The following is a 57,837-nucleotide window of genomic DNA, read 5'->3' as shown; positions in this document are numbered from 1 at the left end:
GCAAACTCCAACAGACCTGCAGCTGAGGGTCCTGACTGTTAGAAGGAAAACTAACAAACAGAAAGGACATCCACACCAAAACCCCATCTGTATGTCACCATCATCAAAGACCAAAGGTAGATAAAACCACAAAGATGGGGAAAAAAACAGCAGAAAAACTGGAAACTCTAAAAATCAGAGTGCCTCTCCTCCTCCAAAGGAACGCAGCTCCTCACCAGCAACGGAACAAAGCTGGATGGAGAATGACTTTGATGAGTTGAGAGAAGAAGGCTTCAGACGATCAAACTACTCCGAGGTAAAGGAGGAAGTTCGAACCCATGGCAAAGAAGTTAAAAACCTTGAAAAAAAATTAGACGAATGGCTAACTAGAATAACCAATGCAGAGAAGTCCTTAAAGGACCTGATGGAGCTGAAAACCAAGGCACAAGAACTACGTGACGAATGCACAAGCCTCAGTAACCGATTTGATCAACTGGAAGAAAGGGTATCAGTGATGGAAGATCAAATGAATGAAATGAAGCGAGAAGAGAAGTCTAGAGAAAAAAGAATAAAAAGAAACGAACAAAGCCTCCAAGAAATATGGGACTATGTGAAAAGACCAAATCTACGTCTGATTGGTGTACCTGAAAGTGACGGGGACAATGGAACCAAGTTGGAAAACACTCTGCAGGAATTATATAGGCGAACATCCCCAATCAAGCAAGGCAGGCCAACATTCAAATTCAGGAAATACAGAGAATGCCACAAAGATATTCCTCGAGAAGAACAACTCCAAGACACGTAATTGTCAGATTCACCAAAGTTGAAATGAAGGAAAAAATGTCAAAGGCAGCCAGAGAGAAAGGTTGGGTTACACACAAAGGGAAGCCCATCAGACTAACAGCTGATCTCTTGGCAGAAACTCTGCAAGCCAGAAGAGAGTGGGGGCCAATATTCAACATTCTTAAAGAAAAGAATTTTCAATTCAGAATTTCATATCCAGCCAAACTAAGCTTCTGAAGTGAAGGAGAAATAAAATCCTTTACAGACAAGCAAATGCTGAGAGATTTTGTCACCACCAGGCCTGCCCTACAAGAGCTCCTGAAGGAAGCACTAAACATGGAAAGGAACAACCGGTACCAGCCACTGCAAAAACATGCCAAATTGTAAAGACCATCAATGCTAGGAAGAAACTGCATCAACTAATGAGCAAAATAACCAGCTAACATCATAATGACAGGATCAAATTCACATATAGCAATATTAACATTAAATGTAAATGGGCTAAATGCTCCAATTAAAAGACACAGACTGGCAAATTGGATAAAGAGTCAAGACCCATCAGTGTGCTGTATTCAGGAAACCCATCTCACGTGCAGAGACACACATAGGCTCAAAATAAAGGGACGGAGGAAGATCTACCAAGCAAACGGAAAACAAAAAAAGGCAGGGGTTGCAATCCTAGTCTTTGATAAAACAGACTTTAAACCAACAAAGATCAAAAGAGACAAAGAAGGCCATTACATAATGGTAGAGGGATCAATTCAACAAGAAGAGCTAACCATCCTAAATATACATGCACCCAATACAGGAGCACCCAGATTCATAAAGCAAGCAAGTCCTTAGAGACTTAGAAAGAGACTTAGACTCCCACACAATAATAATGGGAGACTTTAACACCCCACTGTCAACAATGGACATATCAATGAGACAGAAAGTTAAAAAGGATATCCAGGAATTGAACTCAGCTCTGCACCAAGTGGACCTAATAGACATCTACAGAACTCTCCACCCCAAATCAACAGAATATACATTCTTCTCAGCACCACACCGCACTTATTCCAAAATTGACCACATAGTTGGAAGTAAAGCACTCCTCAGCAAATGTAAAAGAACAGAAATTATAACAAACTGTCTCTCAGACCACAGTGCAATCAAACTAGAACTCAGGATTAAGAAACTCATTCAAAACCGCTCAACTACACGGAAACTGAACAACCAGCTCCTGAATGACTACTGGGTACATAACGAAATGAAGGCAGAAATAAAGATGTTCTTGGAAACCAACAAGAACAAAGACACAACATACCAGAATCTCTGGGACACATTCAAAGCAGTGTGTAGAGGGAAATTTATAGCACTAAATGCCCACAAGAGAAAGCAGAAAAGATCTAAAATTGACACCCTAACATCACAATTAAAAGAACTAGAGAAGCAAGAGCAAACACATTCAAAAGCTAGCAGAAGACAAGAAATAACTAAAATCAGAGCAGAACTAAAGTAAATAGAGACACAAAAAACCCTTCAAAAAATCAATGAATCCAGGAGCTGGTTTCTTGAGAAGATCAATAAAATTGATAGACCACTAGCAAGACTAATACAGAAGAAAAGAGAGAAGAATCAAATAGATGCAATAAAAAACAATAAAGGGGATATCACCACCGATCCCACAGAAATACAAACTGCCATCACAGAATACTATAAACACTTCTACGCAAATAAACTAGAAAATCTAGAAGAAATGGATAAATTCCTCGACACATACACCCTCCCAAGACTAAACCAGGAAAAAGTTGAATCTCTGAAAAGACCAATAACAGGCTCTGAAATTGAGGCAATAATTAATAGCTTACCAACCAAAAAAAGTCCAGCACCAGATGGATTCACAGCCGAATCCTACCAGAGGTACAAGGAGGAGCTGGTACCATTCCTTCTGAAAGTATTCCAATCAACAGAAAAAGAGGGAATCCTCCCTAACTCATTTGATGAGGCCAGCATCATCCTGACACCAAAGCCTGGAGGAGACACAGCAAAAAAAGAGAATTTTAGACCAATATCCCTGATGAACATTGATGCAGAAATCCTCAATAAAATACCGGCAAACTGAATCCAGCAGCACATCAAAAAGCTTATCCACCATGATCAAGTGGGCTTCATCCCTGAGATGCAAGGCTGGTTCAACATATGCAAATCAATAAATGTAATCCAGCATATAAACAGAACCAAAGACAAAAACCATATGATTATCTCAATAGATGCAGAAAAGGCCTTTGACAAAATTCAACAACCCTTCATGCTAAAAACTCTCAATAGATTAGGTACTCATGGGACGTATCTCAAAATAGTAAGAGCTATCTATGACAAACCCACAGCCAATATCATACTGAATGGGCAAAAACTGGAAGCATTCCCTTTGAAAACTGGCACAAGACAGGGATGCCCTCTCTCACCACTCCTATTCAACATAGTGTTGGAAGTTCTGGCCAGGGCAATTAGGCAGGAGAAGGAAATAAAGGGTATTCAATTAGGAAAAGAGGAAGTCAAATTGTCCCTGTTTGCAGATGACATGATTGTATATCTAGAAAACCCCATTGTCTCAGCCCAAAATCTCCTTAGGCTGATAGGCAACTTCTGCAAAGTCTCAGGATACAAAATCAATGTGCAAAAATCACAAGCATTCTTATACAACAATAACAGACAAACAGAGAGCCAAATCATGAGTGAACTCCCATTCACAATTGCTTCAAAAAGAATAAAATACCTAGGAATCCAACTTATAAGGGACGTGAAGGACCTCTTCAAGGAGAACTACAAACCACTGCTCAATGAAATAAAAGAGGATACAAACAAATGGAAGAACACTCCATGCTCATGGGTAAGAAGAATCAATATCATGAAAATGGCCATACTGCCCAACGTAATTTATAGATTCAATGCCATCCCCATCAAGCTACCAATGACTTTCTTCACAGAATTGGAAAAAACTACTTTAAAGTTCATATGGAACCAAAAAAGAGCCCGCATCGCCAAGTCAATCCTAAGCCAAAAGAACAAAGCTGGAGGCATCATGCTACCTGACTTCAAACTATACTACAAGGCTACAGTAACCAAAACAGCATGGTACTGGTACCAAAACAGAGATATAGACCAATGGAATAGAACAGAGCCCTCAGAAATAATGCCGCATATCTACAACCATCTGATCTTTGACAAACCTGATAAAAATAAGAAATGGAGAAAGGATTCCCTGTTTAATAAATGGTGCTGGGAAAACTGGCTAGCCATATGTAAAAAGCTGAAACTGGATCCCTTCCTTACACCTTATACAAAAATTAATTCAAGATGGATTAAAGACTTAAATGTTAGACCTAAAACCATAAAAACCCTAGAAGAAAACCTAGGCAATACCATTCAGGACATAGACATGGGCAAGGACTTCATGTCTAAAACACCAAAAGCAATGGCAACAAAAGCCAAAATTGACAAATGGGATCTAATTAAACTAAAGAGCTTCTGCACAGCAAAAGAAACTACCATCAGAGTGAACAGGCAACCTACAGAATGGGAGAAAAGTTTTGCAACCTACTCATCTGACAAAGGGCTAATATCAAGAATCTACAATGAACTCAAACAAATTTACAAGAAAAAAACAAACAACCCCATCAAAAAGTGGGCGAAGGATATGAACAGACACTTCTTAAAAGAAGACATTTATGCAGCCAAAAGACACATGAAAAAATGCTCATCATCACTGGCCATCAGAGAAATGCAAATCAAAACCACAATGAGATACCATCTCACACCAGTTAGAATGGCCATCATTAAAAGGTCAGGAAACAACAGGTGATGGAGAGGATGTGGAGAAATAGGAACACTTTTACACTGTTGGTGAGACTGTAAACTAGTTCAACCATTGTGTAAGTCAGTGTGGCGATTCCTCAGGGATCTAGAACTAGAGATACCATTTGACCCAGCCATCCCATTACTGGGTATATACCCAAAGGATTATAAATCATGCTGCTATAAAGACACATGCACACGTATGTTTATTGTGGCACTATTCACAATAGCAAAGACTTGGAACCAACCCAAATGTCCAACAATGATAGACTAGATTAAGAAAATGTGGCACATATACACCATGGAATGCTATGCAGTCATAAAAAATGATGAGTTCTTGTCCTTTGTAGGGACATGGATGAAGCTGGAAACCATCATTCTCAGCAAACTATTGCAAGGACAAAAAACCAAACACCGCATGTTCTCACTCATAAGTGGGAATTGAATAATGAGAACACATGGACACAGGAAGGGGAACATCACACACCGGGGCCTGTTGTGGCATGGGGGGAGGGGGGAGGGATAGCATTTGGAGATATACCTAATGTTAAATGACAAGTTACTGGGTGTAGCACATCAACATGGCACATGTATACATATGTAACTAACCTGCACGTTGTGCACATGTACCCTAAAACTTAAAAGTATAATAAAAAAATAAATAATTAAAATAAAATAGGTCATTTGTGTTTTCTTCATAGCATTTACCATATTCATAATGGCTACTCTTTCCTCCTGTTTGACCCACTAGGAATGGAAGCTACATGAGGGCAGGCAGCATGACTGATTTTTTTTTTTTTTTTTTTTTTTTTTTTTTTGCGGCAGAGGGGACAGAGTTGCACTCTTGTTGCCCAGGCTGGAGTGCAATGGTACAATCCCAGCTCACTGCAACCTCCACCTCCTGGGTGCAAGCAATTCTCCTGCCTCAGCCTCCCAAGTAGCTGGGATTACAGGAGCACACCACCACGCCCAGCTAATTTTTTTATTTTTAGTAGAGATGGGGTTTCTCCATGTTGGTCAGGCTGCTCTCAAACTCTTGACCTCACATGATCTGCCCTCCTGGGCCTCCCAAAGTGCTGGGATTTTACAGGCATGAGCCACCTCACCCAGCCCTGATTTAACTACTGTTTCCCTAGAACTCAGCACAACATAGAGACTTGTTGAGTAAGTGACTTTTCATTTAATCCTCATCTCTGGATAATACTCACCTTTACAGATAAAAAACTAAGGCTTGGAGAAGTTAGAAACTTACTCCAGATGACAGAATCACAGATTCAGATCCAGGTCTGACTATTTCAAAGCCGTGTCCCTTGCACCTTGATCGCTTTTTATCTGTTAAACTGGTACTAAAACACCAGACTAAGTACAAAGAGCAGCATGACTGTTGACTCTCTGGCTAACTCTGGAGAAGTTTCAGGATTAGTAATTCAAGATTACATTGATCTTTTCCTTGCTGATTCTCCCTAGGGTATATCAAAGAGAAAACTGAACCTGAAGGCCGGTTGAACAGACCTTTGGTCATCTACCAAAATTTGGGTGACTATTAAATAGACCATGGAAGGTAGATTTCTCGTGAAATCACTCCGGAATGAGCTAGTATTACTGATGGTTGTTTCCATTTGTTTCCATTTTGTCAAAATTGTTAGCTCTAGCCCTCAAAATTGCTTTATTTCATAAAGTAAAATTTAAAGTTGAATAAAACCACTGGCTAATGCTAGGCTCTTTGGACAATATGGTAGTTACCATACACTACCAATATTTGCTGGGGCTGCAAAAGATCATTCCACTTCATTGATTCAACCAAACACTGTACTGGGGGATATAACAGCTTATACATTTGTGGATGGATTCTACCTAACAATATTGAATACTTGGGCTGTTTTAAATGCATATGTAAATTTCAAATGTATACATAAAAGATGAGTATATCTACTTATGAATCTGGAAGCTATAACACCATCTTCACTTAATAGATGAGCAAACTGGGACACAGGCTCAATAATTTTTCCTGGTCACACTCTTAATGGCTATACTAAACTGGTCTGAAAACTGAACTCAAATACAAATATTTTAAATTTCAGTAGCATCAGGTGGCAGTGAGATGATAGGTTAATAAACATACAATGGAAAAAGCATGAGACTCAATTTACGGAATTGGTTAGAAGGGGCCTTAGAGAGTGCATGTTCTTATGGCATTCACTATATAGGGAGGTGACTGAACCTGTACTCTTAGTAAGGGGCTGAGCCATGACCAGAATGTAGGTCATGACTTCAGTGTTCTTTAGATTTACAGCATGCAATATACTTATTCATGGAAGCATATTATAAACACCTTTGGGAAACAGCCAATATAAACTCTGATTGCAATACAGGGGTAAAGAGCTATCATTGAATCAGATTCCCAACTGTTTTTTCTACGTGTTAAAGTCCTGCAGGTAATTCTGATACTCCCATGCCATGCTATCTGCTTTAATGCAAGAAGTTATTCTCAGTTTGATTTCAGAAACACTTAGGCAGGGTCTAGTCTGCCTTCTGCCATTGCATTTTGTTTCACTGTTTATTTATTTATTGAGACAAGGTCTTGCTCTGTCACCCAGGCTGGAGTACAGGGGCATGATCTCAGCTCACTGCAAGCATTGGCCCCCCGGGGTCTAGCAATCCTCCTACCTTAGCCTCCTGAGTAGCTGGAACCATAGGTGCGAACCACCATGCCTGGCTAATTTTTTGTATTTTTAGTAGAGACTGAGTCCTGCCATGTTGCCCAGGCTGGTCTTGAACTCCTGAGCTCAAGTGATCTGCCCACGTTGGCCTCCCAAAATGCTGGGATTACAGATGTGAGCCACTGCTCCTGGCCTCATTATTTCTATGCTTTTTTGAGATAGGTTCTTGCTCTGCTGACCAGCCTGGAGTGCAGTGGCGCAATCATAGCTCACTGCAGCCTCAACCTCCCCAGGCTCAGGTGATCCTCCCACCTCAGCCTCCTGTGTAGCTGGGACTACAGGTGCATCACCATGCCTGGCTAATTTTTTGTAGAGAGTGGGGTCTCCCTATGTTGCCCAGGCTGGTCTCAAACTCCTAGGCTCAAGCTATCCACTCGTCTTGGCCTCCCAAAGTGCTGGGAATACAGGTGTGAGCCTCCGTGCCTGGACTGCTTCATTGTTTATGATGATGAAAAGGAGGAGTGGTGGTGGAGGATAAGGATGGGCATTCCCAGGACAGAAAGGTTTTCTAACATGTGACCTTGCCTTCCAGCCATACCTGACTGAACTAGAGACTGCCGCTCACACTGGATGGCCAGAATGAATCAGATCATACTTTGTGTGTATCATAGCTTAGGTGCTATAAGCAAACCAATCAGGTGTCCATAGGATCTGGAATTAAGAGTAAGAATCAGGGTCAAATTTATCACAATGGCAGGTCTAAATCCTGAAGACAAATGATGAGGCAGAGCCAGAGATGTGGAGTGGGTACCTGGACTGTACAGAGAGATGCTGGCTCCTAATGTCGCAGTGCTGCTCAGATTCAGTCACCACGAGACCCAGCTCCACTGCTTCCTGTCTCGGGTTCTGAAACTTGCAGACTTGTACCTTTTGCTGATGTTTTAAATGGGAGAAAATAATTTTCAGAGGTCTCAGTATTTTCTGAAGGGCAGACAAAATTTTCCCTGAAATATCTTGTCTTTAGACTTAAGTAATTTTTGAAAATATTCAATCTAAATAGCCACCATGACAAGGACTTTAGAATTTATATATCACAAAAGACAGGCAGACAGAGAGAAAGAAACAAGAAGAAAACAAAAAACCATGGTAGGTGCTCAGTAAATATTTGTTGACTCAATAAAGATAGTTTTGACCATAGAATTAAAAAGGCTTTGCATTTCATATTTATTATCAGTGCTTCAATATAGAATGTTTTGTAATGATTAGCGACGTTGTAAACACCACCAGGTTTTTCCAACACTAAGTGCTAGTCTTTTCCGGTAAATATTTTTTCCCCAGACAAAATAACCAAACCTAACACAATTTCAAGAGATGGTGATACCATCAGCATAATAGCCCAAATTACAAAAATGGCAATACTTAAAATCATGCATATTGTTTCACCATTTCATAAAACTTATTTTAAAATTTCTACAAACTTTCCCAGTGTAAAAGACTCCTCAAAAACTGCATGATAACATTAAACTACAAAATTCACTTTGGAAAAGTAGGGAGTTCTTTTTCTAATTTTGGCTTTAAGATTTTTTTTTTAAATGGGTTAAAAGATACGGTGAGGAGTGTGTTGAGAGAGGTGGAGAAAAGGAGCTTCCAGTCGATGCATTCACCATGTCTGAAAATAACTTCAGTTATACAAAGGGAACACTTCAAGAGTAAGGATATATTATAAATAAGTCTCTCAGCAAGATGAACAGATGAACAGTTCAATTGCACCCACAGGAGAGAGGTCTTCTTGGAGAATGCTTGTTTATAGAATCTTCTGTAAAATAGAGTTAGCTACTTCTAATGATTCATCTTGTACTAAAACAATATCATAAGAGTCCATGTACTTTTCTAAAAGCTCATCCACCTAATCAAGAGAAGAACAAAAGAAAATTAACATGCAGGGCAAAGAAACAAATAATTTCAGTATGAATCTCGTTGTTAGATCTCTTGGGCAAAATGCAATAAATTAAATTCACTTTCAAAAAATCTTTGAAATGAAAAATATTTTCAAATTCTTAAGACCCACTGACAGACATTTTTCCACATGGTAGCTTTTCTCCCCAAAATGCTCTCTCTCCAGTCCAGTGGTTTTCAAATGGGGTGATTTTGTCCAGGGAACATTTAGTAATGTCTAGGGACATTTTTGAGTCTCATGGCAGGCGGCTGCTATCCAGCATCTAGTGGGTAGAAGACACAGAGGCCTCCTGCAGAATACACATCCTTCCTTTTCCCAGTACCTATAGCATGCATCTCAACTCCTTTAAACATCAACTCCTTTAAACATTACCAGTATAAAGAACAATCAAAATGCATGATCACAATATGTTTTGGCTGGGCATAGTGGCTCATGCCTGTTCTCCCAAGCACTTTGAGAGGCCTAGAGAATCACTTGGGCCCAGGAGTTTGAGACCAGCTTGGGCAACACAGGGAGAACTCAACTCTAAAAAAAATTTAAAAATCAGCCAGGTGTAGTGGTGTGCGCCTGCAGTTTCAGCTACCTGAGGGGCTGAGGTGGGAGCATTGCTTGAGCCGGGAAGGTCGAGGCTGCAGTGAGATGTGATTGCATCACTACACTCTAGCCTCGGTAACAGAGGCTCATCTCAAAAAAAAAGTCTCTAAAATAACTACTTTCTCAGGTGACTATGGCAACAATTGCCTACCAAGTTTCATCCTAATATTTTCTTCGAAGAAAATTACAGACTTGTATACTTACTCTATCATTTAGGTATCCAATTTTCAGAATGTGCTCAACATTGGCCACTCCATCTGCCATTCTTAAGTCTCCTTGGGAGTCTCCCAGAAGAATTATGTTACTATTGTCTTTTAGTTGATTGAAATATTCTGTATTCCTCAAGGCACCATCATGTTTGTTAAATACATGAATTAGTTCTCCTTTAAATCCTTTGAGCACGCCCTATGAAAAATATAAATCTTTTGAAATAACAGGTTTTAACAATTCTATTTGTTGGATTTTCATATTTTGGAGCTCTTAATTGATGTCACTATTATTTCATCATATTTGTAAATGCATCTTTGATACTAGAGATCTCAAAGCACTTAAGTCCATCACATTCACCATAGCTAGGAAGGGCTCGGAGAAGTAAATGATTTTTTAGAGGCTATTTTAAATGGTAAAACAAAGGCCGGGCACAGTGGCTCATGCCTGTAATCCCAGCACTTTGGGAGGCCAAGGAGGACAGATCACTTGAGGTCAGGAGTTCGAGACGAGACTGGCCAACATGGTGCAACCCCGCCTCACTAAAATATAAAAATTAGCCAGGTTTGGTGGCACACACCTGTAGTCCCAGAGGCTCGGGAGGCTGAGGAAGGAGAATCGCCTGAACCCAAGAGGTGGAGGTTGCAGTGAGCCAAGATGGCACCACTGCACTCCAGCCTGGGTGACAGAGTGAGACTCCCTCTCAAAAAAAAAAAAAAAAAAGGCCGGGCACAGTGGTTCACGCCTGTAATTCCAGCACTTTGGGAGGCTGAGGTGGGCAGATCATGAGGTCAAGAGATCAGACCATCCTGACCAACATGGTGAAACCCCGTCTCTATTAAGAAAACAAAAATTAGCTGGGCGTGGTGGCACACACCTGTAATCCCAGCTACTCAGGAGGCTGAGGTAGGGAGAATTGCTTGAACCTGGGAGGTGGAGGTTGCAGTGAGCTAAGATCACCCCACTGAACTCTAGCCTGGGCTACAGAGCAAGACTCCCTCTCAAAAAAAAGGTAAAACAAAATGAGTTCAAAATTCAATTTTCAGTTTTTACTTTGTTTCTAACCAAAATATCCCATTTTATGTTATTTTATGTATTTCATAATATATTGCCTTGATTAGAAAACCTTATTCAAATAATGTCAGTTCTAACTCACTTCTTTTTCCAATCATGAATGTTAAGGCTTCAAAGTTGCTGTATTAAAATATTTTAAAAGAAGTTTTAGGCTATGTGTGGTGGCTCATGCCTGTAATCCCAGCACTTTGGGAAGCCAAGGTGGGAGGATCACTTGTGGTCAGGAGTTCGAGACCAACCTGGCCAACATGGTGAAACCCTATCTCTACCAAAAACACAAAAATTAGCCGGGTGTGGTGGCACACGCTTGTAATCCCAGCTACTCGAGAGGCTGAGGCAGAAGAATTGCTTGAACCCAGGAGACAGAGGTTACAATGAGCTGAGATCGTGCTACTGCACTCCAGCCTGGGCAACAGAGTGAGACTCCATCTCAAAAAAAAAAAGAAGTTTTACTACTTTTATTATTAGTCTATAGCTTGCAGAACGAAACTTTAAGAAAGGCACATTGTTTTTAAAATATGGATATATTAACACTGAGAAGGATGGAGTCCCACAGTGGGCCTATCAGCTTGGCCTAATTTACTGGATATAGGATATATATTAAGTAACAACAAATAAATTTACATGATTAAAATATTTTCACATTTTAAAATTATGAAGAACGATTTGATATTCTTACAGTTTCATCAAAATCCATAAAATTGGACACAACTTTGACATTTGGATGATAAACACCAGCTTGACGAATAACCTCCTCTAGTACATCGCCGATTCCAGCCGAAAATATGAACACAGGGATACTATGTTGTTGGAGCTTATCAAAGAAATTCTCATATCCTTCTCTGTAAGATGGAGATAACAAACTGATTATTAAAGAGCAAGATATAGTTCCTTTTCACTTAGAAGCTGAAAAAGTGAAACATTCCTAGTAATTCTATGGCTCACTCATATTCTCATTTTAATATACTGCCCAAGAGGGCTGTTATTGATATCTACAATAGTGTGAGTTTTTCAAACAACAGTTAACTCTTTACTTTCCCTTTAATCAATTCTAATACTATAAACTAGATGTATTTAAGCTTTCACTGAATACGAATATAAACCTACAGTTCACAATTTATACCATTTAAAAAGAAATAGGCAGGCATAGCAGTGCATGCCTATAGTCCCAGCTGTTTGGGAGGTTGAGGCTTGAGGATTGCTTGAGCCCAGGAGTTCTAGTCTGGTCTGGGCAACATAGCAAGACCCTGTCTCTAAAATGAAATTTAAAAAGAGAAAACAATAGTTAAGCTACACCTTGAAAACCCCACTTAGGGGTTAAAATATGGATATATTAACACAGAGAAGGATGGAGTCCCATAGTGGGCCTATCAACTTGGCCTAACTTAATGGATATATATTGACCAACAACAAATACATTTACATAATTAAAATATTTTCAGATTTTAAAATTATGAAGAATGACTTGATATTCTTACAGTTTCATGAAAATCCATAAAATTGAAAAGAAAAGCAGAGTGGCAGGAACTTAGCTGTATTCTCGACATCTGGCATGTCTCTTTACTAAGATCTTAAGCCCTCTTTCCCTTTTTTACCCTTCCTGGGCTATAGGTTAAAGAATGCTAATGTTGCCTACTAAGGAATGAAACACTTACTAGCTGTCCTCACACTTTTTCTGACAATTTATTGCTTTCCTTTTTAGAAGTAATCACCTTAAAATATAACATCATCATAAAAAAAGTAACATCATATTTGCCTAATGAGTTGAAAATTTTAGGAGGTAATAAACAGTATTAAAAAGGCTCTTGGGCCGGGCACAGTGGCTCACGCCTGTAATCCCAGCACTTTGGGAGGCCGAGACGGGTGGATCACAAGGTCAGGAGATCGAGACCATCCTGGCTAACACGGTGAAACCCCATCTCTACTAAAAATACAAAAAATTAGCCAGGCGTGGTGGCGGGTGCCTGAAGTCCTGGCTACTCGGGAGGCTGAGGCAGGAGAATGGCGTGAACCTGGGAGGCGGAGCTTGCAGTGAGCCGAGATTGCACCACTGTACTCCAGCCTGGGTGACAGAGTGAGACTCCGTCTCAAAAAAAAAAAAAGCCTCTTGTATCTTATAACTCATGCATACATATATAATTATGTACTAAAACATACTAATCTTTCCTAGGAATAGTTTTCAAAGAAGTTTGAGAATTTAAAAAGTAGGCTTATGTAAATTTAGACATAGTATACTGCCAGGCATGGTGGTTCCCAGCACTTTGGGATTGCTTGAGCTCAAGCGTTCAAGACCAGTCTGGGCAACATGGTGAAATCCCATCTTTACAAAAATATACAAAAATTAGCCAGGCATGGTAGTGCATGACTGTAGTCCCAGCTACTTGAGAGGCTGAGGCAAGGGGATTGCTTGAGCCCAGGAGGCAGAGGTTGGACTGAGGAAGAGATTATGTCACTACACTCTAACCTGGGCAACAGACAGAGACCCTGTCTTTAAAAAAAAAAAAAAAAAAGTATACTTAAATCCCTTTTAACTTGATTTATACATTGCTTTCATATGTCTTTCCTAAGTATTTTGCTAAAAAATTTTTAAATGGCCTTGGTTCAAAAATTTGTAAGTCTTGACATTTTTAATCTGGAGAAACAAAATACAAATTAGAATGTAAATCTCATAAGGCGCTTACTACCTACACCAAGATCTAATACGTCATTCTAAATTCCTTATCTTACCACTATGTATTTTGTGATGGGTGGCATATTTTGGATATGGTTATATAAGGAATATTCAATCTTATTTTTAAAAAGTATAACTGACTACATAAATAGCAATAATTCCAGTCTGTGAACAATAACAGCAAAAAACACCCAAGAAACTTACTTGAGCATAACGTCAGATTCTGCCACAATTTCTTTAAGTTTAGCTTTTGGTAAAGCTTGTTGAACAAGCAAACCATGTGATTTAGTATACCTGGAGTTTATGACCAAAGGAAAAAAGACTATCAATTAAGACAAACTAAAATGATTATCTTTATTACAAAACATTCTTCCATGTGAGAAAATCTGTTCCTCATATCTGGATTTAAATTTTAGAGATTGAAGTTCATCACTAATGAATGTATACCTCATGTCTCAAAATGTGATATGCATGTTCTTACTGAGTTTCCCAGTCCTCCCAAACCCAGACTTAGCTTAAATATGTTAGTAAGGTAATGAAAGGAAACCAGCTATAAACCTTTCCTAATTCTACATATAAAAACTCGACCCAACCTATGGAAGCATAATCCTTTCTCTGTTTGCAGTAAAATGAATTAGAGCAAACCTATTTTTTAAATTTGTTTATAGTTTGAATTTTCTACATACTGAAGATGCTATTTAGTAAGCAAGAGAGAAAATCTTTGTTATGCCAAGTGTCATATATAGATTAGCCTGCTTTATGTAAAAAACACCTATAATCATAGCATCTCAGTATAAAGGGCCCTTAGACTCTCTAGCCCATTACAATTATGCAAACAGCCACTAAAAACAGAAAGAAAGAAACGAAAAGAAAAAAAGCATAACTCTTCATCTGATACCCAAAAATACTCCTATAATATTCCTAAGTCACCTTCTTCCCTGCCTGGGTCAGCTTCTATCATGTCTATAAGCTCATTCTCCCAGGGAAGCTTATTCCATTGCCAGAAAACTCTTAATTGCTAGACAGGCTTTTCATTTCTCATGCTGAAATCAATCTTCTTATATCTTCCAAGTCTAGTTCCAGTTCTGCTGCTACCAGTTTGTAGAGTTAAGTCTAATACCTTTTCAACATTTAATACCATAAATACAGATGAAGTATGTAACTGTTAGGTAATGGGACAATAAAGACAAATCATTCCTGGTCTCCTAAGATTTTAAAACAAGTTGTTCCTTCTCAAAGCATTTTCTATTCCTTGAAATGTTCCTCAAGTGGGAAGGCTCAAATTCCTCTGATCATTCTGGTGGACTACTTTGATTCCTTTTAAGTTTGTCATGATCTATTTTTTTTTTTTTTTTTTTTTTTTTGGTCACTATTGTCATGGTTTCTCTTAACAGCATTCTTCCAGAACCCAACACAGTGCTTTCAGTGTGATCTGTCTGGAACACTGCATTTTGATTAATGCAACCAAAAGTCGATTTTTGGGTAACCATATCACCTGCTGGCTCTGAGTTCAGAGTCAGTTTAAATCCTCATACCTTTTTACACATTAAGCCACATCTTGTTCATATACTTAAAAAGCAATTCTTGTTTTTAATTTGAGACTTAAATGCAGGACTTTTAATTTATTCCTACTGGACTTCACCTTAAATAAACAAAACAAAAGGATTCCTAAACTGTTAGAGAGATTAGATAATTAGAGCTAATTTTGTTATTCAATGCTCTAACTTGCATAATTTATTAATCTGTTTGTTTGCTATACAGGTAAAAAATAAGCCATCAGTTGTAACTGCAGTGTTGTTTTATTTTTTATTTTTAAAGCCTCCTACTGCCTAATATACACTTACCATTCCACCATATAAGGGTATTTCTCTTCTACAGTAAGAACAGGATCAACTTCAATAGCGTAATACTTTTCCTTTAGTTGCAATAACTAGGAAGACATGAATAACTTAATCATGAAGATTACATGAAGATAAATCTGCTTGGTTTTATAGAAAGCAAAACAATGTAAACAAGTATTTTCAACAAACTGCTTTAAAAGTTGAGCTAATGCATCAATTGAAAAAATATTTGCTGATCTTAGTTGACATGTAATCAAATATACCTGCGAAAAGCTACCTTTCTTTTGTAAAGTACTTTCAGGTGAGTAAAAACCAATAATAAAATTATCAGTACAAAAAACACTTCAGTTTTCATATAAAGGTATTAAATTTGATTCACATTTCAAATTGCATTTTGTTAAGATATACACAGACACATACTCAAGCAAAGTACTGAAGCAACTTCCTCATCAACTTAAAGGAGCAAAACCTACAGAAAACCAAAGTACTTTTGTTTTAAATCTCCAGTTAACGTTACAACACCAGAATACTTTGGTAATCATTTAAGAGTTTTAAATATAAGTTTTGTTTGTTTTATCTTTAAAATATGTTTTGAATGTGTAATTCATACAGCAAACCTACTATTTACTGAGTGCTTACTATGTACCAGGTATGGCTGTAAGCACCTTACATCCATTCTTACTTGTGTGAATGCACCTGAAGAAATTCTCAGGCAAAAAGGGTAATGAAGTCTTTGAGTGACTATGGATTATTGTTAGTGTTTACCTTTTTTCTACATTCATCTGTAACCAGCTTACAGTTGTCAATGATATCTAAAGATAGAAAGCAAAATAAGCATTAAAAGAAATACTCTGATTTATGCTACCACTACTGTGAATAATTTGCTATAAAGTAATGGCAAAAAACTCAATTACTTTTGCACCAACTCAATACTTTTAAGTAATGCCAAGTCAACTAGCATGGTTATTATAACTTTTGGTCTCAGTGGTATAATTCACATGACATTGTTAGAGAAGCTAATGGCTTAAAATCTGAGATTCAGTGACTGCTCGCTTACATCACTGAGACAATTCAGTATCTTCAAATACTATGAACTGTGTATTGATCACTTCCATTTTCTCCTTTGTAATTAAATATAAGAAACACATATGGGAAATAATTTTTTCATAATAAAAAGAAATAAATGCTTAACATAAACATCTGGAAAATCCAGATCACTGTAAAGAAGAAAACAAAAATTGAATGGTAAAAAGTTTTAGCATTCAATAATAAGTAATGAACAATATTTTAATATATTTCCTTTGTCTTAAGATTTCATGTATATCAATTAGATAAGAGATCATACCAAATCTGTAATTTTGAATTTTCTTTTTCATTTCACATTGTAGTCTGCATTTTTCCATGTAATTAAAATTTCTGGTATGTGAACAGAAAATAATTTGTATCATTTCTGCAGCATTAAACTTTTTAGGTTGCTTCCAAGCATCTGCTATTAGTAATAATTTTATGTTGAGCTTAGTCACCATTATTTTTGTGAATAAAGCTTTTTTAAAAACTGCATTTGGGATTATTAGAAATTCTCCAAAGAGGACTTAATAGGGCAAAGGATATGAAGATTTTTAGTGTTTTTTTTTTTTTTTTCTTTTTGAGACAGGGTCTTGTTTTGTCATCCAGGCTCGAGTGCAGTGGTGCAATTACGGCTCACTATAGATTCACCCTCCCAGGCTCAAGGATCGTCTCAGCCTCCCAAGTGAGTAGCTGGGACCACAGGCATGCCACAATGCCCAGCTAATTTTCTATTTTTTGTAAGAAAAGGTCTTATTATGTTGCTCAGGCTGGTCTCAAACTCCTGGGCTCAAGTGATTATTCCACCTCCACCTCCCAAAGTGCTGGGATTACAGGCGTGAGCCACTGTGCCTGGCGATTTTTAGCATTTTTTTAATACAAGTTATCAAAATAATTTTTCTTTTCCTATTTTTTTTTTGAGATGAAGTTTCACTCTGTTGCCCAGGCTAGAGCGCAGTGGTGCAATCTTGGCTCACTGCAAACTCCGCCTCCTGGGTTCAAGTGATTCTCGTGCCTCAGCCTCCTGAGTAGCTGGGATTACAGGTGCCTGCCACCAAGCCCAGCTAATTTTTGTATTTCTAGTAGAGACAGGGTTTCATCATTTTGGCCAGGCTGGTCTTGAACTCCTGACTGCAAATGATCTGCCCGCCTCAGCTTCCCAAAATGCTGAGATTACAGGCATGAGCGACTGCACCTGGCCCCAAAATAATTATCAATTTACACATGTACTAAAAGCAAATGAGAGAGTTCATTTCACCGTTTCCCTGTCAGGTTGAAGAGTGTTATTTTAAAAACTCACAGCCAAGTTGGAAAACAAAAAGACATTAAAATTTGGTAAAATTCCTAGAAAACAGAGTATTTGATAAATGCTGTTCTTCAGGTTAACCCAAAGTTTACAACCTATTTAAATATTTCTTGAATAATGAATAGACCATATTTGGCAAGAAATATTTCAGGAGTCTCTGATTCCCTTTGCTACCAAAACCATACATGAAAATAGCCATTTATATAATATGGGGAAAAAACAAAACCTCAAAAATATAGTAAGAAAAAGCAGGTCTCCTCACTGTCAATGTCCAAAAAGAATTTTAAAAACCCAGTTATCTCACAGGTAATATAAAGAGGATCTTAAAATAATGATGACATGTTTTTGTGAATTTGTTTACAAATATCACACTTACTATGACATGTTGGGCATCTTTTCCCTTTGTATGAAAATCTACTGAGTGTCATATCAAAGTCCGTTATTATCTGTAAGAAAAGAGTGAAATGCATTATTGTAAACATAGCCCACGTGGTGAGAATCTCTCTGTGCTACCCAAACACATACTTCATGCTTTCCTAGATGCATAGGACTGTGCTCAGTCTCTGGTCCACACTGTTAAGTTATTCTCTTTGCATTGAATTTTCTCATGCGGTTCCTTTATAAAGTCCTGGGAATAATCTTAACTACAAGGTGCTACCTTGAGTGCCCTAGCATTGTCACCAAATAAATCTGATTCGTAATTCAGCCATAAAAAACAAAGAGATGCTGTCATCTGCAGCAACATGAGTAGGCCTGGAGGTCATTATCTTAAGTAAAATAAGACAGGCACAGAAAGACAAATATTATATGTTCTTACTCATATGTGAAAACTTAAAAAGTTCATCTCATGGAAACAGAAAGTAGAAAGATGGTTACCAGAGGCTGGGAAGGGTGGGAGGGTTGGATAAAGAACAGCTGGTTAATGGTTACGAAAATACTGTTAGAAGGAATAAGTTCTAGTGTTTACACAGTGGAATGACTATAGTAAACAGTATTTTATTGTATATTTCAACACAGCTAGAAGATTTAGAATGTTCCCAAAACAAAGAATAAATATTAGAAGTGGCAGATATCCTAATTACCCTGATTTGATTATTGCACATTTTATATACATTTGAAAATATCACACATACCCCATATATATGTACAGTTATTATGTATCAACTTTAAAAATTGAAAAAATCCAGCCAGGCACGGTGGCTCATGCCTGTAATCCCAGCACTTTGGGAGGCTGAGGTGGGGAGATCACTCGAGGTCAGGAGTTCAAGACCAGCCTGGCCAACATGGTAAAACCTTGTCTCTACTAAAAATACAAAAATAGCCAGGTGTGCTGGCGTGTGCCTGTAATCCCAGCTACTCAGGAAGCTGAGGGAGGAGAATCACTTGAACCTGGGAGGCGCAGGTTGCAGTGAGCTAAGATCATGCCGCTGCACTCCAACCTGGGCGACAGAATAAGCCTCCGTCTCGAAAAAATAAAATAAAATTAAATAAATAAATAAAAATCAATATTTGAAAAAATCTGATTAATTGGTATGGGAATTTGCAACTGCAGGTGATATGGTTACTCTTCTCACTAGAGATTTTCGACCAACTTGGTCAATGCACAAAAATGCAGTGGAAGCAATTCAACTATATGAAGCTCTTAGTTACTGATACCATTACATGCTGGATTTAACTTGCTTATTTAGACTATACCAATGAATGAATGCACATTGAAATAGCTGGCCAGCTCTTGAAACTTAGGAGACTGGGTTAAATATTATTTTTCAGAAATGTTTTAAAAAAGGAGTAATTTTTTTTTTACAGAATATTCAGATTGTTGGTTTAATTTACATGTAACACATTCCTTTAAAACAGAGACTGTTTAAAAACTCAATTATCCCCTTAATAAGGTTATATCTTAATTTGAACTACTATGATTAAAACATGAAAGAGCAGCATAAAACTATACACTTTTAAATATTATCCTTAAAATGGTTTAATGCTTGTACACAGCATGAGTTAGCTTAGTACTTAAGACTAATAAAAACTTAAGAGTATTTCAGGGTTATTAACTTTTGTTTTTCCAATAGGGTATTCTGCCTATTTTAGAACAACTCAAGATATATATTTTCTGGATTTTATATTCCTAAAGGATAGGCAAAAACTGTCTACCTAAACTTGCTGTACTCAGATTTTATCAAACAGGAGATGAATGAGTCGGTTTTAACATTAAAAATAAAATAAGGCTGGGCCATGATGGCTCACGCCTATAATCCCAGCACTTTGGGAGGCCGAGGCGGATGGATCACTTGAGGCCAGGCGTTTGAGACCAGCCTGGCCAACATGGCGAAATCCTGTCTCTACTAAAAATATAAAAATTAGCTGGGTGTGGTGGCGGGCACCTGTAATCCCAGCTGCTCTGGAAGCTGAGGCGAGAAAACTGCTTGAACCGGGAGGCAGAAGTTGCAGTGAGCTGAGATCGTGCCACTGCACTCCAGCCTGAGCAACAGAGCAATACTCAGTCTCAAAAAACAAAAAAATTAGCTGGTTGTGGTGGCTGGCACCTGTAATCCCAGCTGCTCGGGGAAGCGGAGGTACGAGCACCGCCTGAACCCAGGAGAAGCAGGTTGCAGTGAGCCAGGATCGTGCCACTGCACTCCAGCCTGTGCAACAGAGCGAGACTCCATTTCAAAAGAAAAGAAAAAAAGAAGCTTTTATTATTAAGCTTTTATTTTATTTTTGGAGTGCAGCGGCATGATCTCAGCTCACTGCAACCTCCGCCTCCCGGGGTTAAGTGATTCGCCTGCCTCAGCCTCCCAAGTAGCTGGGATTACAGGCATGCGCCACCAGGCCCAGCTAATTTTTGTATTTTAAGTAGAGACAGAGTTTCACCATGTTGGCCAGGCTGGTCTTGAACTCCTGACCTCAGCCTCGTCCACCCGCCTAGGCCTCCCAAAGTGCTAGGATTACAGGCATGAGCCACTGTGTCCGGCCATTTTTTTTTTTTTAAATAGAGATGGGGTCTCACTATGTTGCCCAAGCTGGTCTCGAACTCCTGGGCTCAAGTGATCCTCCTGCTTCAGTCTCCCAAAGTGCTGGGATTACAGGCATGAGCCACCACACACAGCCAAGGCTTCTTGATAATTATTCACCTGAAGTTTGGCAGCTCCTCCTTTGATAAGACCACAGATAATTTCTTCTACTCTTGTAGGGTTCTTGATTCGAACTGAACTTTTCTGGAATTCTGGCATCTAAAAGTAAAAGAAAATTAATTAATTAGTTTTCATTCTTCTTTCCCCAGGTTCCTTTGATACCAAGCAGAAACCTGTCTTATTTAAAGACATAAAAATGTTAAGGCATTATTTTTAAAAAGCAAGCCACCACATTAAATTACCATTTATTTATTTTATTATTACTTTTTTAGAGATGTGGTCTTGTTTTGTGACCCAGGCTGGAGTGCAGTGGCACAATCCTAGCTCACCATAGCCTCAAACTCCTGGGCTCAAATGATCCTCCCATCTCAGCCTCCTGAGTAGGCAGAAGGCATGCGTCATCATACCCAGCTAATTTTCAAAATTTTCTGTAGAGGTGACTGAGGTCTTGCTATGTTGCTCAGGCTGATCTTGAACTCCTGGCCTCAAGCAATCCTCCCATCTTGGCCTTCCAAAGTCCTGGGATTAAAAGTGTGGGACACCAAGCCCAGCTCCCACATTACCATTTATACACACAAAAATACTTAAAACTTATCAGTATTTTCCAGCTACAGAGTAAGGTAAAACTACTTTTGTAGTTTGTGACTCAATTACTTTATTAGAAAGTATATATCTTTTTTAAGTATAAAAGCAATGTACACTTACCACAGAAATAACAGTAAAAATATAAAAAAGACAATAAAAACTGCCTGGAGTTCAAATACATGAAGATAAACAAGTAACATTTAAATTTATTTTCTATTAGTTTCATTTCTGTGATTTTCTATTAGTTTCATTTCTGGGTTGTGATGCAATCCAGAGAGAGCCCAGAAATCGTATTTTAACCATGAATACCCCAGCAGCTACCCCTCGATTGATGTAATTTTTCTAAAAATCTTAAGATGACTCCCATTAAGCCTCCATTTTATATAATACAGTAACTAAACTTCCACCCTAATACTAATATAATACCTTGAGCATATCCCTCTGAAACATGCATATATATGCACATAGTTTTAGCTCATCCTCATTATATACTTTTGCATCTGGCTTTTATGACTTTATACATACATTTAGCTTGCCTACATATTTATATTTTAAAATGTTCCTGAGCAGAAAGGAAGCAATTATCACCATTATTCCCCCAAAACTTTGTCTTTGTATAATTAAAATACATTTAAAATATTTTAAATTTGAAAAGCTGCTTCAAGATCTTTGCTCTTTTTATTGTACTATTTCCCAAATAATATACTGTTTTTGGCACACATTTTACAATAGATTTATTTCAAATTGAGATAACTGCCAAAAAGTATTGTGCCAGGCACAGTGGCACATGCCTGTAATCCCAGCTACTTGGAAGCTGAGGATCACTGGAGCCCAGGAGTTTGAGACCAGCTGGGCAACATAGCAAGACCCATCTAAAAAAATGGGTGTAGGCTACTACTACAGAGTTATGAAGACTTTAGGGTTGCTCAACAATTTAATCTTAAGTATTATTTCTTGTTACTAGCTACTTTATCACAAATAGAATGAAACTGATTAGAGGAAAAATCAGTACAAGCTCTCATAGTACATGTACAATACAACTAGGAGGAGAAAATTATGCCTCATTTTATAGTCAGTTATACAGTATAGGCAATAATAGTACCTCAAATCCAAGTTCTATACTGGTTTGTATTGGATAATCTTTATTTATATGTTTTTATTCTGGGTATGTTATTAGTAGTATTAACATAGTTCATATGTGTCGTGGACATGGTTACAAAAATTCCCTGGACCTTCTATCTTTACTACGAGAGAATCTCACCATGTAAGTCTATCAGATGCCGTGTTGTTCCTACATAATGGGCAAGAGTAGAAAAATCAGAAAAAGGATAGACTGTCTTCCAAAGACTGGAAGATGATAACGAAAGTGTAGAGGAAAGAGGCCGGGCACGGTGGCTCACGCCTGTAATCCCAGCACTTTGGGAGGTCAAGGCGGGCGGATCATGAGGTCAGGAGATTGAGACCATCCTGGCTAACATGGTGAAACTCTGTCTCTACTAAAAACACAAAAAATTAGCTGGGCGTGGTGGCAGGTGCCTGTAGTCCCAGCTACTTGGGAGGTTGAGGCAGGAGAATGGCATAAACCCGGGAGGTGGAGCTTGAAAAAAAAAAAGAAAGTGTAGAGAAAAGAAAAGTGCTAACATTAAAATTTTCTGCATGGATGAAAGATCTACCACCTACAATACACTTAATTTTAAAAAGCCATATTTAAGTAGGATGACCTGCAATGCAACTAACCTTGATGTAGGATAACCTGCAATGCAACTAACCCTTTTAACTCAACTGGATGAGTTTCAATGGATTAAAGGTTATCTATGTATTTTATGGTGATTTTTCAATAGATGGAAAGGCAGATAGGCACTGGTTCCTACTTTTTTTTCATACATTAACCCATTCACTCGCCTAACCAATATTTACCATGTGTCTACTTTGTGCCACACACTCTTGCTAAATGCTAGGGATATGATGATGAGTAGTATTTACTCTGCTTTTCTGCTGAGTTTTAGGGACCACTGCTGTTTTGGAATATCACTTCTGTTAACTCCCTTACAAATACCTCAGCTAGTAAGTTTATCTCTTGACAACTAATTTCTGTTCTTACCTCAGCCTTAACTGGCAGATGCACAGCAATCAGCATATGTTTGATTCAATAACCAATCCATTATGGTGAAAGCAACACAGGATATATATCATAGACTATTTTTTCACCAAAAAAATTAAATATTCGATTTCAGTGTACCCATACTAAGATGTCTTGCCTCAGACAAATCAGTTTCAAGTTTTTGATAACAGATAGGAGAATCACACCAAGACCACTTCGAAGAAGGCTGGTTTCTGCTACACTAACAAATGTAAGATTGGTTTATTTTATTTTTATAGAGATAAGATCTTGCTGTGTTGCCCAGGCTGGTCTCAAACTCCTGGGCTCAAGCAATCTCCCCGCTTCAGCCTCCCAAAGTGCTGGGATTACAGGTGTGAGCCACCATGCCCAGCCAATACTGGTTTACCTTAAATCACAATGGATGAAAGAGAACCAGTAGCTAAAGGCACTGGTGGCTCCTGTACAACATACAACCATTCATTTTCAGATAAATAAGTAGTGAATATACAAATGGCACGGGAGTAAAATAATGATGAAATAGGTATAAGAAATATAAAAATGACCATTCTATCTGTCTTGGGTTATACAGTATACTATACTCCTCTCCTGCAATACACAATCAATGTCACTGATCTATATGAGAAATACTTCACAAGAACTTGAGATATTAGGTATTTTACTCAAATACTTTATAATATAGCCTAAGAAAGAGAATCAAAGACTCTTGTATGGAATATGTCAAAGAGTATCATAATATAAGCACACTGTAGAAGTATGATGAAATACATCACATACTTTTTGTTGTGGTTGTTGTTGAACATGCCCCAACTGTTGCATGAGATCACATACTTTTGTTACCTCCACAAAGTCCTTCTGTCTATATCCCTCTTAGAAAAACACAGACACGGTTTGGTGGCACATAAATAATGATACTTCAAATTTGAAGGGCAAGGTATTTTGAATTGTCTGAAAAATTTTCAATTTGATTATGATACAATTTTATGAAAAATAAATAAGAAGCTAAAAATTTCCATCATTTGTGATAAAAAGAGAACAAACTCATTTTATAGTAAAGCCACAGTGTAAAATGTTGGGGAGGGAGCAATGCCTTCCTGAAAAGAATCAGGGTATGTTGGTTGATTGATGCCAAATCTGAATGAACACCAAAAATGATTAAGAAAGATCTAAAATTCATTTATTTTGACCAATACTTAATATATTTATAGAGATGAAATGGATTTCAAAGTTATGCCATTTTATCCACAACTCAATTGTAATATTGGATTATTTGATATGATCTTGTGGATACACTGGGATAAGATAAAAATAAGAAGCTCCATAGTACAGTTACCAAATTTCTGGGTGTGGCTTGGTATCATCAATCCAATGATAATATTCCAGACTAGGGATAATCCTAATTTCCAGGATGAGATTATGACAACTTCAAAGTTTAATTCTGTTTGAACTAGATTTCAAATTATATTAAATTTTGATTAAAAAAGAAAACATGGTCAGGCATGGTGGCTCATGCCTGTAATCCCAGCACTTTAGGAGGCCGAGGCGGGAGGATCACTTGGGCTCAGCAGTTCGAGACCAGGCTGGGCAACATGGCGAAACCCCATCTCTACAAACAATACAAAAATTAGCCGGGCATGGTGGTGCACATCTGTAGTCCCAGATACTCGGAGGCAAAGGTGGGAGGATTGCCTGAGCCCGGGAGGCAGAGGTTGCAGTGAGCCGACATCATGCCACTGCACTCCAGCATGGGTGACACAGTGAGACCCTGTCTCAAAAAAATAAATAAATAAAAAGATTTTGTATTAAAAAACACACACAAATACATTCTATTTATAACAATGACTATTCTTAAACTAAAAATAAAAAACAAAATAAACTAAGGGTTAGTACAATCCACAATGTACAGAGAAAACAATTCATATTTTAACCAAGACTAAAAAAATTACTTGTTCTTTTAATTTATAAGTATGTATGTTCATCTATATGAGTTTCATTTATTTATTATTTTTAAAATTTATTTTTGGCCAGGCACGGTGGCTGATGCCTGCAATCCCAGCACTTTGGGAGGCCAAGGCCAGCGGATCACCTAAGGTCAGGAGTTTGAGACCAGCCTGGCCAACACAGTGAAACTCTGTCTCTACTAAAAATACAAAAAATAGCTGGGCATGGTAGCACACGCCTGTAATCCCAGCTACTCTGGAGGGTGAGACAGGAGAATCACTTGAACCCGGGAGGTGGAGGTTGCAGTGAGCCAAGATGGCACCACTGCACTCTAGCCCAGGTGACAGAGCAAGACTCTGTCTCAAAAACAAACAAAAAAAGGCCAGGCATGGTGGCTCATGCCTGTAATACCAGCACTTTGGGAGGCCAAGGCAGGCGGATCACCAGAGGTCGGAAGTTGGAGATCAGTCTGGGTAACATGGTGAAACCCCGTCTCTACTAAATATACAAAATTAGCTGGGCGTGGTGGCACACACCTGTAATCCCTGTTACTTGGGAGGCTGAGGCAAGAGAATTGCTTGAACCTGGGAGGCGGAGGTTGCAGTGAGCCAGGATTTCGCCACTGCACTCCAAGCCTGGGTGACAGAGTGAGACTCGGTCTCCAAAAAAAAAAAAAAAAAATTTACTTTTATGTTTTTTTATTTTTTTGAGGCAGGGTCTTGCTCTGTCACCCAGGCTGGAGGGCAGTGGCGTGATCTTGGCTCACTGCAACTTTCACCTCCTGGGCTCAGGTGATCCCCTCACCTCAGCCTCTCAAGTAACTGGGACTACAGGGGCTCACCACCACCCTTGGCTGATTTTTGCATTTTTTTGTAGAAACAGGGTTTTGTAGTGTTGCCCAGGCTGGTCTTGAACTCCTGGGCTCAAGCAATCTGCCTGCCTCAGCATCCCAAAGTGTTGGGATTATAGGCATCAGCCACTGCACCCGACCTATTTTAAAATTTTTGAGACAAGGTCTCACTCTGTCACCCAGGCTGGAGTGCAGTGGCGTGATCACAGCTCACTGCAGACTTGACCTCCTGGGCTCAATAGATCCTCCCACCTTAGCCTCTAGAGTAGCTGGGACTACAGGCATCTGACACTATGTCCAGCTAATTTTTTAATTTTTGTAGAGACGGATCTCACTATGTTGTCCAGGCTGGTCTCAAACTCCTGAGCTCAAGTGATCCTCTTGCCTCAGCCTCCCAAAATGCTGGGATAACAGGCACGAGCCACAGCACCCAGCCTCAGTGTATTTTAAATCACGTTAGTATTATGCTACATTTTTCTGGAAATAGCCCACATAAAAATTAGTTTGAATCACTTAAGAAATTTCAGTCAGATGTTCTCAGAGAAATATTCTTTCTTGGTTTTCCATTGTTTATATTTGGTAGCAACAAAAGACTTAATTACTGCAGTGGTACAAAGAAGTAGGCACTAGAGTTTTTATCCAACTACACAGAAAGTATAGATTTAAAGCCACCTATTCAAACTGGTACATTTACCCCCACACATAGATGATTCTCAGATTTATTTGGAAGATTATGCACTATTAAATTTTAGTAATAGCGATTTCCCTTGCCTATTACATACATATTTGGTCTGTTTCCACATTAAGATAATGTAGGCCAAATTCTTTCATTCCTTCACCACATATTAAGTATAAGACAGTGTGTGAAGCCCCCCTGTAAGAGATACACAAAATATAAATCTTATACTCAAGGTGCATATTCTCTAATGTGGATTAAAAAATAGAAACCCAAATAATTAATACATTGCCAAGATGTCCAGATAAAATGTAAGAGGAGTAGAAGAGACAAAGATTTCTTCTTCTGGGGTCAAAGGAGGAAGAGCCAACAGAGGTAGGCTCTGGAAGAGAAACAGGATTTAGATATGCTGAGATTAGGGAGGAATCAAAGTGCAGGGTCTAATATGGGAAAAAGAGAAATAGCTCTGTTCGTATAGAACTTAAGTGTACACAGAGAAGTGTGCATGTAAAAAGTCTGGACAGAGAGATCTCAATCCTGCTGAGAAGTGAAGAATAACATGCTATAAAGTTGTCAATATAAAAGATCTATCTATCTATCTATCTATCTATCTATCTATCTATCTATCTATCTATTTTTTTTTTTTTGAGAGGGAGTCTCACACTGTCGCCCAGACTGGAGTGCAGTGGCGTGATCTCGGCTCACTGCAAGCTCCGCCTCCCGGGTTCACACCATTCTCCTGCCTCAGCCTCTCGAGTAGCTGGGACTACAGGTGCCCGCCACCACGCCTGGCTAATTTTTTTGTATTTTTAGTAGAGACAGAGTTTCACCGTGTTAGCCAGGATGGTCTCAACCTCCTGACCTCGTGATCTGCCCACCTCGGCCTCCCAAAGTGCTGGGATTACAGGCGTAAGCCACCACGCCCAGCCAGACCTATCAGTATTTTTAGGAAAGCAAACCCAAGGTAAAAATTGTGTAAATTAATGCAATAATAGTTAAAAAAAATCTTTTGGCTTGTTTTTCTTCAACAGTCTGAACAACTGTGGGGTGAATACACTGCTACTTGCCTCCACAGACACCTTCTAGAGGGCTCTAGGACCCAAGTAACAACATCATACAAAGAGAATTAACACTGTCTATATGTCAGGGAATTCCTATACTGCTTGTGTTCACCTAAGTTAAAAAAAAGTCAACCCAAACAAGAAAATAAGTTTTAGACTGGTTTAATTCTGTGTATCAAAGAGATATGCTCAATTCCAATGAATCAAGTGCCAATCATTCAACGGATGCAAAGAGCTGTTATTAGGTTGAACCACATAAAACTGGCAATATTGGACTATATTTGACATATAAAAACAATTTCATACGCATCAGCCTAAGAGCAATAACTAAACTGACGATGACTTAATCACCATTTTGAGTGAACTTTCACCTCTGATCCTACACTGGTTGAGGTAAAGATGAACAAGAGATTTATTAAGCGTGACAAAATGCTGCTTGCTTGGTGTGTCACGCTCTAGTTTATAGGCCAGAAAAAAGCTAGAGAGAAAGAGAAAGCTGAAAAAATAAACGGAACAGAAGAGGAGGCACAACAATAAAAAGAACACAAAGAGAAAACAAGAGATCATGGGGCAGTTGTTCCCTTTAAAAGAAAGGATTTTTTTAAATTGTTGTTTTTAAGATTTTATCACTGTGAATATGGAGAACAGATGTAATTTCTTTCCACATATGCAAATAAATGTCAGTTACACAGTTAAAACCCTCACTAACATAATAGAGTAGATTAATATTTAATGAATGCTTAATCTGTGGTTATTAGGAACTTCACATTTTCCTTTTTTTTTTTTTTGAGACGGAGTCTTGCTCTGTCGCCCAGGCTGGAGTGCAGTGGCGCAATCTTGGCTCACTGCAAGCTCCGCCTCCCGGGTTCACGCCATTCTCCTGTCTCAGCCTCTCTGAGTAGCTGGCACTACAGGCGCCCGCCACCACGCCCGGCTAATTTTTTGTATTTTTAGTAGAGACGGGGTTTCACCGTGGTCTGGATCTCCTGACCTCGTGATCCGCCCGCCTCGGCCTCCCAAAGTGCTGGGATTACAGGCGCCCGGCCAGAATGAGTTAAGATATGAAGCCAGTTCTGACTCCAAAGCCTGTACATTTCCTATCTCATCCTAGTATATATAATGCAACTCTATTGTCATGCAAGTAAGTATTTTAAAAATTTCTGAATGCTTGTCATTTAAATTTGAAAGCCTACAATAATGTATTTCACACTGTATGATTTAAGTGTATTATTCCTGAGCAAAGAAAATTTAGCGTAAAAAGGAATAGGGGAAACATTTTATATTCTGAGAAGCACAATAATGTGCATTAGATTTCAAGCAAAAACATTTTAAAGATAATTTGAAATTCAACTCAGTAAGTATTTGAGGTTTATTTTGTGATGCACTGTGAAGAAAGAGTTGTATAAAATTTCAGTCCCATAATTATCTGGTTAGAGACAGAGGTAAAAGTGGTGAAGATTTACCATTAATAAATGGAACTGGAAATAGGCAAATACCCACCATTTTCACATGTACGGCAGACTCTTGATTAGTCATTTCTTGGTTATCCAATCTTCTGGATTTTCCCAGGTGATGTCACAGCAAAAGAGAAAAAAAAAAAGTACACGTGACACACATAAATTTCAGGTTCTTCCTGTTATGCCAATAATATATTAAGGTGGTATTTTTGGCATGACTTATTTTGTTTTTTAAAAATGTTTATTTTATGTACAAAGAACTAACATGGTTTCTTTTATTGGGTGGATGCCTTGGATAATCCATTCAAGGAAGATCACTTAGTCCAACTCAATGAAACCTGTGTCCTTCACGTATTGACGGAAACACTGGCGGCACATATTGAGGCCGTGTTTCCAGATCAGACTATGTTGGTTTGGGCAGATGTGACAAGAGCGAGAACCCTGGCCCAACTTCCGTGGGTGGCTCCAGTAGGGCTGCTGGTGACCCACCTTGCTTTCGGGAGAGCAATGAGGCAAAAAGGCTTTGTTATGATTTAACATAGCCTATATTTGACACATAAAGCATCTTTTTTTTTTTTTCTAAGAAGCTCAGCAAGGGTTTTACTCTATCCAGCATAGTTTTGGATTAAACATTTTGTATGGAAAATCTGAGGCTTTCCTATAAGAACTTATATGATATTAAAATTGAATAAACAGTGAAAATGAAGTACATATTTGCAAAGAGCACTTTATTGCCAGAATATTTTATCAACACTTTCTCTACATGTAAGGATGAAGTTTGTGGGAAAATTATGCATTGCTACTACCGAATCAATACAGGAATATACAGACAGAACAAAGGGAAGACATAACACAAAAGTCCAATTTTTCCTTCAATTTTCTCATATTAAAATCTGTAATTTTTTTTTTTTTTTTTTTTTTTTTTTTTTTTTTTTTTTTTTTTTGAGATGGAGTCTTGCTCTCTGTTGCCAGGCTGGAGTGCAGTGGCATGATCTCGGCTTACTGCAACCTCTGACTCCCGGGTTCAAGTGATTCTCCTGCCTCAGCCTCCCAAGTAGCTGGGATTACAGGCGCATGCCGCCACGCCTGGCTAATTTTTGTATTTTTAGTAGAGATGGGGTTTCACCATGTTGGCCAGGATGGCCTCGATCTCCTGACCTCGTGATCTGCCCACCTCTGCCTCCCAAAGTGCTGGGATTACAGGCATGAGCCACTGCACCTGGCCTAAAATCTTTAATTTTTAAATATGATATGACTAAGACATGAGCTGTATTTGAATCGAGCATTGTGTCTAGCACAAAATAGGTATGTGACAGTGTTTATCAACTGAATGAACCTTTTAGGGTCTGGGTGAAGTTTAAACATATCTGTTCATCAAACAAAAGGAAGCAGTTTTTAAAATATCTCTCATCATTATTCTAAGGTTTTTTGTTGTTGCTGTGTTGGTAGTATAAATCTTAGGGAAAATTACTAATCTATGTTTGTTCCATAATGGCTTTACTTTTACTTTATTTCAGATAAGTAAAATTTTATAATTAAAGCGCTATTTAAAAATGGCAACTTAGTTGAAAGGGAGAAAATATCTGACTTTTTCTTAAACTCTAGTAATATAAGTTGGACATTAGATCTGTGTTCTTTGTAACTAAAAGGTGTTATAGCAGATACATCAAATTTTCTCAAATTCTAAAATTCAGTCCCTACGCCCTTCCATTTTAAGTCCATGAAATTACAAAATGTCTTTTTCTCCCTCTCTCAGAAAGCCTGCTAGTAAGTTGATAGTCTCATAATTGATGGCATCTTAGAATTGAGTAAATACGATTTCCAAATAGTAAGATGATAACTTGCAATTTTTCACATCTGAAAAAGAATGTATCTGCAGTATGAGTGTGTGTATATATATCGATATAAAGATGTGTATGTGTATATATCTTTGTACAGATATATATATACACACATACACTATATAACTCATAAAACATTTGATCACCACCCTCAAAATATAATGGTAGTTTGGGGATTAGTAGTCTTTAGCTTAGATGATTATAGTCAAGTTTAAGTAGAATTTCCTTGGTCTAACTTTTTTTGTCATAGTCATCCAGATTTTTAACAAACAAGATATTATAGAAGCTGCATGCAAGTCTATTTCTTCATAGCAATCAAAGCCTAATTATTAAATGCTTACAGCTTTTCTTTGATGTTTAACATGTGAAAAGTGGTCTAGATTTCTCAAAGAGCACTATTTAAATAAAACCATCTCATTAGCTTGAAAAAAAGGAAGAGTGTGGAGACTGTGGAAAAGTACTGTAGAGTTTATAAAAATACCGCATAATCTGTGAAACATTTGAAAAGCCCAAGGGCAAACAATTCACGCAGTGAAGAATTAAACACATTTTAATATCTAGGAATCTAAGATCTTTTTGTTACACATTCAGGTAGTAGAAATCCTCTTTAGTCTCTACCTCTGAAGTATGGCTCTTTTTGGAACATACATTTTGAGTTTAAAGGGGAAAAAAGTCAGTATAAGTTGGTAAAAGAATGATCATCTTTCTCACGGTCTCATCAAATAAAAACAAAGAGTGATAAGAAATTTGATGGCCAACTTTAGGATCTTTTTTTTTTTGGTAAGTATACCAACAATTCATGAATACTATGCAAATTTCAACTGAAGATCTTTCATTCTTGCCAGTCCTCACTGGCAATCTGACCAGAATTTATCTTTGTTCAAAGATAATCTCACATAAAGTGATACTGCAGTCCTTATACAAAAATTACTCTAAGGTCTTATCATTTAAAAAGTGTAAAGACTCAGGTGTAAAATGTCAGCATTCTGGCACTATTCTAAGGAAGACACTGAAAATTAGGGCAGAGTATTTTTAAACCAATAGGCTTGTAAACCTATACCTGGTATATAAAGTTCTGGCTTACTTTGCCAATGGTCATCTGTTGCAGATGCTTCAAGAGAAGAGTTGCTGGAAAAAACACATCAAGTGTAGAAGACGTGTTCAAAAATAGAAAATACTGCCCTTGAACTATGAACTGTCTTCAAAGGAAGTTTTAACATTTTAAGTCTTCAGAGTCTTTAAATGTGAACTGGAAAATGTGGAAACTGGAAAATAATTACTTTGTGTGCTTTTTGTATGAGATTAAGGTCTCTACTATAGCAGAGTTCTTTACAAGGAATATGTAGGACAAGGCTAAAGACTGAAGCAAGAGGTAAGAACTTAACACAAACTTGATAACTGAAAACTTTAGTTATCACGGTATTTCATTCTGATGATAGTTTACAAGTCAATTAATGAAAATTGATTGGTATGTCTACATGAAAAAAAATTACCTGATTTAAAGCAAGTCTTGAAGTACCTGAATGCAAACTGATTACTTTTAAAGGTCTACTTGACTCTGTCTTACAGGAAAATGAAAAAGAAATATAGCTTTAAAAATTGTGACTGCTTTAATTGTGATACTCGCAGAAACATGTAAACTACATTGATAAGGTAATAAAATTGTGAATGCTAAACTGTGTATTACTCACATAAGAAAAGGCATATATTACTATAATATGGACACAGTATCAGCAACAGTACCAAACATCCATGATGAATCAATTTTTCCTACACTGTTTCAGTAACCTGTACTATTTGACTTTCTTAAGCTTGGATTTTTTGTTTTGTTTTGTTTTGTTTTAATGTTACTTTCTTAGGGTGATTAGCACATGCAAAATCAAACTAAGTTCATCTTTTCTGGATGGTTGTAATAATTTGCGGGGGGCATTTAAATAATTCTCCCTAATTAGATTTCCAACTCAGCGGTGGGGAAAAAGAAACACACACGCTGCAAAGTGAAACTTTCTCGATACAGGCATAAAACAAAAATGAAACTAAATAGCAAAGAGTGGGAGGGGTAGAACAGGATATAGGAGGAAAGAGGAAAAAACAGATTTCAAAAGCTAGTTATTTAAAAATGGGCAATTTTAACCAATTTTTCCAAATGGTAAAGCAGCTACTGAGTCAGAATTTTGTGGATATTTATGCATATAAACAATTTCAATGTTTAGAATTTATTCCTCTATCCTTCCCACGCTCACTGCCTCTAATATCTAATAGCATTTTTTCAAGATAAGTAAACCACACACACAGCACATGGAAACTAAGTAATTTATACTGACAACTCTTAAGACACTCTGAGTTCTTCTGTCCTAGAACAACAGCATAGGTGACAAGCAATACCCAGAGATGCCGGGCTTGGATGCAGGCTGCCAATAAAAACCAAGCAAACTGCTTTAAGAAATGGTCTGCAGCATGATCTAACTTCTCTGATTAAAAGGAAAAAAAACTGTAAAGTGTAGAGAATTCAATTATTTAAATATAACTCAGCCATAATATTCTAGGCTTTTACTGTAATATAAATTTTTGAATCTTAATTTTCAATATATAATTTGTTATAAATCAGTAATCTAGCTTTTATGAATTCATAAAACATACCAGTGATAATCCCATTCTATAAATTCCTGGGTAAAGCTCACATGCACAAAATAAAAATTGATAATCTTTATTACTACCCATAATAAACTGTTCCTAATCCTAGTAACACAAAGCTTGTGGCTGTCAGTAAAACTGAGTCACATATCAACTGAATGAACAACAAAATTGAATCTTAGAGTGTTTCCCCTGAACCTGGAAAGACACTTCTGAAGGTACTTTGTTTTTTCTCAACATCTACATGTAAAACAAGAAGCTCTTAAAATTAGAACATATAAAATGTAATTTCTGAGACCTAAGACTGTTCAAAGTTTTGCACATTCATTTCTTCACAAATTATAAAGAAGTTTTGCATTATACTGGAACATTCTTTTATTTCTTAAGTTTGTATTTCAAAATGCCCAAAATTTCAGTAAGTTATAGAATCAAATAAGAATCACAAAGTTAGACAAGAGAAACTCATTTACATGAACTGTACACACTTACCCTGAAGGTAACCACACGAGCTACACCAGCAAAAGAAAATTCTTCCTGTCTGAGAAGTACTAATATAGCACAAGGTGCAACTGAGGGCGGTTCCAAAAGCCTTGACTAAGCCCTATGCAAAAACCTTGTGACGCACTGCTGCACAGTACTTTATATATGCTCTTGGTTACAGCCTCGCTAGCTCTGAGCTAGTCACCAGTCAATCTACATAACATTATCAATTGAAGTTATGTGAGGATTAAAGAGAAGGTAAATCTGTACTATTAGAACTGGCAACTGGCTCTGGAAAGAAAAGAGGAACCTCTACACTAACACTTAAAAACATTCCCTTCCTCGTGGTTTGTCAGTGGTTTGTCAGTGTACTTCTGATATGTGAACTTTTCTGTATATTCTATTTTAATACAAGTTAAAAAGATTAGGTTGCTGTTGCCAGGGCTGGAGGAGGAGGATGGGGAATTATTGCTCAACGGATAGAGTTTCAGTTTTAGAAGATGAAAAGAGTTCTGGAGTGGACAGTGGTTATGGTTGCACGGCAGTGTAGATGTACTTAATGCCACCAAATGAAATGCTTAAAAACGGTTTAAATGGTACGATTTATATTATGTATATTTTACCACAATTAAAAAAAAGATTAGCTCACTTAAAGTCCATAAACAAAAAGACATGATATATGCAAATGTAGTCAAAAGACTGTTAATAGTCTTTATCAAAGGGCTGTGGGATTTAAAGTAATTTTTATATTTTCCTATACTTTTAATAAGACCAGCCATAAAATCTGAAAATAAAAATTAATTTCTATTTTTAAAAACTTGGGGAAAAATTTCCTTCCTGTTAAAAATAAGAGCAGTCCAACTGTCATGCAGAAAATATTTTTATTTTTATTTTTAAAAGAGAACTAGTCTTGCTTTTAACCTGAGTAGTAGGGTGGCAATATGCTGATACCATGTGTCAGGACCTGATAGATAAGTTATGCCATGGGCTCTGGGAAACTTTATCATTAGGAACATGGCTACACTGTACTTATGTAAATACATTTTTATTATCGGCTTTCTCTCTACTGTCCTCAGAGAAATCCAGTGTAGGTAATATTTGTAATCAAATTTTGTGAAGTGTTGTTGTCTATTAAAAACAACATGAAAAAAATTTTAAATTGCTGTTAAAATTGGTGTTAAAAAACTATCCAGGCTAGGTGCGGTGGCTCATGCCTGTAATCCCTGCACTTTGGGAGGCCTAGGTGGGTGGATCACCTGAGGTCAGGAGTTTGAGACCAACCTGGCCAACATGATGAAACCCCATCTCTACTAAAAATACAAAAAATTAGCCGGGCCTGGTGGCAGGCACCTGTAATCCCAGCTACTCAGGGCAGGAAAATAACTTGAACCTGGGAGGCGGAGGTAGCAGTGATCTGAGATCACGCCACTGCACTCCAGCCCAGGCAACAAGAGCAAAACTGTCTCAAAAACAAAAACAAAAAAAAACAAAAACCAAAATACAAAACTATCCAAATTTGTATCTACCAAACGTGAAACCTTTGACACTGCTATCTTACTTTAATAAAATAATAAAATTCATAATGAAACACTTCTCTAAGAGGACAGCCTATTATCTCTAATCAGTAATGAAGACTCAAGGGCCACAAAGGGCTCCATTTCTAAAATATTTCTGTATTATGTATGAAAATGATGACTTAAATGTCCTTTAATATTACTATAGTTGACAATGGTTAAGAATTTAAAATACATCACTTTGAACGATGATTCACAGATCACTTTCAACAATCAAGAATATTGAAATGATAGTTCTACAATCTTTTTGGAGTGCAATTTAGAAATACTATTAAAAGCATTAGAAATATACATTCCCTTTGACATATCAATTTTGTATCTAGAAATTTTTCCTAAAGAAATTAGGCAGTACACAAAACTTTAGCTGCCAGGATGTATACTGCAAATTTGTTTTATAATTCTGGGAAACTGGAAGCAACCTAAATGGCCAATATTTAAATGTTCACTAATACAGAAGAGATGAATAAGCTGTAATACATACATAAAATATAAAATTATACTGCTCTTAAAAACGATTATTATGAATAGCTAAAATGTATTGTGTTTACTATGTGCCAGATGCCTCTAAGCACTTGACATTCCTTGTCTCATATAATACTTATAAACAACCCTAGAAGGTATGTGCTAGTATTATTCTCATTTTACTGGTGAGCAAATTAAGCCTTATACTTGATAAGTCGCAGAAATGGATTCAAACTCAGTTCTAACTTCAGAATCCATGTTTCAGATCACTGCACAGTACTGCTCCATGAGCTGAGTATTTACAGACATATGGTCTACTATTGATTGAAAAAAGTTATAATATCTACAGCAAGAGTCTAATTTGAGGAGGAAAAATCTTTATACAAGTATAGGAAAGTTTAAAATAGAATACATAAGACAGTATTTGTAATGACATTAAGGGGCCATTTTTACAACCTGAGTTTTAGAAAATAAATGTGCTCCTTGGGAAATTTAAATAGCGTGTTAAAAACGTCATAGGAGTAGCACCCATCATGTCCATAATCAGAAAGGAAAGTTAAAAACCCAGTCAACATCATATGGTTGGATTGTTTGAAACAATGTTTCTAATGGAGACACAGAAGCAAGGAATCCAGCCAGCTTTGTCGGCTCCAAAACAAAACACTTTATGGCATGAAAAGAAAGCTGGCTGGTATCCTATCAAGGGCAGTGTTGGTCTCTAAGGGTAGGTGGTTTGGGCTCTGCTGGTGTGTGCGCCTGTCCTGCTAGTCTGATTCTAAGGAGAACAGAGAAGAGAGGGAATATGGATGTCGCTTCCTGTCCATAAGGAACTTCATCTTTTTAATTCCATCCAGTGTGTATGTGGTAGGAGTGGGGTGGAAGTGAGATAGTGGGACTGGTGGGATGTCCCTGGAAGAGGGACTAACATGTATCAAGCACTTTCTTGCTTTTTCAAAGTCCCAGAAGCATGCGATGGCCCTTTATGTACATTGTAATTTAATTGGTATAATTTTAAGAGAAAAATAATACTTCCTCCCTTTTTATAGATAAATAATCTGAAGTCAGGAGAAGTTAAGTCACTTACTACTTATGTGACTTAATGTACAAGAGTTGGGACACATTTTTTTTTTTTTTTTGAGACAGAGGTTCACTCCCGTTGCCCAGTCTGGAGTACAATGGCGCTATCTGGGCTCACCACAACCTCTGCTTTCCCAGGTTCAAGCGATTCTCCTGCCTCAGCCTTCCTGAATAGCTGGGATTACAGGCATGCACCACCATGCCCGGCTAATTTTGTATGGGACACATTTTGAACCAAACTAAATCAGGCTGTCTCTGGGCAACACATAACACGAGAGGGCTTGAGAAGTCTATGAATGAGTAAGAATGTTTAAAAAATATGCCACAAGAAAGGAATAAGGACACAAGCAAAGCACTGAATCAAAGACACTGAATTTTGTTTCTAATAGCTCTAGGGCACTTAAAAAAAATTTTTTTTGAGAAGGGATAGAAAGGATATGGAAGTACGAAGTTGAAAAGACAGTTTCTTTAACTGCACAATGGACTTTCACCTCTGTACACAATAACTAGGCCCTGTTGCCTTGGAGTTTTATTTACTTATCGACATAGAAACAGAAATCACTCCTATCACTCCTAGCAGCAAACTCTGGATCTGAAATTCATATGCCAAAGAGCACAGCACTTGTACAGAATTCACATCTTTGGAAGATTTTTTTTCCTCCCCTTTTAACGCTGAAACTGGATGTCTTTATCAATGGAAAAAGGGATATCCATTTGTATTTCTGAGTAACTAGTTAAGAGCTTTTTAGATAGTCAATTATTCAATCAACTTGAAAAACTAAAAATTATCACTTCGTATTTTGCCATCAAAAGATTTCTCAGAAATTCCAAATAATGAAAAAACAAAAAGCCCACAGAAAACCAAATATATGAATTTAAGCTTTAATAACTTATTATTTGTCTTTAACATTGAGACAGGGAAGTAAACAAAGGCATTGCATTAATTAAAAGTTGCATGTAAAAGAAATCACATCATAATCCCGCATAAAACTTGTAGCAAGTATTGTTATTTCCCAACAATACAATCTAGACTTACCTACTAACTTATAGTTGGGCTACTATAATCCAATTACCTTTCCAAAAAGGAATGTATTTTTAAACTTAAATCGGATGACACCCTAGGAAGTTACTCCAAACAAAACAATAAGCCACCATATAAGGAAGACAATTTAGTAGATGAGATGCAATAGTATCTATACTGACTCTTGTGAAACTTGTTCTTGCTAATTGCTTCATGATGTAAATAGAAAGATGATTTTTTTAAACATGCAAAACATCAGTCTAGGTATGTGACTTCTCTTCAAACTTCCCTGAAGACAATAGTGAATTGACTTCAATATTATGACTGTTCAATATAGAACTGAAACAAGGTACTATAAATGTTTATATGAATATGGTTTAAAATGTATAAGGAGCAGAAAACAGGGATGAAACAATCACTTATTATATTTTTTGAAAATGAATGGCAAATGAAAATTTTCCTTTTTTTTTTTTTTTTTGAGACGGAGTCTCACTCTGTCACCCAGGCTGGAGTGCAGTGGCACAATCTCGGCTCACTGCAACCTCCGCCTCCCGAGTTCAAGCGATTCTTCTGCCTCAGCCTCCCGAGTAGCTGGGACTACAGGCATGCACCACCACACCTGGCTAATTTTTGTATTTTTAGTAGAGATGGGGTTTCGCCATGTTTTCAGGCTGGTCTCGATCTCCTAACCTCATGATCCGCCCGCCTTGGCCTCCCAAAGTGATGGGATTACAGGCGTGAGCCACCACACCCGGCCCTCATTTTTTTTTTTTAATTAAAATTTTTTTAAAAAAAACATAGGGACAGGGACTCATTATGTTGCCCAGGCTGTAGTACAGTGGCTATTCACAGGTGTGACCCCACCATTGATCAGCTTAGGAGTTTGGACCTGCTCTGTTTCCAACGAGGGCTAGTTCACCCCTCCTCAGGCAACCTGGTGGTCCCCTGCTCCCAGGAGGTTCCTATATTGATGCCGAACTTAGTGCAGACACTTGATTGACACAGCACACTAAAGCTTGGAACTCCTGGGCTCAAGTGATCCTTTCACCTCAATCTCCCAAGGACCATAGGCGCTAGGCCAGTACACCCAGCCTCATGCTTTTAATCATTTAAGATCACTGCAAAAACTTATCCTAGTAGATGACTGTGAGTGAGACTGATTGCAGCCTTATGAACTTACAGACATATGTATATGCAAACTGAGGAGAACCTATGGTTCCCATCTCGATGTATTTCTTAAACTTTGCAAAAATCTAGGCCTGGGGCTGAGGCTCACATCTGTAATCCCAGCACCTTGGGAAGTCGAAGCAGGAGGATTGCTTGAGCCCAGGAGTTTGAGACCAGCCTGGGCAACATAGAGAGACCCTGTATCCACAAAAAAAATGTTAAAAAATTAGCCAAGTGTGGTGGCATGTGCCTGTAGCCCCAACTTCACAGGAGGCTGAGGTGGGAGGATCACTTCAGCCCAGGAGGTAGAGGCTGCAGTGCAATCATGCCACTGCACTCCAGCCTGTGTGACAGGGGGAGGCAGTCTCAAAAAAAAAATTGCAAAAATCTAGATCAAGTAACTTAATTTTCAAAAACTTAAGTAAAATTGTTGAACATTAACTATGTCTTTTTTACTTTCTTAAAAAACATTAAATTCTGTTTTAAACTTTTAGCAGAAATGACATTTATGTTACAATAGGTAGGTCAGGTTCAAGAAAATAGGATGTAAGACAATAACACAAATGAGGGGAGTCTTTCCTGGCTCTCCTTTCAAATGCCATATGTTTGAATATTTCAAGATGCTTAGCACTGACTTTTTTTTTTTGGAGATGGAGTCGCGTTCTGTCACCCAGGCTGGAGTGCAGTGGTGCAATCTCGGCTCACTGCAACCTCCACTTCCCGGGTTCAAACAATTCTACTGCCTCAGCCTCTGGAGTAGCTGGGACCACAGGTGCACCATGCCACACCTGGCTTCTTTTTTTTTTTTTTTTAAGAGTCGGGGTCTTGCTATGGGGCATAGTAGGCTGGTCTTGAACTCCTGTGCTCAAGCAATCCTCTCACCTCAGCCTCCCGAATGTTTTTATTTTACTATAGCTGAATCTCTATGATTGAAATGAAACAAGATAAAAAGCTTTCTGTTTTAATTTTGGACTCCTTCTACATCTCACAATTGGTATTCCTGCCCTTAAAAAGAAACAAACAATATTGTTTAAGATCATTATTTTGTTATAAGTTATATTAAAAATGGCAAAAAGGTAATGCAATTTAAGCTTTTATTATTGGTGCACTATATCGAGTACATCTAAATGAGGAGTAAAAAGTAAGATTTAACTTACTACCCTCCCTTCTTATTGTGCCACATAAACACATTAAGTAAATACTAAGGCAAGAGAACAATAAACAAAATTATTTTGAGATTTAAATTCATGAATTAATAGTAACTAGTAGCAAAATTATCTGAAATCATATGAAGGATTGGCGGGTGAAACTTGAGTTGAATACTATGCATCAATTCAATAAATTTTTAAATAGTTATGATATCCATGTGATATAATAGCATAAATACAATATAGTCATGAAAATATAAGTATAAATTTATAAACAAATTAAGTAAATAATCTTGATTTAAAACATTACAGAATGACTTCATTTGGGTAAAAAAACTATACTTAATTATATACATAGAAAAATAAAGGAAGTACACTTACTAAAATAGGGGTCTTTTAAGGTGGTGAAAATTATAGATTTCTTTTGCTCATCTAGATTCACTTTTATATCAATGTGTATTATATGATATAAAAAGAATCAATACAAAATAAAATAGATAAATTATTTATTTATTTGAGACAGGGTCTCACTCTATCACCCAGACTGGAGTGCAGTGGCATGATCTTAGCTTACCAGCCTCAACCTTCTGGGGTCAAGTGATCCTCCTGCCTCAGCCTCTCGAGTAGCTGGAACTACAGGCATGCGCCACCACACCTGGCTTTTATATGTGTATGTGTGTGTGTGTGTCTTTTACTTTCTTACTTAAATAGGATTAAATTCTGTATTTAAATAAACTTTTAGAGGAAATGACATTTATTATGCAATAGGTAGGTCAGGTTCAAGAAAACAGGATGTAAGACAATAACATAAATGGAGTCTTCATTTATGGTATTGATATATTTGATTTGTGTGTGTGTGTGTGTTTTCTTTCTTTTTTTTTGATGTATTTGATTTTTAGTAGAGATGAGGTCCCCTTATTTTGCCCGGGCTGTTCTCTAACTCTTAGGCTCAAGTGATCCTCCTGCCTCCACCTCCCAAAGTGCTGGGATTACAGGTATGAGCCACCTTGCCCGCCCTGGTAAATAGTTTAAAATGAACAAATTCCTTATAAAAAGCTGGGTCATAATTCAGGTACTCACGAGTCCAATTATTAAGACTTCTTTAAAGTTAGGTCACATGATTGGAAACCCATGAATGTGGACCTCATAAGTTAGTCTTCTGAAATCTATAGTGAATCACATGATCTATGCTTGCTGTAAGTGTACTAGAAGGGATTCAAAAGTGAGTAAAATATATATTAAAGCTTTATTATCTATAATAACTTATGTTTCTCATATAGTTTTAGCCAAATTAAATTTCAGTAGCTCAAAATTAAATAATTATATATGCAACGCCTCCAAGACCCCCTGGGTCACTTTAATCATCTCCAACGATTATGGCAGGCATTCAGGGATCAATCAGGCCCTGTTTTCTACAGTGCTAAGTGCTCAGGTTACAAATTGTTGCTCAGAATTTGGCATAATGCTGGATATGTCCCTATATCCTATCTTTTTAAACTTTAAGAAAGACGTATGACATCACTAAACATTCTGCTATCTCCAAATCTGAGGGCTCAAATGGAATATTGTTTAGAGATAATTTTTTTAATGCATTACATAATTAAACCTACTTTGAGAGAGTATCATGTCTAAAAGTAAGTTGGACAAAATTAGCTTTATTAACAGAGGGGAGAAGAAAGGGCAATATTTATTGAATAACTACTGTGTGGTAAGCACTGTTTACAACTTTATGTATATCATCTCTTTTTCAATCTTAATCCAGGAAGGCACTTAAAATAGTATACTGTTAGAATTCTCCAAAATATAATTATTTTAAAACATCAAGTGAAATAAAATACAAACACTAAGAACATATTCTTTATTAATTATTATTATTAGGCCTTACAGCAACATTGCATGACAAAGACAAAATACATTCTTAATATAATACCCTGAAGTAAACAAGGCATAAGAGTATTTAGGTGAATCATCCCCATTCTAGATAACTGGAAATTGAAGCTTAGAAAAGTTTAGTATCTTGTCCAAGGACAAACCATTAAAATGTGGCAGCGCTGAGATTTGAACCAAGGACTTACCAACTACTAAACTTTCAAAGACCACCCCATTCCCTTACAAGATTGTCTTCTGTTCAAGCCATAGAGTCTATAACTTGTTAAAGGAAAAAGATACTGTATATCATTACTAAATAAGCCATACATAAATAATTACAGAACAAAAATTATGGAACACTAGAGTTTCCTATCTTACCAAAATTAGGAACATGTGACAAAATCTCTTTTATGTACATATTATACACAAAATAGAATTTTTATTCTATTTATCTAGCTTAGAAAGACATCAAAATTTTAAAAATTGATGACAGGCCGGGCACAGTGGTTCACGGCTGTAATCCCCGCACTTTGGGAGGCCGAGACAGGTGGATCACAAGGTCAGGAGATCAAGACCATCCTGGCTAACATGGTGAAACCCCGTCTCTACTAAAAATACAAAAAAATTAGCCAGGCATGGTGGCGGGAGCCTGTAGTCCCAGCTATTCGGGAGGCTGAGGCGGGAGAATGGCGTGAACCCAGGAGACGGAGCTTGCAGTGAGCCAAGATCGCACCACTGCACTCCAGCCTGGGTGAAAGAGGGAGACTCTGTCTCAAAAAAAAAAAAACAAAAAACAAAAAAAAACCATAAAAATTGGCAACAAATCTACACCTGCTTAAATTACCCAAACAGGGAAACTTTATCCAAAAGCTTCAGAGTACAAGAATCAAACTGAATGCTGACTGTGCTACTTAACTAACTAGTTCCTAAGTGAGTTAACAGAAAATTAGGAAAGTAACTACAACTAGACTGTGTTTTAAGGATTAAATAAATGCGTAGAGTATACTTGGTCAAGGTAGACACCTCTAAATTTTAGTTTTTCCCTAGTTACAGAACGATAGCACAGTGCCAAATTAACCCAAATGGGAGTCAGTTTCTAACTGCTTTCTAGTTCTAGTCCCAGTGAAGCCTCCTTTTTTCTTAAGCAGACTATAGTGAGTTTCTATTTTGCAACATTTTGCTATGCTGTATATAATGCTTGGGTTCTCAACTTTTTCCTGTCTCATCGAATTTTATCTAGCAACTTGTTCCCTTAGAACCCTAACCATTTGACAGAGAAATCCAGATAGACTGAAAAACTGATCTTTTCCACTGGGGAAAGTCTGCGTAACTAATGATATCGGAGATAAGGTAAAGGAGCAGGCTGTGCCTTCTGACAAGGCAGTAGAGAAGACAGAATGGGGACAGGAAGGATCTTGCAGGCACTGGCTATCTACTTCCACCTAATTACAAGAAGGAACTTGGCAAACAAATGAAGCAACTCTTTAATGAACTGCTAAACTACTTTGTAATCTATTAGCACCTTGAAAATGAGGAAGATAGCATATATGAAAAAAATGACAAAATGGCATTTAAGTCTATAATGGCAGAAGGTTGTCATACTTGGTTTAAGTTGTATAGATTAATAGTTTAAGCAACTCTGAGAGTTAACATAAAAGTGCGTAACACGAGAAAGACAATTTGATATAGAATAGCAGTGTGTCACAATGGCCAGAGAAGTCTGCCACCTGCTGATGGAAAAACTGAATTGTATAGATTTCCCTACTGCTGTTTTTAAGGAGAGAAAAAAAACCTATCAGGTATGGTTTAATGACATTACATGTCAAGTTGTTAAGCTGAAGATATAAACTACAACCTCTAATTTAAAAGAGAATAAAGATTAAAATAGGACTTAAGATTCTTTATATATCTCTCTCTTTAATAACTCTCTCTAAATATGTGATGCCTGAACTATTTTTATTTTTATTTTTTATTTATTTATTTATTTTTGAGACAGAATCTCACTCTGTTGCCCAGGCTGGAGTGCAGTGGTGCAATCTTGGCTCACTGCAACCTCTGCTTCCCAGGTTCAAGCGATTCTCCTGCCTCAGCCTCCTGAGTAGCAGGGATTACAGGCGTCTGCCACCACACCCAGACAATTTTTGTATGTTTAGTAGAGATGGGGTTTCACCATGTTGGTCAGGGTGGTATCAAACTCCTGACTTTGTGATCCACCCGCCTCGGCCTCCCAAAGTGCTGAGATTATAGGCGTGAGCCACCACGCCTGGCCAACTGAACTATTTTTGAAGCAAACAAAACAGGTAAATACGGAAACTATTTAACATAAAATACACAGGGAACATTCAAACTACTATGAACATTAAGGATAATCCAAAGCACTGTGCAAACAATATAAAGTCCTATAGATTTCACCTCTGCAATCCATCTCTTTTCTGTCTTCCTCTTTCTACTGCTCCCATAACAGTTTAATACTTCATTATCTTTAATACTGGCTTATTTTAATTCCTGCTCCCCACCTCCAGATTCTAATAATACTAATTTAGTGTGTGCTCAGTTATCAGTTTAATTGTATCAAAACACATTCCAGATGGTATCACTTATTTTAAAAACCATACCCAAAGCCTCTCTAGCAAATAAATTGCAAATATCTTATACTAATAGAGATGTTCTACAATGTGGTCCCAACACACTTTAAAAAATCTTGTTGCTTTTAAAAAACCGATTTAAAAAATATATAAAAGCAATACATGCTCATGATATGTCAAACAATATAAAAAGTTAAAGGATGAAAAAGTTGAAGTCTCCCTTCCCGGTCTCATCCTCCCAAGTCCACTGTCATTAGTAAAACTAGAAACAGCTTCTAAAGTTTTTGTTTTGTTTTGTTTTTTTAATTTCCAATGGCATAAGGATATACATGTGTATTTCTTTTGGGAGCACAACTGTTCTGCAACTTGCCTTTTCCCCTTGTCACCATTTCTTGAGCTTTTTAAAATGTTAACACAGCCTGGCACAGTAGCTCACACCTGTAATCCAAGCACTTTGGGAGGCTGAGGCAGGCGGATCACCTGAGGTCAGGAGTTCGAGACCAGCTTGGCCAACACGGTGAAACCTCATCTCTAATAAAAATACAAAATTAGCCAGGCGTGGTAGCAGGTTCCTGTAATCCCAACTACTCAGGTGGCTGAGGCACGAGTATCACTTGAAGCTGGGAGACAGAGGTTGCAGTGAGCTGAGATCGCATCACTACACTCCAGCCTGGGCAACAGAGAGAGACTCGGTCTCAAAAAAAAAAAAAAAAAGTTATACAGATTTTTTTTTTCACAGCTGCCCAATATTTTATTACACAAATGCACCATCATTCATTTAACCAATGTATACTGCCTTTAATAAAGTAAATGAAAGTACCTATTTTTCTATATCCTCATCACTCTCTCTTTATACAGTAATTGTCTGGCAGCACCAATTCTATTATTTGCGAGCAAGTAACCAGGACGTTTTGTTACACATAAAATTTGCATTTTGTTGTGGTAAGAATTTGAATTGTTTACTTAAATGATTCTCAAGCTTTAGCACACATCACAATCACCTGCAGGGCTTTTTAAAACAGACTGCTGGGTCCAACCTCAAAGTTTCTGATTGTTTGTCTGGAGTAGGGCTAGATAACTCGCATATATAACAAGTTCCTGCTCAATGTTGATGCCATGGTCTGGGACCACTCTTTGAATACCATTGGTGTAAAACACTAGTATATGGGATCCTGTATTTCAAAATAAGGTTTCATCCTTCTCTAGTTGTCATAGTTTATATAACCAGCTCTTATGAGCCTTAGCCAGGTTGTAAAAAATTGCTGTATTGTAGGAAAAAATGCCCACCTCTTGCCTGCCAGTCAGTGGCTAGTATTGGTAACTGAAGTGAAGAAAGTAAAAGGATCTAAAGATGTAATGAGCCTGGGCAACATAACAAGACACTGTCTGTTTTTGTTTTTGTTTTTTTCGAGACAGAGTCTTGCTCTGTTGCCCAGAGCTGGAGTGCAATGGCGTAATCTTGGCTCACAGCAACCTCTGCCTCCCGGGTTCAAGTAATTCTCCTGCCTCAGCCTCCCGAGTAGCTGGGATTACAGGCTTGTGCCACCATGCCTGGCTAATTTTTGTATTTTTAGTAGAGACAGGGTTTCACCATGTTGGCCAGGCTGCTCCAGAACTCCTGACCTCAAGATCTGCCCACCTTGGCCTCCCAAAGTGCTGGGATTACAGGCGTGAGCCACTGTGCCCAGCCACAAGACCCTGTCTCTAAAAATAAAATTAGCCAGGCATGGTGGCACATGTCTGTAATCCCAGCTACTTGGGAGGCTGAGGTGGGAAGACGGTTTGAGCCCAGGAGGTCGCGGTCGCAGTGAGCTATGATTGCACCACTGCATTCCAGCCTGGCTCACAGAGTGTGATCCCATTTCTTAAAATAAATGAATGAATGAAAGAAAGTAATGGCTTTTAGTCAGAAAAAAAATTGTGAATAAATTTAAAATTAAGTATCCAGTTCAAAGGGGACTCCATCTGTTAGGTAAATGAATTCACCAAAGGAAAGAGAAAAAAAATTGTAAAGCTAAAACTGTTTCAGGAAGGAGCTGTTTCTAGCTAATATACAAGTAGCTCAGTAGATAAGAGAACAACTTTTCATTAAAGTTGAAAATGTGGTTAACTTGTGGCATACAGATAATCTACAGGAAACGTGACAAACATGATTTGAAAGGACAAAGTCATATATGCCTGGTACAAACATTTCCATGTTTACAAATTTGGGAATTCAAGATCATCTTGAATATAGACTTTGATAATGTTAAGAATTTAGTGGGCTGGGCACAGTGGCTCATACCTATAATCCCAGCACTTTGGGAGGCAGAGGTAGGAGGATCGCTTAAGCCCAGGAGTTTGAGATCAGCTGGGCAACATGGCAAAAACCCATCTCTACAAAAAATACAAAAATAAGCCAGGCATGGTGGCATGCACCTGTAGTCCCAGCTACCTGGGAGGTTGAAGTAGGAGTATCACTTGAGTTAAGCAGGTCAAGGCTGCAGTGAGCCATGATGGTGCCACTGCACTCCAGCCTGGGTGACAGAGCGAGACACTGCCTCAAAAAAAAAGAAGAATTTAATGTATTTTTCTGTTTTTCAAACTGGAGCAATCATGATTTTTATCCTTCAAACATCACCACAGCCATGAATCATTACCCAATGTCATTTCCTGTTTCTTTATCACATAGCCTTTTGTTGCTATGTCTCATAACCTTACACAGGTTGAGTATCCTTTACCGAAACTGCTTGGGACCAGATTTCGGGTATTTTGGGATTTTGGAATATTTGCACATACATTATATCTTGGGGATGGTGCCCAAGTCTAAATATGAAATTCATTTATGTTTCACATCGACCTTATATACATGGCCTAAAAGTAATTTTATAAAATATTTTACACAATTTTGTGACTAAAACAAATTTGTGTACTCTGAACCATCAGAAAGCAAAGGTGTCAATATTTCAGCCACTTGTGTGGCATCATGTCAGCATTCAAAAAGTTTCAGATTTTGAAGCGTTTTGGATTTCAGATTTTCAGATTAGGGATGCTCAATCTGGATTCATTTTGGAGTACTGTTAGGTCTACAGTTTTGAAGCTAGTTGTGACACATAATTGGGAGATTAGCTTCCACATCTCACTAGGACATATGAAGGAGGTGGCTATGTGTTGAGAGCTACTTAAAATCTAGATATTTCATGTATGAATGAATATATCTTTACTCGGGGTAAACAAAAGATACAAGCTGTCGGGCATGGTGGCTTATACCTGTAATCCCAGCATTTTGGGAGGCCGAGGCGGGCAGATCACCTGAGGTCAGGAGTTCAAGACCAGCCTGGCAAACATGGAGAAACCCCGTCTCTCCTAAAAATACAAAACTTAGCTGGCCGTGGTGGTGCATGTCTATAGTCCCAGCTACTCGGGAGACTGAGGCATGAGAATTGCTTGAACCTGGGAGGCAGAGGTTGCAGTGAGCTGAGATCATGCTACTGCACTCCAGCACAGAGCGAGACTTGGTGTCGAAAAAAAAAAAAAAAAAGATAGAAGCTATTCTGAGTTTGTGTTCTCTGCTGCTGTATTATGAGTACCCAATTAATAGACTCTCTCCCTTTCTTTCTTACTAATAATATCTCATTTTTGTTGGAAGGTGGCAAATGTGCTCAATCATAAAACAATTCTTCAACTTCACTTACATAAGGGTGGCCATATAACCTTGTTCTCTCCAATTATCTGTAAGCAGAAAATTCAGCTTGACTGAAACAGGTATTTTCTTCCCTGATTCCGTCTTTCTGTTGCCTGAAACACGGACGCATTGGCCATGACTGCAACGACCATCTTATGACCATGAAGAAAAGACAACGGAAATGTCAAAGACCTATGCCTTGGTATCCTTATGGCCCTAATTAACATAAGCAACTGCCTGTTTTTTTGAATTCTCATTCCATTAGAAAAACAAAATTTACTGTGTATTGAAGTCACTGTTTTGGGGTCTCTCTTTCTCTTAGTCAAGTACAACTAATTTTTAAAGAGACCAGCTAGTCAGGTGGCTCATGCCTGCAATCCCAGGACTTTGGAAGGCTGAGGTGGGAAGATTGCTTGAGCCCAGGATTTTGAGACCAGCCTGGGCAACACAGCAAAGTCCTGTCTCTACAGAAAATAAAAAATTAGCCAAGCATAATGGCTCATGCCTATATTCCTAGCTACCTGGGAGGCTGAAGCAGGAGGAATACTTGAGCTCAGGAGTTTGAGGCTACAGTGAGCTATCATCATGTCACTGCACTCCAGCCCAGGCAACAGAATGAGACCTTGTCTCAAAAATAAATAAGACCAAAAGAAAAGCACCCATCCCAACCCTCAAGGAACATAAATAATAATAAACAATACACGACACTGTATAAATTGCTAAATTACGAGAAATCATCAGGAAATGCCAAAAGAATTCAGAGAAAATGTTTTACAAAACAAACCAAGAATTCAAAACAGGTCCTAAAAAGTCATAAATCTAAGCACTGATATAAATTAGATAAAAATTGAGATATGGAGATATTTTAAAAGTCTGGGCCGGGCGCGGTGGCTCACGCTTGTAATCCCAGCACTTTGGGAGGCCGAGGCGGGCGGATCACGAGGTCAGGAGATCGAGACCACGGTGAAACCCCGTCTCTACTAAAAATACAAAAAATTAGCCGGGCGTGGTGGCGGGCGCCTGTAGTCCCAGCTACTCGGAGAGGCTGAGGCAGGAGAATGAAGTGAACCCGGGAGGCGGAGCTTGCAGTGAGCCGAGATTGCGCCACTGCACTCCAGCCTGGGTGGCAGAGCGAAACTCCGTCTCAAAAAAAAAAAAAAAAAAAAAAAGTCTGTCCAGGTATGGTGCTTCACACCTATAATCTCAGTACTTTGGGCAGCCAAGGCAGGAGGATTGCTTGAGCCCAGGAGTTTAAGACCAGCCTGGGCAAACAGTGAGACCCTGTCTCTACAAAAAAAAAAAAAAAAAAGTCAACTTAGCCAGGTGTGGCGGGCGGCACATGCCTGTAGTCCCAGCTACTCAGGAGGCTGAAGTGGGAGGACTGCTTGAGCCCAGGAGTTTGAGGCTGCAGTGAGCCATGATCGCTTCATTGCACTACAACCTGGCAGCAGAGTGAGACCTAGTCTCAAAAATAAAATAAAATAAAAAGTCTATTTGATTCACTAAAGCAGTTGTTTAAAACTTGGGTTGCTTCTCCCTTCCTTTTTAAAATACAGACTCAATAGTGGGCTTTCGATTCACTCAGTATAATACCCAGAAAACATCTGATATTTTCTTTTTTTTTTTTTTGAGATGGAGTTTCGCTCTTGTTACCCCGGCTGGAGTGCAATGGTGTGATCTCGGCTCACTGCAACCTCTGCCTCCTGGGTTCAAGTGATTCTCCTGCCTCAGCCTCCCAAGTAGCTGGGATTACAGGCGTGTGCCACCACGCCTGGCTAATTTTTCGTATTTGTAGTAGAGACAGGGTTTCTCCATGTTGGTCAGGCTTGTCTCGAACTCCCAACCTCAGGTGATCCGCCCGCCTTGGCCTCCCAAAGTGCTGGGATTACAGGTGTGAGCCACCGCGCCCGGCCCTTTTTTCTTTTTTTTAACTGCTCCTTGAGGAGCAGGGCTAACTCATAGGCAATGCACCCAGAGTTGGCCTATATTGTCTTAAAGTGGAAGAAGGGAAGAAGTTTTTGTTGACAGTTTATCTACTAGGACCAGGCACAGTTGGCACACACCCGTAATCCCAGCATTTTGGGAGGCCAAGATGGGTGGATCTCTTGAGCCCAGGAATTTCAGAACAGCCTGGGCAGTGTGGCAAAACCCCCCATCTCTACAAAAAATACAAAAATTAGTTGGGCGTGGTGGTGCATTCTTTAGTCCTGGCTACTCTGAAGGCCGAGGTGGGAGGATGGCTCGAGCCCAGGAGGTAGAGGTTGCAGTGAGCTGAGATTCAACCACTGCACTCCAGCCTGGGTGACGGAGTGAGACCCTGCCTCAAAAATAAAATAAAATAAAAAAAGAAATTTACGTCCTAGAAAGAAACACAGTATACTAAAGTTTTAAAAAAACCACATCAGCTACTTAAGTAATAGTTAACATTAACAACAAAGCAATAAATCGTTGAGATATGTTTAAATTGGAAATAACCATTTTTAACTGGTTTTGGAGGTTCTAGTGACCGTTCCATCTCCCCTACCCTGCTGTCTAAGTAATTTCCTCCCTTCCTGTTGCTCTTTAGGGGCTAAGCTTGAGACTACACATTCGTTCTAGTGTTGTGCTTGCATTTTACTTCACTGGATAAATGCTCTACTTTAGAAAATTTAATAAAAGATATTAGAATAACTGAATAAGATTAAGCAATCTCTTTTTTTTTTTCCTTTTGGCTCTTTCTTTGAATTCTAGTCTCATCCTCTTTTTGGTAGCTTTATTAGAGAAAAACTGAAAATTTGCTGATAAAAATAGAATACATTCTGGTATTGCAGGAGAAATTAGAAAAGAAATTGGTATGTAACATTTGAAAGAGGTGTCATTTAGCAGGAAAAATCAGATTAACTGGATAGAAGTAAAGAATGAAGTAGGTGGAAGCAATTAATCTAAGGCTGCAAATAATAAGATATAATATAATAAGAATATGGAGGATAAGTAACTATAACTCAGTATGAGTAGCACACTTTATTTTTTTATTTTATTTTTTTTGAGATGACATCCTGCTCTGTCGCCCAGGCTGGAGTGCAATGGTGCAATCCTGGCTCACTGCAACCTCTGCCTCCTGGTTTCAAGCGATTCTCCTGCCTCAGCCTCCCAAGTAGCTAGGATTACAGGCACCCGCCACCATGCCCAACTAATTTTTTAAATTATTTTTAGTAGAGACGGGGTTTTGTCATGCTGCCCAGGCTGGTCTCGAACTCCTGACCTCAGATGATCCACACGCCTCGGCCTCCCAAAGTGCTGGGATTACAGGCATGAGCCGCCGCACCTGGCCCAGAGTAGTACACTCTTTCAGAAAGACAGAGATGTTCCGTATTCCCTCAAAAGGCATCTGTCCACACCTCCCCTAGAACTTTGCTAGACTGATTATTCTTTCTCCTCCTCTTATCTTTAACCATTTGCTTTTCACTACTCCTCTGCCCACCAACATACTCATGTGCCAACCATTCGAAAAACAAAACAAAATACCCATGCTCAGCACAACTATTTCCTCTGCCCAATAGTCATTTTTTAGTTTTCTTCACGTCATTGTTTTACCAATGGCAGCTCAACCCACTGCTACAGACCAACTTTTAAGATAAGTTAAAAGTTAAACTTTTTTTAAGATCAGACCAACTTCTGATCTTGTCATCAACTTCTGACCTTAGAGAAGACGGACATAGCTAATTCTGTCCCTTCTTTTAGAAACATTTCCTATTATTCCACCTCTGACAGCTTTCAGCATCTTTACTGAACTTGGCATTGCCAAGTTTTCTGTTTTCTTCTCACTGTAAAACTATGGATGAGAAATAATATCCAGCTCCACACTTGCCATTGAGAGGCTAGACATTTGGGAAAATATTATTTCTAGTCCCGATTTATCTTTAGAGCACCAGCCTTCCATTTTCAGTTGCTATTGCTAATAATAACAATAACTAATGTATATATTGGTTACTCTGGGCCAGGCACTTTTCTAAGCACTTTAAATATATTAACTATTTCATGAACATTTCTAGTTGGTCATATTCCTTGATCATCTCAAATTTCATATGACTTAAAGTGAACTTGTTATTCCACATTTCCCTTACCTCCTGGCTACTTTCCAAACCTGCCCTTTTCCTTCTCTTCATCTTGGCTAATAATATAACCAGAATCAGCAGTTACCTGATAACCTTAAAGTTATTTCTCCTTACAATTAATCCCTTTATTTAATGATCACAAATAATAAGCTCTGAAAGAAAGCACTTATGTTCTAGGCACTGTGTTATCTCATTTAATCTTCACAACCTATGAAGTAGGTACTATCATTATCTCCCAAATAATAGATGAAAAATGGGAGATTCAGAGAGGTTAAGTAATTTGCCCAAGGTCACATGGCTTGATAAATGAGAAAAACTAGATTCAAAACTAGGTTTGTATGACTCTACAGTCTGTGCTGCCACAAAGTCCCGTTGATTTTATCTCTGAAATGTTTGTCTCCTGATCCCTTATTTCCATACCTGTTGCTAGTGGCATAGTTTAAGGTCCCTAATCATCTTTTGCAAGCAATACTACCAACCTCCTGAATTTATTTCTTTCCAGGATCTTCCCTTCCAGTCCACCTTATCTCATCTTCATAAAACATACTGTTGGGTTTTTTGTTTCTTTGTTTTGAGACTCTGGGTGACTCTGTCACCCAAGCTTGAGTGCAATGGTGTGATCACGATTCACTGCAGCCTCGACCACCTTGACTCAAGAGATTTCACCTTCGGCCCCTAAGTAGCTGGGACTACACTACAAGTGTGGACTGCACTGACTAATATCTTTATTTTTTGTAGAGAAAGGGTCTCCCTATGCCGCCCAGGCTGGTCTCGAACTCCTGGGCTCAAGGGATCCTCCCGCCTCAGCCTCCAATAGTGCTGAGATTGCAGGTGTGAGCCACTGTACCCTGCCAAAGCAAACCTTTGATGATCCTTTGTTGCAAAATAAAGAGCAAACTCTTTATAATGGCTTTACAAAATTCCTTTACAATTCAGTTTCTTGATCCCATTCCCTATCTTGCTTTCCTTCTTTTTTTTTTTTTTTTTTTGGAGACAGGGTGCTCCCACCTCACCCACCCAAAGTGCTGGGACTACAGGTGTGAGCCACCATGCCTGGCCATGACTGGCTTCTTCTGTACATTAATCTTGCTGCCCTATGGGATATTTCAGCTGTAGCATACACAACCCACTAGCAACTTCCTCATGTCTCTCAATTAAAAACTCTTGCAAGACAATGCATCATTTTGAGCCAAGTCCCAGAAGTTACTGGTTTTCTTAGCCAGTTAGATAGGCCCAACTTGGTTAGGTAGTTAACTCCGTTAGCTGTGACCAATATGAGCTATGTCTGTTGGACATCATGGGTTTGCAGAGATTTTTCTGAGGGAGGAGGGTAGAGGATGGACAGAGCAGACCTACATTATTACAGAAAGATAGAACTAGGATTCCAACCCAGGTCTTCTGACCCCCAGTCAAATACTTCTTCCACTTGAAGAAGCAACCTATTAAAATTAAAAAAGTTAACATGAAGCTCTTTTCACTTTTTCCATTGAAAAGCTACTAGCAGGCTACACATATATTACAATCTGAATCAATATACTACGCATACATGTAAGTATTGACTGATTATTACTAGTAAGTTTGTATTCTTGATAGGTCTTCATTATTTGTCACAAAGATAGCAAACTGTTCCTATGATGGTATCATTGAAGGATTTTGTGAACACACTGATTTTTAACCTTACTTGGCTTAGATAAGTGGTATACAGACCAATCCACAGTTTAAGCACAGACGGAGATTCGGCAACTCGGTTTTTTCCCCTACATAGGCATTATTAACCTTGGGTTGTGGGCAAAAGAAAGCCAAGTTTTCTAAGCAGGAAAGCAACAAAAGCAAAATGAAACTTCTGAGATAAAACCATTTGCTGCTGTGGGCATACAGAAGTGGGAGAAATGAATTTTTTTTATTACAATTTTTATTTTTTTTTATTTTTTATTTTTTTGTTTTATTATACTTTAGGTTTTAGGGTACATGTGCACAATGTGCAGGTTTGTTACATATGTATCCATGTGCCATGTTGATTTCCTGCACCCATTAACTCGTCATTTAGCATTAGGTATATCTCCTAATGCTGTCCCTCCCCCCTCCCCCCACCCCACAACAGTCCCCGGAGTGTGATGTTCCCCTTCCTGTGTCCATAAGTTCTCATTATTCAATTCCCACCTATGAGTGAGAACATGCGGTGTTTGGTTTTTTGTCTTGGCGATAGTTTACTGAGAATGATGTTTTCCAGTTTCATCCATGTCCCTACAAAGGACATGAACTCATCATTTTTTATGGCTGCATGGTATTCCATGGTGTATATGTGCCACATTTTCTTAATCCAGTCTATTGTTGTTGGACATTTGGGTTGGTTCCAAGTCTTTGCTATTGTGAATAGTGCCGCAATAAACATACGTGTGCATGTGTCTTTATAGCAGCATGATTTATAGTCCTTTGGGTATATACCCAGTAATGGAATGGCTGGGTCAAATGGTATTTCTAGATCTAGATCCCTGAGGAATCGCCACACTGACTTCCACAATGGTTGAACTAGTTTACAGTCCCACCAACAGTGTAAAAGTGTTCCTATTGGAGAAATAAATTTTAATAAGCCTTTAGAATTATTAAGACCCTTTAAGAATAAATTAATTCAAAATTAAGGAATATTATTGGAATATGAGACAAGTGGGAATTAACTCTTTTTTTTTTTAAGAGACAGGGTCTCACTATGTTTCCCAGGCTGGAGTGCAGTAGCTATTCACAGGTGTGATTATAGCCTTGAACTCCCAGACTCAAGTGATCCTCCTCTCAGCCTCCCAAATAGCTGGGACACTGGCTAATTTTAATTATGCAAATACGTCTGTATTCAACCTGGGGTCAATACAACCAACAGGACAAATCGTGTCTTTCATCAGTTTGAACATATTGCAGGTGCTGAGAAATTCCAAGTATTACACCCTCAAATATTATTTAGTGTAGATTTTAAATTTTTTTTCTATCATAATCATATGACCCTAGATGTTCACATGTATAGCACACGGTCAGGCATATATACCCAGGATTATGCATTTCAGGAAATACATAAGCATGCAAGTTTGTGCAAGAATTGTCTTCCTGAGGGGGTTCTAACTAAAATACAAAACGAAACTAAATATCCTCGTTTTTGAAACAATTATTTATAATGTATCTCAAAGGGAATTCTTGAGACACCCTCTTCCATAAAAAATTAAATTCGAAAATTTATACAAGAGCTTTGAGAGTTAAGATGAAAACGAAGATACTTCGTGGGAGTTTTGAGACAATAAGGAATACATTCAAATACAAAATAAACTATGCTAAATTTCTCCTGGATTGTTATTCTTGTAAAATTTTAGATATTGCACATTTTCAAAATCTAACTCATGGCAGCCCCAACATAAAACAACTAGTCCTCTGCGGGAATTGCAACTAGATTAGCGGCAACGGTTTGACGCGGATCCGGGGGGAGGGCGGGAGCAAGGCAGGGAGAGAAGGAGAGACCAGCCCAGGGCATGCAGCTTATCTCTGGAGAAACGGGTTTTGCAGCACAAAGTAGCCTGTGTCCGATTCATCTTTTTCTGCCTTGCTCCTTCAAACAGAAACCTAACAAAGACCACGGGCAGCCGAGGGCCGCAGCCGGGGACCCAACCCTGGTCACCAAGCCCGCGGAGTGGCCGCACGCGGGGCGGCCGGGTCCCCCAAGCTGCGCGTCCCGAGCTAGCGAGATCCCAGCCTGACAGGCGACGCCGGCAGCTCCCAGTCGCGACCGAGCAGCGGCCCAGCACAGGCTGCCGAGGCCAGCGGACGGCCCAGCCGGCCCCTCGCGTGCTCTGGGCGCGCCGAGCCTCCACACTCACCATCTCGATGATCTTGGTCTTCCGCCCCGTCTTCCTCTTCAAGGTGAATATGTACTGAGCCAGCACCACCCCCGCTACCAGGGCGCACACGCTGGCGCTCGCTACCGCGCCCACCCTCGCCACGGCCGCGCGGTCCATGGACGGGGCCCTCATGCGCGTCCAGGCAGGAAAAAAACAGGCAACTCGCGGAGACTGCGAGTCTCGGAAGCGCGGGATCCCAGAGCACCACGGACGAGCCCGCGACGCCCCGCCCCGCGCAGCTCCGCCCCCACGAAGCCCCACCCACACGCCACCGAGGGGAGAGGCGGGGACGCGGCGGGAAGGGCGTGGCTTGTGCCCGAAGCCCAGGCTGGAGGCGGGCATTCCGCAGACTCAGGGTCTCGGGAGCTGCTGTCAGGGCAGGGCAGAGTATTGCAGTAATTATTCTTCTCTGCTAATGAGGATTAGGCCGTGGTTCGCTCGAGCCCCGCCCCAATAGAAATCTAATTCCAACCGCGGCCCGCTGAGAAGTCGGTCTCCGCCTTTGCGCCTCAGCCCCTCTGGACTCCGGCCCCCAGAAGGCGGCGCGGC

General features: G+C 38.6%; 1 protein-coding gene and 1 pseudogene across 2 annotated transcripts; both read right to left on the bottom strand.

Annotated features, from left to right (window-relative positions):
* Positions 1-8,442: 8,442 nt before the first annotated feature.
* Positions 8,443-57,517, bottom strand: NT5C3A (5'-nucleotidase, cytosolic IIIA). Of its 2 annotated transcripts, XM_003279184.4 has the most exons (10): positions 57,268-57,497; positions 29,841-29,895; positions 21,109-21,207; positions 18,351-18,420; positions 16,369-16,415; positions 15,607-15,692; positions 13,967-14,056; positions 11,771-11,933; positions 10,015-10,215; positions 8,443-9,165 (listed from the first exon to the last, which is right to left on the bottom strand). In XM_003279184.4, the coding sequence occupies exons 2-10, from the start codon at positions 29,874-29,876 to the stop codon at positions 9,064-9,066; spliced, it is 894 nt and encodes a 297-aa protein (XP_003279232.1). In that variant the 5' UTR covers positions 29,877-29,895; positions 57,268-57,497; the 3' UTR covers positions 8,443-9,063. The 2 variants fall into 2 exon arrangements, with proteins under 2 accessions (XP_003279232.1, XP_004091021.2); XM_004090973.3 differs by lacking the exon at positions 29,841-29,895 and having other exon boundaries at positions 8,460-9,165; positions 57,268-57,517.
* LOC115830944 lies at positions 30,116-30,337 on the bottom strand (annotated as a pseudogene).
* Positions 57,518-57,837: the final 320 nt, after the last annotated feature.

The sequence above is a fragment of the Nomascus leucogenys genome, chromosome 17, assembly GCF_006542625.1.
Source record: "Nomascus leucogenys isolate Asia chromosome 17, Asia_NLE_v1, whole genome shotgun sequence".
Taxonomy (NCBI): Eukaryota; Metazoa; Chordata; class Mammalia; order Primates; family Hylobatidae; genus Nomascus; species Nomascus leucogenys.
Note: the sequence above shows the minus strand (reverse complement) of the source record. Positions and strands in the feature narration are given on the sequence as shown.

Coding starts and splice junctions, on each gene's coding strand:
- NT5C3A (XM_004090973.3), bottom strand. CDS start 57,420: ATGAGGGCCCCGTCCATGGACCGCGCGGCCGTGGCGAGGGTGGGCGCG. Junction 15,693..16,368: donor CAGATGAATGTAGAAAAAAG/GTAAACACTAAC, acceptor ATGTCTTCCTAG/TTATTGCAACTAAAGGAAAA. Junction 14,057..15,606: donor TACCCTTATATGGTGGAATG/GTAAGTGTATAT, acceptor CATAAACTCCAG/GTATACTAAATCACATGGTT.